At 41.6% G+C, this 71,320-nt stretch overlaps 4 protein-coding genes, 1 long non-coding RNA gene and 2 pseudogenes across 9 annotated transcripts; 3 read left to right on the top strand and 4 right to left on the bottom strand.

Moving 5' to 3' along the window:
• Positions 1-13,374: 13,374 nt before the first annotated feature.
• On the bottom strand, positions 13,375-15,456 carry LOC120112594 (vascular-related unknown protein 1-like). Of its 2 annotated transcripts, XM_039132177.3 has the most exons (4): positions 15,016-15,456; positions 14,834-14,905; positions 14,525-14,655; positions 13,376-14,349 (listed from the first exon to the last, which is right to left on the bottom strand). In XM_039132177.3, the coding sequence occupies exons 1-4, from the start codon at positions 15,340-15,342 to the stop codon at positions 14,319-14,321; spliced, it is 561 nt and encodes a 186-aa protein (XP_038988105.3). In that variant the 5' UTR covers positions 15,343-15,456; the 3' UTR covers positions 13,376-14,318. The 2 variants fall into 2 exon arrangements, with proteins under 2 accessions (XP_038988106.3, XP_038988105.3); XM_039132178.3 differs by having other exon boundaries at positions 13,375-14,655.
• A 6,798-nt stretch (positions 15,457-22,254) lies between these two features.
• Positions 22,255-23,022, bottom strand: LOC149752873 (uncharacterized). Its single transcript, XM_089925649.1, has one exon. The coding sequence runs from the start codon at positions 23,020-23,022 to the stop codon at positions 22,255-22,257; it is 768 nt and encodes a 255-aa protein (XP_089781775.1).
• Positions 23,023-34,548: 11,526 nt separating this feature from the next.
• Positions 34,549-35,060, top strand: LOC120111231 (uncharacterized). Its single transcript, XR_005512311.3, has 3 exons — positions 34,549-34,680; positions 34,780-34,850; positions 34,955-35,060. It is a non-coding gene; the product is annotated as an uncharacterized LOC120111231 (long non-coding RNA).
• A 758-nt stretch (positions 35,061-35,818) lies between these two features.
• On the top strand, positions 35,819-38,350 carry LOC148714350 (zinc finger BED domain-containing protein RICESLEEPER 2-like). 2 transcript variants are annotated; one of them, XM_089925405.1, is made up of 3 exons: positions 35,819-37,857; positions 37,948-38,080; positions 38,166-38,350. In XM_089925405.1, exons 1-2 carry the CDS (start codon positions 35,919-35,921, stop codon positions 38,031-38,033), a joined length of 2,025 nt encoding a protein of 674 aa, XP_089781531.1. In that variant the 5' UTR covers positions 35,819-35,918; the 3' UTR covers positions 38,034-38,080; positions 38,166-38,350. The 2 variants fall into 2 exon arrangements, with proteins under 2 accessions (XP_089781531.1, XP_089781530.1); XM_089925404.1 differs by lacking the exon at positions 38,166-38,350 and having other exon boundaries at positions 37,948-38,159.
• Positions 38,351-38,729: 379 nt separating this feature from the next.
• LOC149752872 (aconitate hydratase, cytoplasmic-like) lies at positions 38,730-40,001 on the top strand. Its single transcript, XM_089925406.1, has 4 exons — positions 38,730-38,865; positions 39,280-39,347; positions 39,442-39,560; positions 39,662-40,001. The coding sequence occupies exons 1-4, from the start codon at positions 38,815-38,817 to the stop codon at positions 39,814-39,816; spliced, it is 393 nt and encodes a 130-aa protein (XP_089781532.1). The 5' UTR covers positions 38,730-38,814; the 3' UTR covers positions 39,817-40,001.
• A 7,454-nt stretch (positions 40,002-47,455) lies between these two features.
• LOC103722444 (large ribosomal subunit protein eL42-like) lies at positions 47,456-51,457 on the bottom strand (annotated as a pseudogene). Its single transcript, XR_016396459.1, has 4 exons — positions 51,324-51,457; positions 48,148-48,327; positions 47,790-47,871; positions 47,456-47,702 (listed from the first exon to the last, which is right to left on the bottom strand). The product of XR_016396459.1 is annotated as a large ribosomal subunit protein eL42-like (transcript).
• A 4,904-nt stretch (positions 51,458-56,361) lies between these two features.
• Positions 56,362-60,283, bottom strand: LOC120112450 (putative disease resistance protein RGA4; annotated as a pseudogene). The gene is made up of 2 exons (XR_016396458.1): positions 56,641-60,283; positions 56,362-56,497 (listed from the first exon to the last, which is right to left on the bottom strand). The product of XR_016396458.1 is annotated as a putative disease resistance protein RGA4 (transcript).
• Between the last annotated feature and the right edge of the window lie 11,037 nt (positions 60,284-71,320).

Raw genomic sequence — 71,320 nt, 5'->3', positions numbered from 1 at the left:
AAGAGGGCAGTTGAGAGAAATCCTCTCTCTCTCTCTCCTCTCTTCACGATCGACCCATCTCCTTTCTCCCTTTTCACTTGTAGGTCCAACGGGGTGGCGGGTATGGTAGCCTGGCTCCCACTCGGCGGCAGTCACGGGCGGCGCATCCCTAGCCAAACCGGCAGCTGGCGGCGACATATAAGGAAGATGAAGACTAAAACATGGGTACCTTATTTTGGATGAAATTCTAGCGATTGCCGGCTCAATCAAAGCAAACAAAGGCTAAAACATGGGTAGAAGAAAGAGAAGAAGATGAAGGACCCTTACATAAGCCCGACAAGGCATTCCAACGACCTTTTTCAGCGGAAATCAAGGGAGAAACTCAGAAACAAAACTCAAAATTGCTGGCTAGATCCTAGATTTATCGTGGATGGCTTTTAACAAAAGAGGAGGATTAAATAGAGGAAGTTCTCGAGTTCTAGCTGGTGTTGGGATAGCCTTAGGACTCACGGAGTCCGACGAAATTGAAGGAGAAAGAAGATTCTAGTTGGGAGTCTTCTCCTCCACCCTATCGTGAGGCCTAGATAAGGTTCAGAAGCAAAATCTACTACATAGAAAAATCGAGTCGCAGGCCAAACATCAGGAAACCATAACTTGGTCACACGATGCCCGATTGAAATGATTTTTTTTTAAAAAAATGGATATCTTTTCAAGATCTACAACTTTGGGCCAACCTCTTGAATCGAGTAGAAATTCCATCGTTTAGGTTCCAAAATGAGCCAGTCAAATCGAAAGTTTTCTTTTAGGGTAAGACTTTGACTGGGCGTAGCTCTCTATATGAGAAGAATCAGGCGGAGCGACAAAAGACAGTTAATATAGAAGTCGAGATATACCTTCTCGAGATTTTTAGCTTTTTCAAAAAAAATTCTACTATTGATGTCTATTTTAGAAAAAAGAGCCCTACTAGGTTTAAAAAGAGGGATCTGATCCAAATTGTGTTAGGGTAAACCTCATATCATAAATAGAGGTTATGTACCTCATTGTTTTTAATCATCAATGAAAAAAATAGGACTTAAAGCCTTACTTTCGAAATTCTTCCATCTTCTTCTCGTTTTCTTTTGAGAGATTCGAGTTGAGTGGGTTGAAGAAAATATTCTTCTTCCCAATCGGATCAACTATGAAGCTACATGATAGGCATGATGGTTAAAAAATTTCATATCTAGCCCAAAGGTTGTCGATTTTATTGCCAAGCCATTAAGAATTTTTTATGATAATTCGACTACAGTTTTCTACTCTAAAAATAACAAAAGTGGAAGCTAAAGTAAGCACATCGATATAAAATATTTAGTTGTCAGAGAAAATATTAAAAAGTAAGAAGTGGCCATTAAGCACATAAATACCGAGTTAATGAATGCTAATCCTATCACTAAAGGTTTGCTAGCTAAGTTTTTTAGGGATCATTTATGCCATATGGGGCTTGTTGGCTCATTTTGAGTCATTGCTTTTAGTTCTCTAACTATTACGCATGTTTAAACATATTTGGTTAATTAATGGCATGATGTCTATTGTGCATATTAAACAATTTGTCATGTACAAAATCGTGATCCATTTGGATCAATAAAGTTGGACCCTAAATGATTTATAAGAAAATCATTCATAAAATATCATGAGGTACTCAATTAGAAAATATCATACATTGTAATACATGGAAGAAAGTGCTCATCTAGAGAGCATGGCCATCATGATTCGTGTATAGTTTCTATTTTGATAGCAATTACATAACTAGCTAATTAGTTAAGTTGTAATAAAGTGATTGTGACCATCCTATTATGTTAACTATCACTTACAAGGATTGTCTGACTACGTCATGTGGGCTAACTAAGAGAATGTTGGCCACATCTCTGCAAGATGTAATTGGCCCACATACGTATGGCTTAGTTGTAAGATAATTACAGGTGGTAGGTAACTACCTACTATCTCTAGTTTTGGCTAAGATAGTTTTTGTGATGGAAGGAATGCCACGCCTTGAACCCAGCACCCGTGTCTGGCATACGACACAACCATACACTCCCTAGGGCAGAGCCCTAAAGAATATGCAAGGCCTAAAAATATTATGTAACTTTAATATCCGTAATTAACAATGATCTCAATTTATATCAAACAATAAAGGTGGTCTAATTACAAAATTTAATCATTCAACCAGTATCATTCTCTCCACCTGTCATATACTATGCAACCCGCAACACTGAAAAAGAGAAAGCGGAAGCAATTGTAAGCTTTACAGCCCAGTAAGAATCTTCACACATCTACACCAATACAATAATAATATAAGTTTGAAAACTACAAGAAAATGTTGCACATATCATGAAATCACAAACTAGCTATCAATAATGCTCGAATAATCAATATAAATACGTACATCAAATATCAATAGAAATCCATCCACTCAAGAGTGATATATCATATAATATTTCATAAATCTTCATTAGTGTTTTCAATGCGTTTCATTCCATTTTTTTAAAAAACTTAACAAGATCAATTATTTTTTCGACTTTGGGCTAAATCCCGGTTACGTTTTCGACCCGTGACGGACAATCATAGTATTATATTTTCAGTTTGTGACGGAACAACCAGTACTTTTATATTTTCAGCCTGTGATGGGGTAATCAATAGTATCACATTTCCAGCCTGTGATGGGGCAACAGTAGTTTCATATTTTCAGTCTATGATGAGGTAATAATACTATCACATTTCCAACCTGTGATGGGGCAACCAGTAGTTTCACATTTCCAACCTGTGATGGGGCAATTAATAGTATAGCCTGTAATGGGGCAATCAACAGTATCACATTTCTATCATGTGATGGGGCAATCAATAATAACGAGATAGTTGTACCAAAAAAAAAATAACGAGATAAGCCCAAAGTCTTTATTTTTTTAATCAGTTCACATCCACACATCAATTCCTTTTTAATTTTATTCCGGCTTAGACTTGTTGGGAATTGTATCCTAAATGTCAATCGTCAGCATGTTGATGATTGAATTTTGTAAATGAATTGACAAATCAATAAAGTTTTTTTTTTGGCATTATTCATCATTTTACATCTTCAAATGAACTCTTATATGATGAAGTTCTTAGGACTTATTAATGATAAAGGAGGATTTATCTTCGAGTCCTTAAACTAGTTCGCGACCAAATGATATGTTGTTACAAGGATGACAGCATTATCGAGATTAGGTCATTGTGTGACACATACATTGGTTGTCCTCTTAACCAAGGAGTGTGAAGACACTGGTATGCCACACAGGTGAAGTGTAGGAGTACATTTCACTGAACGTGACCAATTTCGGAACGCTCTACTGTCAAGAGATGTTCCGAGTAGATATGGGTATAAGTTTGGCCCTCTGACCTGAGACCGCAACATGTGACTAGCAAGCAACTCATTGTACTTTGGTACCGGACTACCTGAATTTCTAATTCAGTGACGGAAGGTCACTGGGTGCAGTCAAGTACTTGCGTAGTCAGTTGTGAGTCGAGATGGAATTGACCCCTCCTGAAAATAGGAGATAATGTCTTGTGATTAATTTAGCAAAACATTGGCCAGGATAATCTCAGTGAGGAGTCACGGGATATCTAAAGTTAATCACATAATAGATGTACTAATTATAGGGTTGACAGTAAGCACTAAGTCATCCTGGCATTAGGAGTCAAAGGGATTGAATTATACAGTAACCATAGTTCAGGGTTCTAGAATATTTGCTTCGCATATATTCGGCCTATCCGGACATCAGGTACCATTGCTAAATGGTCACATCGATTAGTGTAGGAAGTCGTTCCTATACTACCGGCTTAGGTTCGAACCTATGAGGTCACACGTATAGAAGATTCCTGATTGATCAAGAAGGCTGATGAATGATTAAGAATCATTCAGGAGTAATTTGGTCAATTCGATTGGCAAATTATCTTATAAAATAATTAAAGTAATTATTGGAGGATTAATTAGTAATTAGATTGCTAATGAACTCAATTGGATTGAGTAATTAGACTAAAGATGAGCCAAATTGAATTAGATTCAATTCTGGGCTCAATCAGGGTTTTTGACCTGATTGGATTAGGTCTGAATCAAGAGGACTTAGGTTGACCAAATTAAATTAGATTAAATTTGTGCTTAATTAGAGATTGACCAAATTGGATTAGGTTCAACCCATGGTAATTGGATCATTCTAATTGTTAGGATTTAATTAAATTAAATGGGTTTGATCTGAAACTGTTCGGATCTTGAAATCCACTTGTCACATATCCATGCATGGCGCCATAAATTGATTTTTAATATGATTAAAAATTAATTTAATTTATTTAATGGTGCCATGGGACACTTGGCAACATTAGTGACCTCTTTCATCATTAGATGGGTCGAAATGGAGAGATAAATTCATGAAAAAAATTGGATAAGATCAAATTCTCTCTCTTCATGGCATATGTCATCCTTATCTTTATCTCACTTCTAATTAAGGTTGAATTTCGAATTTAATCACCACAAAATCACCACATGACCCTCTAATCTGATTGGGGGCATGGGAATTTCGAAATTGAAAGAGGGAAGTGGCAACATGATGAATGGTTTAGATTAAATCAAGCTTCATCATGTAATAGCACATGAACTTGAATTTTGAATTCAAAATTCAAAACCCCACAAAATCCTCCACAAATATGGGATGGTTGGCATGAAGTTAGACGGGATAGCAACATTAAAAGGACCTCCATCAGCTGGTGGTCGAATTCAAGGAAAAAAGAGAGAAAAAGAAGAAAAAAAGGAGAAAAGAAAAGAGAGGAACCCTAGTTCATGCATGGAAAAATTCTGCATTCAATCTAGCTGACTTCTTCCTCCTTTAAGTCCATCGTACCATTAGTGTTAGGGGTCCCTGATAAGAATCTTTAGATCAGATCTAAGTTCTCTTCAATCCCTGTAAACCTTTCCTCCAAGTTCTTCCAAGAAGGCGGATCAAAAGTTGATAGCGTTGGGAAGATCAAATTTCAGCTTCAAGAAATTCTGCGCAAGCTAGCACTTCCGCAAGATTGGATCTCTTCAGAAACTTCGCGTGTACTTCTCGTAGAGGCTATTCGTGTGTGTGGCTACGAAGTCAAGGATCAGATCCACAACTTTCATCCATTATAAAAGGTATTAATCTAGCATTAATCATTTATTATGGTGTCAAGATCTAGGTCCGATTTTTTGAGGTTTTACCCTCTTTTGGGGCTCCTCACGGAGATATCTCCAGAATCCATTTGATGGATATTCGGAGATTAATTGGAATAGAGTTCTTAAGTTTCAGATCTGATAGTTAATCATGCATGAAAGTTTTAGCATAATTGTTTAAACGATTCCGGCATAATCCTATGTGTTCTTAAGGTGTTGCTTTCTAGATTTGATCTTGTAAGCATGCATGAATTAAATTGTTTGATTCGATTTTTTCGCTGCATTTTTGAAACTTAAAAAGAACTATGTATGGCTTGATCCCCCTTATGAAGGGGTACGTAGGCAACCCGATCAGGTTCAGCCATGGTTTTCAAAAAAAAAAAAAATCAGCATGCTAAACACCGAAGAACCTAGGATTCACTTTCAAGACTAACCACGGTCACATTTTTGGCCTGTGATAGGAAAACCAATATAACATGGTTAGTCTAGTGCCACATCTATTAGTTTGATTATGCAAGTGTAAGTTGTGCTCATATATACACCCATCATACTATCTATCATAAGCAAATAATATCAAAATATGATTTAATACCAAAACCATCATTAAAACATTCCGATCATAGCATATCATGCATATATAAATACAAAAATATTTATATTATGCAGGCTGGTGTACAAGAATTCTTACCTCTTTGCTGACAACCCAGACAAGCTAATCACCTGCCCATATCGTGATTGACCAATCGGGGTGTATAGAACTCTTCTCAACGTCCTCTTGTCTAAAGAATTGTTTTTCTACCGAACTAAATTAATATAAAAAATTATCCGAGGTATCCGACAATCTAGAATTCTTTATTGATCCACTAAAAGGCTCCACCATCACGTAGCAACTCAGGATTAACCAGCAACCCTCACAACTAATGATCTCTCTAGATCGAGCTAGAGAGAGAAAGTACCCATAGGAAGAAAGAGAAACTAGAGTATAAGATCTTGTTGGGCTTTTTTCTGTCCGGAAGACTTAGGCTCTATTTGGGGGAGCTTTTGGAGGGCCAAAAAGCACTTTCTGGCCCTCCAAAAGCTTTAAGATAAAAAAGAGTATTTGGCAAAAATTTTGAGAAGGTGTTTTAGCTTTTCCAGAAAGCTGAAAACAGTTTTTAGGAGAATCTACATTTTGAAGCTTTCTGAAAAAGTACTTTTAGGCCACGTCGGGAAGCTATTTTTTTTTATCAAAATATTTCCATTTAAAAGTTCATTTTTCCTCCCAAAATACTCCAACCTGCTGCCTCTTCCTCTCCCACCCATCCCCTCCCTACCCCGCTTCAATGCCCACCCTCAAGGCCCTCTCCCCCGCCGCTGCCCCCGACGCCCTTTGCCTCTTCTCCCTCCTCTGTCGCTCCCTCTCCCCCGACCGCCTCTCCTTCGCCCTCCTCCTCAAAGCCACCTCTCTCTCTGCCGCTCTCGGCCGCTCCGTCCACTCCGTCCACTCCGTCCATGCCCTCACCCTCATCTCCGGCTTTACTGCCCACCCTCCCGTCATTTCGCCGCCAGCTTCGATCGGCCCTCCCGAGAGCTTGATTGCCCCTTCCATGACCGCGCGGGTGAAGTGGGGCAAGGGAAGAAAAAAGGAGAGAGGAAGAGAAGAAAGAAAAAAAGGAGAGAGGGGAGAAGCTTCGGGAAGGAAGAAAAAGAAAGAAGAGAAGGAAAAGAAAAGAAAAAGAAGAAAAAAAAAAGAAAAGAAAAAGAAAGAAAAGAATAAATAAATAAATAAATAAAAATAAATATTTGTACTTGTTTAACTAATTTTATGACCTAGATAGAAAATTTGTTAGAGAGATAAATAATCATCAAAAGGGTGAAAAATAATTTATACTAATAATTATAATATTTTATACATTTATTATTGTATTATACTATCAATATAATATTATATTTATTATACCATAATTCATTGATATGCAATGTTAAATAATTTAATATTATATTAAATTATTATGCTATAGTATACAATATTATATTACTATATTATAATAATATTATATTACATTATAATAATATTATACTATATTATATATTTATGTATTAATATATATTATATTTATTATGCTCTGTTGTATAATACTATGCAATGTCCTTTATGGTCATTTTGTTGTACCGAAAGTACTTTCTCAATTTGTTTACCAAACACATGTTAAAATGGCACAACACTTTAGAAATGTAATTACTAAACAACAAACAGCTTTTTATAAAAACTCTACTTCAGAAATCTCTATTTTCAACAGCTCTACTTCCAAAAGCTCTAATGCCAATAGCTTCCCCAAACAAGGCCTTAACCCCATTCAAAACCAAGGTTGATTGTGAAAATAGATTCGTACAGAAAGTATATAAGGCCAGTTAAATGACAACACCCAATTGTTCGAGTTGGTCAGCACAACGTAATCTAATTCATCTGATCAAGAATCATATATCAAATCAAGAGAATAAATCAGGGGTTATCAATTATGGGTCCAATAGTGACTGACAACAGTCGGGTGCAGGATGGACATGGTCGACTAGGTAGCAGTGTTCGACGATCCAGGTCAGTCTGCTCTGGCCAATCAAACCAATCAAATCACGAAACATGAATCAGACTATGGTTCAAATAACATAATAGGGATTTATGATGATTGAATCCAGTCGCAACGACACTGGTCCAGGACCCTCTATTGGGGTCGACATGGGTCTACAATGAAAACATTTGGGACCCTCCTGCTAGGTCCATAGAACCATAAGAAGAGAGAGAAACAAAGAAAGAGAAATTAAGAGAGAGAAATAATCCAACTAGAGAGAAAAAAGAGAGAAGACAGAGAGAAGTTCCAAAAATTTGAGACCTCTCATACGGTCATATAACTCGAAACTCTTCCTACAACTACATAACGCTGAATAAAATCAATACTGACTCGACCTCCAGATCACAATACTGCCCGAAATCCTTCTAAGGGTCAGCCCGACTTCACAGAGTACCTAGTCCCGCCAGTAGTCCACTAAAATATATAGAGAGAGAGAACGAGAACAGAAAGAAAGAGTGATAAAGAGAGGAACAGGAATAGAAACCAAGAGAGAGAAACTAGAGAGAGAAATCAAGAGGGATAGGAGAGAGAAACTCTATGTTTTCTCTCTTCACGATTGGCCTTCTCCTTCTCCCTTCTCCCTCATAGGTCTAAGGGGCGGCGGCCATGGTAGCCCGGTCCCCACTCGATGGCGGCCACAGCCCCATCCAAACCGGCAGCCGGCAGTGGCAAAAAAGAAGAGGATCAAGACCGAAATAGGGGTCCTGTTTCAGCGATTTCCTGGTGATGCACTGGCTCCAAGCACGGTGAACAAGGCCGGAAACATAAGATAAGAAAGAGAAGGAGAAGGAGGAGCATTATTGCGGTCCGTCAAGGCGCTCTAGCGGCTCTCCGGCGACGAATCAAGGAAGAAGGATCTAGAATTAGAACTCAGAAAAGAAAGAAAATCCGGCGAGGATTGTTTGGGATATATGAGCAAGGGCTTGAGGGAAGAGGGGAGGTGCCTTCTATAGACGGAGTCCTAGGGCTTTCACCAGAGTTCGGCGAGCCCTACGACTCCTCTTCCGCGATGAATTCGGGGAGGAAGATGACTCCAATCAGGAGTCTCCCCCATTACACGTGCCAGCGCACGTTGGGCGGCCCAAGCGGCCAGTCCAGCCCGTTCCCAGGCCGGCCCAACCCAAACAATTACGGGCTCTTACAAAAAACTAACAAGTTTTTTGTTATTTGATAAGGATCTCTAGCCTAACCTATTTTTAAATCTACAATATTCTATCTGCCTTATAGCTTTTATGGAGGCATAAGTTTGAAGACTTGTTATTTTTAAAGTATCCTTGTAAATAGACTTTGATCAATGAATAAGGAGAGGTAGGCATCACCAATATTATCGTTAAATAAAATTATTTATTTGTGATGTTTTCTCATATACACTACTTCTTTGGGGTGCTGGGAGAGAGTGTGCGCGCACGCATATGCACTCAAAAGTGATGGCACGATGTTAGACTAGGTTCATAATAGGGCAACTTGGCTCCTCGATGCTTGTTGAAGGTGATTAAATGATCATGTAGGATGCTAGTTATCCCAATATGCCTTTTTGTTAATATTAGGTTCTCTGTGTCAAGTGTCTGTCATCAACATCTATATCCCATATAGCCCTTGGTGAATTCTGTCAAAAATTGCAACCTAAGGTGCACCCTGGTGAAGCTTAAATAGGTGTTACCTTAAGTACCATGAAATATTTTGACAAGCTTGACTGATAACTGTATGTGCTGCCAATTATTTTATCCCCAGGTCACCAGAATTAGAGAATCCATCATCAACAAGACCTATATATTACAAATTAGATCCTTTGGAACTACCTAAAAGGTTCCACAAGACCCACATTAGCAAACAGGATCCTACTGTTTCCTTGTTCTGTTTGTTGTGCATCGCAGAAGAGATGTACCGCCATGCAATGAAACCACTACATGGGTTTTCCTACTTTCCTTTTTTCTTCTTCTTCTTTTTTTTTTTAAAAAAAAAAACTTGTGTGGGTGTGTGAGGTCCCATGCTAGTTGGTCTGCATGCAGTGTCAGGCTACTACGCAAAATTTTTGTTATAGAATGCCATCAGGTATCAAGGAAAACAGGACTGCCTTTGTAGAACCAACTGCATAAGTTAAGGGCAATACAGACAGAACTCTCTTTGAACTAGTGGCAATTATGAAAGTATCAGAGTTCTCTAGGTGGAAGAGTAATCCACAACTGGGGCAATACTACCTAAAACTAGAACATTTCCTACCGCTAAGTACTCGCTTGGATGGTATACTCTTGCAAAAATGCAGGGTTTCAGAGTCCGATCTTGAGAGGTGGGGTGGGTACAGGGTAGAAAAGGGTAAACCAAATCCACTGTAACTCAAAATTGCATCATGAGAATGTGCACCAGCATTGTAAAGCTGGGTGAAACATTGGCCTATGTGAAGTTTATTAGGAATGCAATGCCAGGACTGGAGACTTAGAAATCATTCATAACACACCATAGACTGAATTTTTTATATTCATGCATGAAAGGAAAGGACATGCTTTGGTAGCAAGCAGCAGTGGAGGAGTTTGCTCAACCAGACAGGACCATGAAAGGTTAGTTATGCCCATTAAAGAAGCATGACATCCCAACTAAACTTTATTGTAGCTTGGACTGGTCATGGTGATTAAACTAAATTAACCAATATCCTTCTCTTACTTCTCTGTCAAGCTTACTGATATAGCTAGTCTGATAGACATATCCCTTCCATCAAATCTGCTGCAAGTTATCTTTGTTCACAATTCCATCACATTTTTGCCCATCACATAGCGGTTCTTTTTTCATGCCTTTCTTCTTGAACTCATGTCGTGAAACTGGTCCAAATTTCCAATGGGTGGAAAACAAAGTCATCCTCTTATCTGCTTCAATTAATGTTAGGTGGAACCAAAATGTTGAAGGTTGAAATTTGAAGAAAGGTAGTTAATTGCGGCCTTCGAGCAAGAAATTCAAATTAATGACACAAATATAGGTGTTGGAATAGGATTTTTCGATTCCCAAAACTAAAATTTGAAATCATTGGTGGTCCAATTTGCATAAATTTGATCTGCAGTATCAGGTATTTTGTGAAGGACTTGCATTCAATCACTGGCTGATACTCTAAAAAGTGGAAACTAATATTGCAGGAATGAATGGCATTAAATCATTAAGTGGGTCATCAAGCAGTAGAAAAGATAGATATTAGTAACAAGCTAACTATTGGGAAATAGACAAAATCCACATCTAATTGCTTAGGTTGGTGAATGCTTTTGAGGTTAAAAGGTTCTTCTGCATGGATTGCATAGTTTTAGGTAGCACATGGATGACAAAAAGGCTGGACAGGTTCATGGTTGCTTTCTGCCACTATAAGCAAACTTCGAAACTCTTGCATGTAGAAACCTTGAGCAAAACAATGAACATCTCCTCGCTGGCCATCATCAAAGATGAATGTTACTGCAATAATACTACGGAAATTTGTGTTTCTCAGACTTTTTTGGGAGGAAATGATCCTCAAGCATATTTAATTCCAAGAAAGATTTTTTTATTTACATAGATAATCAATGATCTCTTCGAAAGTTTTTTTCTTTTCTTTTTCTGTTTTTTTTGGTAGGGGGAGAAGGGCAGAATCCTATTCTTAAGCCACAAACATGGTCTTCACAGATCCTACATATCTATCCATCATTTTGGATGCGACAATGATTGAGATGAAGCCACTACTTGTGTCTCCTTCCTAGCTTCCGTCTTCTTATCTATTTCCTTCTCCTTTCCCATCTCCTTTTTAAAAATTCATCAGTTCCCCTCCTACATCACTATATGCTTCCCTACCATCTTTTATAAATTCTCTGGTTCCCTCCTACACCACCTCATGCTTCATCAATCATTTTGAGGTTCATAATTTATATCCTATTTTATAAGTAGTACAGCTCTTCTTTTTCCCTTTCTAAATGTGTGGCCGTGAGAAGGTCTATATGATTTAGAGAATGAGAACAATGACATAAAAGATTTTGTGGGATTGTTATGTTTACACTTGTTTATGGGAACAGGATGTTGATGACATCCATATAACTCGAAGAGATGAACAAAGGACCCTACTTGAGAGATGCATCTCTGAGCTAGTCCCCGCCAAAATTGAAGGCAGAGAAGAAAGAACCAAAGACACTATGCAACATGGGAATACTCTGAGAGCTCAAATGAGCATCAAAAGCTACCAAGATCCAAGCACACGTGCTTGTCCCTGCCAAAGTCCTTTCTCCATGCTTTTCAAGCAAGGTATGCCCCATGCTAATGACCAGCCATATATAAGTTTCTGACAAGCCTGCCATTGTTAATTAGCCTTTTGCTAGAGAACAAAATATCATCGAATGAAAGACCAAAGATAGATGGAGAGCAGCCATAAAAATCCCTAAATCAAACTAAAGATTTAGCTTCAAGCAAATAAGTATGTTTACAGTGTCGAGCGATACTTAATTGTGCATGGGAAGTTTTATAGGATATAATAACCACTAGAGCTAATCATGATATTTAGATCCTCCAATATATGAAAAAATAAAATAAAATTTTAACCATACTATCTTGTGGATATATTCTGGGGGATAGATCCACATAAATAAACACAGTAGTACTTGGACATGTTAATAAGAAAGCCAGGCATGTAGCCAGTAGTACCATGTGGTGTGCCTGGAAAAGTAGATGCAGTGGGATCCTAGGTTTCCATAGTGATTGTAATTACTGCCACAATAAAAAATTGTTCAATGGTGATAATAATGAAAAGCTATTGGACCACTCCTCGATGTACATTTATCGCTACATTTTGTTCGACATTCATCTATCCTTTCTTGTTTGCATCAAAGAAACTATCAACCTGCTTTGATTTCCATTTATTAGTTTGGACCTAATGTTCTGATTACTTAAGAAACCAAGTAGATTATTATGCAAAATATTTTGTAATTGTGGGCCATGGATGGAGAATGATGAAAAGGTCTTGATACAATGCTTCCAAATGGAGTTCTAGTTGAAAAATTTAAGGAATTCCTGCCTGATATCTTTCAAAGTTTTATTTTTTTGTACTCACCTACCTTAATGAGCTGCACATGGAGGGGTCTTCTCTTTTGGACATCTCTTACATGTAATTATATGTTGTGAGGCAAGCAAGTGGCTGACTTATTATTATTATTATTATTATTATTATTATTATTATTATTATTATATTTAGAGTGTAATATTGATTTAGTTATGGATAGAGAAGGTTTTAAATTCTAATTAAGATATTATAATAGAGTCAGCTTGATTAAATTCTCAACTGCAGCATGGTATATACCAACAATTGAATAATTAATTGGCTTATTGACATCAAGGGAATCTGAGCAAATCATCCTTGGATTTTTAAGAAACATATTGGTTTCATCTAAGGTTTTCCAATTGGCATGATCGATTGAATTGTACTCTAGATTCCAGAGTTTGGGATATTCTTGAAGAGTGCATTTTGCATCTTCTCTACTAGAATTAGAGCAGCTTTGGCTTAAGGACACTGAAACATGCAAGAGATTTATTCCGGTGTAAATTCTCACTGGATCTTGCATGGAGTCACAAGAAGATACTTCTTAGTATGGTCATGGGAAATGTTAAGCTGTACTGGGGAAAAGAAATGGAGAGTGTTAGGCTTGAAACAAAATCCTGACAAAGAGCATAATGAAGCTGTGTGTTTGCTGAGGACTGATCTGTCTTCGATATCTGAAAATGCAGCTCATACTCGAAAAACTTCTTCATCCATGCTCATGTTAAGACAATGAAGAAGATGAATACTCTCGCCATTGGCAATATAGTTTGCAATTAGTTTGCAGTAGGCCAGGAGGACTTGGGTCTGTTGGTTGGCACCCCTCTCCTAAGTACTTGGTCTGGGGACAGGTCCCATGTCTGAATCTAATTAGTGGTCGCATTCTCAATGTATTTTCGAAAATAGAAAAAGAGAAGAAAAAGAGGTAAAGTTTTGTGGCAGCATGTATACTTTAAGCTGAAGGTGATTTCATAATGACACCTTTAATTACTGTGCCTGAATGAATGATATGGCCCTCGACATGAATGAAACAAAAGTAAAACATGATGGGATAAGGCTTGCTGTCATCACTAGCTATTCGAATGATAGAATCTCTTGTTTTGGATGCAGTCTTCATTACATCAAAAAAGATTGGTCTTCATCTCCATAGGTCTAGTATGCCAGTGACATGGAGAAGGTAAAGGGTGATGAACTATTACACTCCATGTAGGCTTGACTTAGATATCAGGCTCTCAAGGAACGCATAACATTTAGTGCAACATTTACATCAAAAGAGATACTACTGCTACAGTCCACTAGGATTACAAAGATAAAAATGTAGGAGAAGGATCGGAATTACAGTGATAAACAATGTAAGAGGAGCATGAAGAGACAACATGATGCTCATTGTCATTTCTATAGAAACTAAGCTTTCAGGCCTTTTCATTTAGGCATTTGGTTTCTTTTCTTAACTGCTTCCCAGCATGTGGCTCCCTTTTGCACCTTTTGCTTATTAAATAGGGGATTCTCAAGTTGAGGGTTCAATATCATGCCACTGGCTGCAGCCATTGATATGTGACAATATAGATTAGACTACAAAGATAAAGATATATGAGCAAACCAAGAGAGCGAGCGAGCGAGAGAGAGAGAGAGAGAGTTTCCATATATTTGCTGGATTTTTTTTTTAAGAAGGATATATTTGATTGGAAGATCTATCCAAGATAGTTTACTAACATGGACAAAGGAACGAGGCAAAGCCCTCTTTTCTTCAGCTCTGTACATTCATTGGTCCCCTCAACAAAACCCAAATCATTTACAATATTACTTTTGATCTCCAAGCCATTCCCACAACCAACAGCTTCTTCCTACAAAATCCAAAGAGGGAAAACTTGGTCTTAATTCGAACCAACAGAAACAAATAACGACAACAACAAGAACATCAGCTTTGTTCAAAAAAAAAAAAAAACAACAACAACAGTATGAACACCTTCTTTCTCACTCAAAAGGGGAAAAAAAGGTATCAACACAAACAAATTATGTTACCTGAGGAATCCCCTTATTATGATCATCAGCTTTTTCCCTTGGTTGCACATCCGAGTGATTCAAATAACTAACCTACACCAACATGAAACAAAAATAACCATCTAAACTAAAAAATAGAAGACTCATGGTAATTTTAGAATCAGAAAGCATCGAAACAAAATTAGAACATAGGTTCTTCTAACCTTGGGACTATTAACCGGAGAGCTGGCAGTATCTTCCAAAGGATCATCATCCAAGGTACCACCGGCCTTCCTCTTCTTAAATCTGAGCTTCTTGCAGCTCTTCGTGGCCTCGGTGCCGGCCAAAGGCTTCCATGCAGCACATGAAGCAGCATCAGATATGATGGAAGACCCTCCCCCCATGCTAAAAGAGCAACCATCTTCTTCCCTCTTCTCTGATGCCAGGAAGTCCTCAAAATACATGGTCCAACCACTTTCCTCAGAAGAGGGTGCCCCTTCCTTGGAGCTGAGAGACCTGTTCAAAGAAGAATGGATTGACTCCTCCATCATAAGGGTGAAGAGATGGTGGGCTTGCACATCAGGAAAGAGCCCTGAAGTAGTTATATACACACAGCCAAAGGAAAGAAAACAAATGCAGAAAGAGAGAGGGAGATAGAGATAGAGATAGAGGGAAGTATTATATTGGTGTGGGGTAGAGGGCGTTGGGGGTGTTAAAAATGAAACAAAAGTCTTGGTAAGGGAACGTGCAAGAAGAGCAAAGGAAGATTGTGACCTCAACAACTTTAGACAAAGTTTCACACCAAAATTTCCTTCTTTTTTACCATACTTTTATCTCCCCTTGTTGCTTTTTAATAAAGACTGCCAGCCATCTATGACTTTGGTCGTCTACGGCCGTTGTTGAACCGTTGTTACAGTTTAGAAGAGCAGGTATTGGTTGGCCCCACGACCAAATAGGGAAGGTTTTTTGGTTAGGCATTAATGGAGTGCAGAGAAAGTCTAGGGAACTATTGATAGGAACGTGATGCAAATTTTACTCAACAACATGCCTTCTGCTTTCAAGCTATCCTCAAGAATTTTAATGTTTCATCCCGATTACATGGCCTTATAAGCACTTTATTACCAATTGGACAATAATTTTTTTACCCATATACTAAGTTGTATCAAGAAAACTTATATCCATCCTATCAGGGTCTGAGAGGTTCCAGCAACATGGCTAGACCTATTTAATAGATTGGTTGGATTTAGGTTCAAAGTTGTCGATTGGAAGCCAATTTGAGGCTAATGTAGATCTAGCAAATGTTTTGATGAACCTTAATACCATAATAGAATATTTGAAACAATCTAATGGCCATCGTATTGGGTACTATATATTGGTTCATTATCTGTACAATTTGTTTTATTAAGCTAAAAATTTAGAAAATTCTAGCATGTTGTTTGCCTATATTTTATCAAATAGAGATAAGCATGCAAACACCTATACGGTTTTTGTAAAGTGTAAACGGCATATATCATGACTGTAACTATTTATGAAAAAGGTTGCAGGCCAATCATGTATTCAGAGAGACAAATGGGACCGCGGATTGAGTGGCTTCGTACGTAACCAATCACTCCAGAAGCACCCTGTGGGTCCAAATGGAGAGCTACCTAGAGCGCTCTGTAATCTTTTATTTTCTAATTTTACTGAATGTATCCATACCAAAAATGTATAAATCATCCGTTTCAACAAAAAAACAAAAAAACAAAAAAAAGGCTGCATGGGTAATTCATCAACTTACGAGCTAGAAATGCATCGTAACACTACTCCTAGCTTTACATTATATCGATTGCCAGGATTATCCAAATCTCAATTATCCAATATGGGCACTAAAATAGATTCGCAAGACTCTGTTAATAAAAGAGTAACAAAAATTAACTATGATTAATTTGCTGAGGAGAGTTTGAGCTCGAATTTTTGATAATGTTGGTTTTTTTTGGTAAAATAATAATATAATCTTGATTCTCAAGTGTTTAACTTGCATAATTACAGTTGGCGAAGGTCCCATCATTTCTTTCACAAAAGGAAGATTAAAATATATACATGTTGGTTAGTCATCGTTATCTACCATCAAAAATATATAATTTTTTTTCCCGTTGTGCTTAAATGAGCATTAGCTTTCAGTTGGAAAGGTCAACAACGGCCCTGGTGGTGACCGTACCCACATGGGTGTCGCTGATCTTCTGACGTGTGCGCAAGTCCACGTACATCCGTTGACATTATTCGTGCACTGGGCGATTTCACACCGTGAGTTATGGGTGCAACCCATTTGGATTGGTCTTGCTCACCATTTTATCCCGAAAATGACCCCACAGTGCCCATTTTTCGAAGTTTTCAACAAGTTGCTCCGCCCTTCATACATCCATGGCACAGTGGCCCTGGAAGCAAGAACATTCAATTCTGTGATCAAAAATTTTGATAAAGTCATTGTCTTTTGGTAATTAAATGTATTTTCTAAGACAATCTAGGGTTTGTGCACCCTCTACTTGATAACTGGTCTTGAGTTTGATCTTTAGATGGTGCATCTTATGTTGCAGGCGTATCTCCCTCTTTTTTTCGCTGAAATAATAGCTATTATTTTTTCATTTGAGCTTTGACTCGGTTTTAAATTATGAAAGTGCTATGGTTTGTTGCAATAAAACCATAAATAATAAGAATAAAATATTGTTGTTATTTAATTATGTCACTGTTCACCTAACGAATATATTTTTACACTAAAAGATATTAAAATTTGAGATACAGATAATGAAAACATCAAATTGTAAATATTAGAAAAAGGTACTTATTGAACAACTGCCATATGTAAATTCTCCATCTAATAAATGTATCATATAATGGCAGCCTTTCAGAACTACAATAACAGCTACTATGTAGACTCTTAGAGTGATAGTGCTCAAGGCTGCCTATAGGTTTTTTTGTTCGATCTCTTGATAGTTATAACAGGGACTTGTGGTCTAAGATATTTGCTAAGATGTAAACACTTACAAATAGAGGTCATATAATCCAAAATTTTTATGAACTTTGTCTATCCTAATATTTTTTTTTAAAAAAAAAGAAAAAATTATGACAGTACTCACTCAATTATTGAAGAAATTATTAGATGGAGCAGGTCTAGCGAATCAATACAAATCCCGAAGCTATGTATGGTGGACAACATGATAAATTTTCATCCTTGATCTTGAAGGGTTTAAATACTGAAAAGGTAATATGGTGAGTGATTTTTGGATTGATTCACTGGATTTGATTCATCTAATAATTTCTTCAATCATTGGGCTGGAGGTTGTTTACCCCACTTGGATTGTTCACTGCTCCAAGACAAAGCCTCAGCCTTGGTGATGACCTCCTCCCCAAGAGGATAACCAAAGGAACGGGTGGGTGCACAAAGAGAAACGGGGTGCATTTATGGGGAACCTTCACGACAAAACTTTGGCAGCCACATCACTTGGGCTGTTCCTTAATTTCTAACCCGTTGAAGGCCATAACTGATCCCAACTTGTCTTGCATCGTGAATAGGATTATGTAGAAAGACGCTTGACTTTCTTGCCTGGCTGCCGTATTGGCAGAATGGGGCTGCGAAGTCTTTCCGTCCGTTCATGCCCACAAAACTATGAGGAAACTAAAATATTTTTCAAAGTTAGGTGAATTCAGGATTATCGGGACACAGTCTCTACAACAATGTTTAAATTTATTAATACCTTTTTTGTTTAGAGCATGATGAAAGTATTACGCATTTCTAGCATACATACATTTGTGAGTGCTAAAAGTTCAAAGATCCATCAGCTAGGGTGGAGTAGCAGAAGTAGAGTTATAAGGTACAACCACTGTGACTAGCCACATAAGTGGCCATCCAGTTAGAAGTGTTAGTAGCTTTTCTGTAGATATACTTTATCTTAAAAAAGTAAAGGCTAGCCACCACCAGCCAAAAAAACTAGAGGTGCGATGATTGGCATGATTGGGCACAAACGTAGATAATCACTTCACTATGATAGAGGAGTTTCTTTTTTTTTTTTTTTTTTTTTTTTTTTTTTTTTTTGATCAAAGCGGTATTTCATTCATATACCTCTAACGTGAGTACAACCAGACATATCAAAGAAAAGCAAACAAAATAAGGCGTGTGGAACACCATCTAAACTAGACCAAAAGACCTCCCCAGTGTGCCGGGCAACGTAAGAGGCGACCCAATCTGCTGCACTGTTCGCCTCTCGGTAAGCATGGGCAACCTGACAGGAGATCAGCTCCTGCACCAAACTCCTAGTGTCCCGTATAAGAGGGTGACCATCACCATATATATCCACACCACGCAACCGGTCAATCACCGTAGAGCAGTCACCCTCGAGAACAAGTCTCTCGGCCCCCAGGACTCGTCTCGCAAACCAAACACCCTCCCAAGCAGCCTGCAGCTCTGCTCCCACCGCCGAAACTCCAAAGGTACTCCGACCCCCAGCAGCAATAAAAGTGCCCCGGTGGTCCCTGATAACGAAGCCCACACCCCCAGAGGCACCATCCTCCGCCATACCACCGTCAAAGTTCACCTTAAGATAACCAGGGGGTGGGGGTACCCAAGAAAAGAAACTGAACCTGGACGCTGAAACAGCAGTGCAGGTACCCCAGGTGTCCCTAGTCCTCCCAGGTGGAGCCGCCGCGGTCATCATAGATATCTCTGCTGCCTGTCTCAAGGCTCTCTCCATCACAACCCGTGGGGTCGACCGCCCACCCTCGAATAGACGGTCATTCCTGGCTAGCCATATGTGGTAGGCCAGATACGCCACAAGGGAGCCAGTCTCAGCATCACTCGGCCTCCGAATAGACTGACTCAGGAACCGGAGCATGTCCTCCACCGTCTCCCAGATAGGCGGCAGTAGCGCCGAGGCCTCTCTCCAACACTGCACAGCTGTAGGGCATCGAAGAAGGACATGGCCAACCGTCTCCTCGGCATCCAGACATACCTCGCAGAGTGAGCCCATCCTCATCCCCCGCCGGGCCAACACGCTCCTGGTCGGAAGGCATCCCCAGGCTACCTTCCAAAGAAAAAGCGCCACCCGGGGGTGCACCCTCATCCTCCAAATCCATCTGCCCTCAATCCGTCTCTCCGGCTCCCTCCTAGTCCACGCATGAATATCCCTGGCACGTACACGTGATCGGCCTGTCGGTAACCAGATCAGTCTGTCCGGCTCCGCCCGGGACGGAATCGGTAATGCCAGAATCCGCTCCACCAGCTGCTCCCCAAAGGTCTCCCGAATGAAAACCTCATCCCAGCTCCCCTCCCCCGGTACTAGTAGGTCACCAACACGACGTCCCAACAACCTGCTCGTATCCACCAATGCCGGTAGCCTGCTGATCGGTAGCTCAGTCACCCAGCTATCCTCAAGAACATCCACTGACATACCATCCCCAATGGCCCACCGGATGGCCGGGAGCACTGAGAAAGCCCTGGCACTGATCTCCCTCCAAATAGGGGACTGGAGCCGCCCCGCCCTAATACCAACCGTCAAAGCCCCGTACTTAGCCCTCATCAGTGAGGACCATAAACTATCAGGCTCCAGCATGAGACTAGCTGCCAACCGCATCACCGAGGCCTCCCGTCGCGAAACCAGTGACGGCACCCCCAAGCCACCACAACTGACCGGCTGACAGACCACCTCCCAAGCAACTAGATGTACTCTGCCTCTATCACCACGCCTCCCCCATATAAAGTCCCTGATAAGCCGCTCAACTGATCTCAGCGAAGCTACGGGAGGGACAGTGTGGGAGATAAGATATACCGGGATGGCACTAAGAACTGACCGTGCCAATGTGACTCTGCCCATCATGGATAGTGAATGCATCTGCCACCCCTCCAGTCTATGTCTGATACTATGCTCAAGAGAGATGGTATCTCCACTACGCATACGCCGCCCAAGAATCGGCACCCCCAGATATGTCAAGGTGCCCACCTGTTCGCCCACTCCCAGGGTCTCCATGATTCCGGCCTTTACCTGAGCCATGGTCTTCGGACTGAAAAGAATAGAAGATTTGTCCAAGTTGATCCGTTGACCAGAAGCCGAGCAGTAGGCTAAGAGGACCCTCCGAATCACATGAGCATTCTGCCTTGTCGCCCTAGCCAACAGCAAGCAATCATCAGCAAAGAGTAGGTGGGAAATCGGCGTAGCCCCCTGCACTGGCCTGTAAACCTCCAGAGTTTGTGTACCCACTGCAGCTCGAAGAGCTCTGGATAGTGCATCTGCACAGATAATGAAGAGCAAGGGGGACAACGGACACCCCTAGCGGAGTCCAACAGATGTCTGAAAGAAAGGAGATGGTGTGCCATTAACCAGAATGGAGAAAGAGGTCCCCATCACACAGCCCATGACCCACCTAATCCACACCTCATGGAAGCCAAAACTCTGTAAAGAATGTCGCAGAAACTCCCAGCACATCCTATCATATGCCCTCTCCATATCAAGCTTGATCCCCATAAGACAGCGCCGCATCAGAGCCTTCACCAGATCAAACATGAACTCTTGGGCAATTAGAATATTATCTAAAATGTTCCTCCCCCCTATGAAAGCACCCTGCTCAGGACAAATAATACTGGGTAAAATCCCTCTCAGTCTCATTGCCAAGATCTTTGCCGTAATCTTATATAAGGTAGAACATAGACTGATAGGCCGAAAGTGTCCAGGCTCAGTAGCATTCTAGCGCTTGGGAATCAATGCGATAAAGGTCCTCTGCCACTCCGGACTCATCACCGCCGTACTGAAAAACTGCTGAATGGCCTCAATAACATCAAGTCCTACAATCGACCAATACCTCCGAAAGAACACAGGTGGGAAGCCATCCGGCCCGGGTGCTTTGTCCCCCTCTAGGGACCACAACGCCTCCTGAATCTCCTGCCCCGATACCGGCCTTATCAGTGCTAAAGAGTCCACATCAGAAACCCTCTCAGAAGATGGGGGGAGCTCAGTATGCATGCCACTCCCTGTCCGCTCTGTCCACCTAGTTCTGAAGAACTGCTCAAGCACCCTGCATATCATATTCGGGTCCTCTGTGGAATGTCCATCCTCGTCCCTGATAGTTCTGATCCTATTCCGCTGTCTCCTGATCAATGTAGACTGATGAAAAAATTTGGTGTTCCTGTCCCCATCTTGGATCCACTGTACTCTTGATCTCTGCCTCCAGAAGATCTCCTGTTGACCAAGGAGAGCATCATGCATAGATAGGAAGGATCTCAATTCTGACAACTCCGCCTGTGATAGTCCTCCCCCCGAGGCCTCTCGAATTTGTAGATTTGCAATGGCCTCCTCTAACTCCTCAATTCTTCGGAATATGTTCCCTACCTCCATCCTGTTCCACCGCCGAAGGTGTCTTCTAGCCAACTCAAGTCTGCGAGAAATCCGATACATAGCATCCCCCCGGACCGGCATGTTCCAAACCTCACTCACAACACCTCAAGACCTGGGGTAACACAACCATAACCTCTCAAACCTGAAAGGGCAATGATAAGGGATGGGTCTGTCAGTGCATACCAGTATTGGACTGTGATCTGAAGCTATCCTCGGTAGGTGTTTGACATGATAGTCTGGAAACTCCTGGATCCATCCAGCTGTAGCAAACGCCCTATCAAGCCTCTCCCAAACTCTAGCCGGACCCTGTTGGTTGTTGCACCATGTGAATTTGGGCCCTGTGAAGCCCAGATCAATCAACCCATTTGTAGAGATAAACTCCTGAAACTCCCTCACCTTCCTCTGATAGGAGAATGGCCTCCCTCCCATCTTCTCCTGTGGGTCATCTATACAGTTAAAGTCACCTGCAATCAACATTGGCTGCCCCTGATCAACCTGCTTGGAAGCCTCCTCCCACAGTGACCTCCGAGCCCTGAAATCGGTGCTAGCATACACGGCTGCAAAAATCCATGGCCTCCCCACCCCCTCAGATATCACCATGATCACTTCTTGGCAACTAACATTAAAGATATCCAGCTTCCCACCATCCAGTTTCCATGTCACAAAGATGCCGCCCGACAACACCTGAGCCTTCACAGCATAGAAACCCCAAGATCGTGGCAGTGCCCTCCTGGCTTTATTAATACTCCTCCCGGCCAACCGGGTCTCAAATAAAACACATATGTCTGGATTGTGCACCTGCACCAACCTCCGAAACGCCGGGGCGAACGAAGGTTTCCCGGCCCCCCGACAATTCCAAAGGATTAGCTTCATTGACAACTAAATTCAGTGGCTCGACTCTCCCTCCCAGAGCCGACCCCATTATCCACATTCACCACTTCATTCCCCTTCAATCCCATGCTGGAAGCAGGCTCAGAGCTCCCCTTCTGCACAGCTGCCAAGGTCTGGGACAGTAGCTCACTATGGCTCGGGGTACTGTTCCCCCGTGCCAAATGGCACAAAGACTTCACAGTACCATCTCCCTCCCTGCCGAAATCTCCTCTAGATGTAGCAGCGACCTCCGCTCGGGCAGACTCAGCTTGACCATCCGGCAGCTGCACCACGCCCGTCGACACCTCCGCCGCCCTCAAGACCGACGGGAGGTCCCCCACCGAGGTGGCTCGGGAGAACCTCCAACCTGAGGGTCGACCGCCGTTTGCTTCCCGCCCGCCTCCGGCCTTAGGCGGCTTCGACCTCGACGATGACGCCGGCGGAGGGGAACTTTGGCTTCTCCGATGCCCCACCGCCACCAACCTGCGGAAACCCCCTGCCGGACGAGCACCACCAGCGAGGCCCTGAATGTCGACGAAGCCGCCCTTCTTTGATGGACTGCGGGCGCGTTTGAGCGGACTCAAACCCGGTCCGCGACCCGCATCCAATACCGGTAGGTCCCGGCCAACTGCTATTGGACCCAGCCCATCGCCAGGCCCTGTCACACCCGACCCAGTCTCAATGGGCCGCGTCCCATTGCCGGCCCAACCTCCCAAAGGCCGGTCCCTCTCAGCCAGCACCGAGTCCCTGGTCGACTCGGACAAAGCTCCGAAAGCGCCCCCCAGTTGACTCACATCGCCTCCCGAGCTGCCCCCGGAGCATTCACCCTTCTCCTTCACCGGCGATTTCCGCCGGGCCACCTTGGATGGTTTCTGCCAGCCATCCAGGTCCACAGGGGATACAGAGGGAACCGACTCCCCATCCACCGGAGATATCTTCGTCCGAGACGGCGTGCCCATCGATTGTGGACCAGTCTCCGACGCCATCGTCTTCCTCGGCTTCACGTTCCCTTCTCCGGCCCTCATCTGCCGAACCCTGTGTGTGACCAACCACGGCCCATACCCTGGGTTCACCGGAGGTTCGATACCACCGACCCCTCCCTGTGAGGGGAACTCCGATGTACCCTTCAGCACCTCCGTGGCTGCCTCACAACACCCATCCACCGGGGACACGAACGGATCCGCCACACAGGAGGCTTCTCCGTGCCCAACCCTGCCGCATTTGCAACACGGATTCGGAAGGTTCTCAAAAATGAACCCTTGCCAAACTCTCTCCTCCCTCCCCTGTGCCTTCCCCTTCACAAAGGTTCCTCCTCTCAGAGGTTGTTGGAGGTCCACCTCGATCTTGACCCTCGCAAATCCCCTCTTCTTGCCCTGTTCTGTAGTCTCGTCCACTGCCAGTGGCTTACCAGCCTTCGCCGCCAACTGGAGGATGACGGAGTCCTCCCAGTAATCCAATGGCAGCCCGGGCATTCGTAACCAGACCATTACCTTGTTAAGCTCGCCTGCGCTGGGGTTGAAATTTGGCCTCCACCGCTCCATGGCATGGATCTGCCCTGCCACCAACCATGGCCCCCAACTCAATGCCTTCTCCCTGTGTTCCTCGCAGGAGAACCGCACCACGAAGAAGCCATCCAGCAGTGGGAAGATCTCTGGGAGGTCGGGAAGCTTCATGGCACGCCGAATCTCCTTAACCACCCATTCGGCAGGGACGACTCTTCCCAGGCTCCGAATCAGCACTGCCAGGGCCTTCCATGGCTTCCTGATTTCCTCCAACTTATCATCGTCGACCTCCACCTCGTCATCATCATATCGATTCTGCATCGCCACCAGTTCCCGATCGGGGATCCGATGGTTCGTCCAATGCGGCCTCCTCGGAGCGCCTCTAGCCACCTCCGACCACGACGGTTCCCTCGCCACACCCCCCCCCCCCCCCCCCCCCCCCCCCCCCCCCCCCCGTGTTCCGGGTTGGACGGGTTGGGGCGCCATCCACCAACCCCGTCTTCTTCCCCACCTCCGGCTCCGCCATCTCCCCCGACCGCCACTCGTTCGGGATAATCCCCGTGAGGAGTTTCTTTTTAGAAGACTGTGGAAGGCCTTCGAAGTCGTACGCTAATTCTTGCCATGTGTCGCATAATTCAATCATTAGGATGCTAGAATCAAGAAACACCTATCGCAACGAGAAGCAACTATGGTTCTTGATGATGAAACTTGCTCCATCATATGCCCCTTTATCATGCACCCTACCATCGAAATCTTGAGAAGGCAGGGAGGTGGTGGCTCTCAAGTAAAATTAATTTATGGGATCAAATTAACATTTTAATGAGTTGAGCTCATACAAAAGTCTGACAAAAAAACCCTTAAATTATAACAAAGAAGTATCATGCTCTAAGTTCAAGTTATTTTATGGATCTTGTAAGTTATAATAATATATTTTTCCAATAAAAGTAATGGCACTTGGAGAAACTTCTATATCATTAATAATTCGAGATGAAAAGGGTATAGAGTTTGGGTCCTCCCCACTTCAGATATAAAAATTCCGGTATTTTAATAATGACACTATCCTAATATTGTATGATAACCATGATTGACTGGGTCCAGCATGGTATGATAGGTTAATTTTTGATTCACATTCGAGTTAGAAAAGATCTTGACTCAAGATTATCGGCCCGTAAATCCCTCCTAACAACATGTTAGAGTACATGCGACAATTTGTTACACTCCTGGATGTTATTCTTTGCATAGGACATGATGTTTGGTAACCAAATTATAGTTTTGTGGAGAGCTGAAAAGTGTGATGCCAGATAGCCAGGTGGAATCCCAAGTTCTCAAACTTCCTATATTCAAAAGGACATGGTTAGTATGCAATTAAAAAAAAAGTGCAGCATGGTCAGTTTTTTTGATTATCTCATAATGATTTTATTGGTTTAAATACATTCGTTTTTGCTTTTTTTTTAGTAAAACAATTTTTGTTCTTTTCCGAAGAACATCCATGCCCCGAACTGATGAGATAATCAAAAAGTAGATTTGCATAGATCTCAAAGTACTTCAATCTTATTCTTCCATCCTTGTGCAAAGATCTCAAAGTAGTTATTGCGCGATTCAGCAGTTGATGACATGAAAGAAGGCCAATCATTCTTTTGCACGAAAGATACAGCTGGAGGCTATGACGAGTACATGCTGCCTATAGATAATCAAGTTCTTACAAAACAAGTACCAAAAGCATCAGCTGCCAACAACATCCTGTGGTAATGGGTTAGAATGATGTTCATAAAGCTCCTGCCCATTAAGCCAAAATATAGCAGTTAGAGAGTCCCCCTCCATCCACAGTTGATTAGCTTTACATTCAAGCAGAGCAAAACATAAACATTCTCATGCAGTGGTTAGTTCAGCAAATGGGACAGAGCATTTAGATAACTCACGACATCCAGCATAAATGAGACGATATATGCTGTCACGAACGACATAACCGGCAGCAGATTCATGCTCTCTCCTTAAACCATCAAAATTCACCTTCGAAACTCCCACGGGATCTATTATGTCTCTAAATCTAGTAGTTATCTAATAATCTACATAGCATGCAGAATTGGCAAATTACTGCAAAATATCACATATATGTAATGAATCTAAGGCAACTTTCTTATTAAAAAACTAAGATTGTAGAGATAATTTCTGAGATATTCCACGTAAAGTTTTCCCAGTCATCACACATATATCACACCCGTGGAACCTCTCTCTCTCTCGTCTCTACGAAATAGACTCCTAGCCTCCTATGCATCAAGAAATAAGTTAGGGTAGTATGTCAATGAGTATCTCTCGTGATCATGACCCACTTGCCTTGTTCCTCCGCAACATAGTAATTTAGTCCCTTGTGTCTCCTTTTGTCGTCAAATCTTCACACTACCCTTTTTTTTTTTTTGTAGGAACATGCTCCAACCCAACATCCAATTAAATAGTCCCCCATGATTGTTCTTAATGCTTTTTAATTCATACTTGTCATGACATCTTTTGGCAAGAGCCCTTTTTTTTTCACTTTTGAAGAATTGAACAAAAGGAATTTATCATTAGAATACTTTTAGGATGGGTTTGGTTTGTGATCAAAATCAGAATCGGAATGGATTGAAATAGGAATAGAAATCGAAATGGCCATATTCTCCAATATGTTTGGTTTATGATTAGAATTGTAATTGAAATTGGAATGAGATTTGTGTATTTGGAGAGCATTTCTATTTTCCTCTGGAATTAGAATAGAAATAAAACTCCCTCCAACCAAAGGGTCGGAATAGGAGTCATTTATTTTTATTTTCATTTTAGAATCTAATTTTCTCTAACCAAATATGCTCTTAATTATTACTGTGTCGATGAAAAACGACAAGGTGGTCCTAAATTGGTGATACGGAGACAATTGCGTGGTTTTTGGCAACGTATATGAGATTGTCAAATAATTCTCAGCAGAGCAGACAATAACTTTTCTCTAATAAAGAAACATGTGACATTGTGATTCATAGTCAAGGTAAGGGTCCACCTAATGTTCCAATTATTATCCTAGATCCTTCATTGCATTGCATCTGAGTACTGTGGCTAGGGGTGGGGATGGGGGGTTCCATACCTACGGTTTGAAGGTCACATTACCGTGAACAAAAGAGTACTTGCACTGCTACTTGACTTCTAGTTGTGGGCCTATTTGCCACATGGCTGATTGGACACTGATCTTATACTGCCGGAAAACGAACAAAAAAAATACAGCAAAATACTCTCAAATTTTCATGTTTTGCACTCAAATCCTTCCATTGTTAAAATGTCCAAATGTTGTCCGCCAAATCAATATTTCCTTTCAATCTAATCTTTCTGCCCATCTCTATTCATCAACCTTCAACAAAAAAATTTACATGACCATCATGCGAATCATAAAATTTGCTGAAATTTGGAGAAAAAACCCTTGGTATATAAACTAAAGAGGGACAATGGGAGGCAGGCAGTCTTCATCCTCGTGCCGTAGAAGTTCAAGTTGGGCCCATCTCTTGTGAACGCCACCCCCCTCGCCCAACTTTAGCATCATCATGGTCGCTGTCATCTAAACCACTGCACTCGTCATCCCCTTTACCCTCCTCGTCCACTATCCATTGCGCCGCTGGTGCCGCCGCTACCTCCTCGCCGTGATTACCGTGCACAAAAAAAGCATTTCCACTGCTACTTGACTTCTAGCTATGGTTAGGTTTTAGTTGGATCATATTCATTGCTAAGTTGGTGGACCAGTTCAACCACGAAGCAACATGCACCGAAGCATGTATATTGCACTCACTTCCGATCTGCCATCATCATACGTGTTGAATGAATACTATAATTCGCATTTCAATCATACATGGACACGACATCTATAGAATAACTCCCATCTGGAGAGTTATTGATTTGTAATTCAACGCACAAATCAATTGGTTCACTATATATTGTGTCATGTCAACTATTTTTATGTAAGGTGGTGAAATGATATCTTGAGCAGTTACGTATTTAGGCCCCCGATGTATAGGGATGCGTATACAACTCTATACAGATTACTTCTTAATATATTTTTTTTCAAATTTAGTAAAATTTGCTCCATTGTTGGATTGGTCCACCAGTTGAGTGGTGGACCTGGTCCAACCAATAAGCACTTCTAGCTGTGGGCCTGCATGGCACATGGCATTTTGGATTCTGAGCTAATATTGTAACTAAAATGAACATAAGTATATGTTAAAACTCTATCAAGTTTTCACATTTTGCACTCAGATCCTTTCATATTTAAAATGTCTTAATGTGCTCTACCAAATTAATATTTTGTTCCAATCTAACCCTTCCGTCCATCTCTGTTAATCAACTTTCAGCAAAAAATTCGCATGACTGTCATGTGAATCATAAAATTTGCTGAAATTTCTGAAATACCTTTGGTGTCTGAAACAAAGAGGGAGAATAGGAGGATTTGTAAAACCTTATAAACTAGATCTACAGAAGGACTGCTTCCATTACCATCAACAAGGCTGCATACCTTGTTCCTCACTAGAATCCCCTACTTTCTTACTCCCATCCCTCTCAATAACCTCCCTGAGTCTCCAAAACTCTCTCCGTACAATTCCAACGGCACAAATTATTGGGGAACTTCACGTATACAAAATAAGAAAACTTGTTAAAATTACAAATAAATAAATTTGGGCTAGGTGCATCATTTAAGGTACTTTTTTGAAATAATTATTCTAAAATAATTTAATTTAATTTAATAAATAATTTTATATATTAATTATATATGAATTAGCTTATTTATATATTAAATAATAACTAATTAATTCATAATTTAATTAGGGGTAATTTATTCTCATGAAAGAGTGAAGAAGTGCTGGATTTTTGTCAAAAAAATTTAATGATGAGCAATTTTATCAATATAGAAATTCATCTCTCACATGCTTCATTCATTTTTTCTTGGAGGGATACAAATTAGTAGGCCAGGATGGATGGATAATCGCTCCTTTCATCTATTCTTTCTATGATTTTTTTGAACTAAACGATAGATGGAAGCCATCCATCCTTCAAATCTCATCCATCCACTCCCAACCAGATATAGGGTTATAGGCAAATTTATCAAGAGTGTTTTCATTAACTCCAACATTTGTCTATAGGCTTGTTAAAGACTTCAAACTTCATCCCACCAATTCACAGGAAAAAGAAAGTACTTTACTTCATAGAAAAGAAATTTATTTTGAAATATCATATTTCGAAGATTTAATGTACTCAGGAAATATAACCTTGTTACAAATCCAATTGGACAAACTTATTGTTAAATTTCCATTGAACTCTTAGCTTGAGATATTCAATTGAAATCCTAAGTAAAAGTAGGCTACAACCATGGTAATCCCACTAACTAGTAATAGTCCAATTTCTCTAAAAGTTTTCCATATGTTCTCTTCTGATATGACTTTAGTAAGAGGATCAATTAGCATTTTACTAGTTGGTTGTAAGAACCCGTGCAGGCGTGTGTTTAGTCCCACATCGGTTATTCGCTGGGTAGATCTTGGGTACTTATACAGGATCAAGGAACCCAAATAATACCTTCCGGCTTGCCATTTTGGATGAGGTCTTGGGTTGTTACAAATGGTATTAGAGCGGACCCGGCCCATAATCTATGTGGATTAGGGGACACTACAGCACGGATCCATTGGGGCTAACCATGAGCCGATCGTGGTGTTTGTGATTAGATTTGAATGGATTTGAAATCTTAGCCTGACGAGGATGTCAGGGCTTAAACGGGAGGAGTATGTGAAGACCCGTGCGGGCTTGTGTTTAGTCTCACATCGGTTATTCGCTGGGTAGATCTTGGATACTTATACAGGATCAAGGAACCCAAATAATACCTTCCGGCTAGCCATTTTGGGTGAGGTCTTGGGTTGTTACAAATGGTATCAGAGCGGACCCAGCCCATAATCTATGTGGATTAGGGGACACTGTAGCACGGATCCATTGGGGCTAACCATGAGCCGATCGTGGTGTTTGTGATTAGATTTGAATGGATTTGAACCCTTAGCCCGACGAGGATGTTAGGACTTAAACGGGGGGAGTATGTGAAGACCCGTGCGGGCGTGTGTTTAGTCTCACATCGGTTATTCGCTGGATAGATCTTGGGTACTTATACAGGATCAAGGAACCCAAATAATACCTTCCGGCTAGCCATTTTGGATGAGGTCTTGGATTGTTACATTGGTAGATGTTCTAACACGATTTTAACATTTCTTACTAGTTTTCTAATATAATAATATTTGCTTGAAATATGTTTAGATTACTTATAATTCTTTTATTTTTTGCCAAGTGAATAGATGCCTTATTGTCACTGTACATGGTAAGGAAGATATGGATTCCGAGAACTCATCCTTTAAAATTGTGTCCATTAGATTGATCCAAAAGTTCAATTTATGTTTAGCAACCTTGATTGCCGTCACTGTAGAGAAAAATAATTGTCTTTAAACTATTGGAGAACTTCACGTACACAAATAAAAAAAACCTGCAAAAAATAAAAAGAAATAAATTTGGATTAGGTGTACCTCTTAAGGTATTTTCCTAAAGACAATTATTTCTCCATCATGCACGCATTTTGTGAAAATTATTATCCCTAAAATACAATGCTCGTATACTTTCTAAATTTTAAGCTGCATCCCAAAGTATGGTATCACAATACCCGCACTTACTAATTTCTAAAAGAGAGCATGGAGGTAAGATAGAGAGTATGGTTGTAACAAAGAAAGAGTGATTGTAGTAACGAAGAGCCGGAAAAGTTATTCAAATCATCGTATATATAGAACTGAAAATAAGTGAGCGCCGTAAAAGAAACGGTCAAAGTTTCACACTTTTTCCTAACAGATAAAGAAAAGAGGAAAGGAAGCGTCTCCTGTTTATGGAACCAAATTGTCAAAGTTCCAAAACAAAACCACTTTCAATGGATAAGAAGGGAAGGTGTTATTTTGAAAATAAAACTCTCATATATGTTGGAGAGTAAGACATGTAACTTTTCTCTCCTTTTTACTTCAAATCCATGATCTTCTGAACAACACCCTGCTCCCTTATTCATGAAATGGTGCGGAATTGTGGATGATATCTCAGTAAGTTGGCGAGCAAATGCCTTCCTCTCTCCCTCATGGCCTCATCCTAGTCCAAGGCCAAGCACGTCACCACCACCGACAAGGACTATGCCATATGCCTCCTCGAGTTCGAGGATGATGGCTCGTTCCGCAGCCTTCTCCTTTGCTTCCATAGATTCCATGTTGATGGCATCGACGCCTGGCTCCGACCATCGAATTTCAGGAGACCGAGTCCGCATTTCATCAAACACCTTCTTCATCTCCTCCGTGAACCCATCCATTGCGGACGAACGGGCCATATTGGTGAAGATGATGACACTTGAAGAGAAGTTGCTCCGCATGATCGACCTGTCGGCCTCGTGGCAAGAATTGGCCTTTGCAGGATTAGAGGAGGAAGAAGAAGGCGAAGTCACGGTCTATAAACAGAAGAAATCCAGGCCATGGTATTGTAGAGATGGAGAAAGTCAAGCGGGAGGGGCCGCAGATGAGGGAGTTCCATTGGTCAGTGAAGGAAGGGAAAGGGAGGTGGAAGAAGGGGAGGCATGTGTAGGAGAGGTCGTCGATCGACGACGGAGGTAGCCGTTGACGAGAACGTAGCATGAATTATTTTTAAGGTGTCGCATGGCAGAGGTAGCCGTTGACAAGTACCTGGTGTTGGATTTTTCTGAGAAGTCCCACGCCGTTGCAGCCTTGGAAGAGGGTAACAAGGGCGGTGCCCAATACATGCTGGCATTATGTTTGGTTCGAGTGAGACTTTGCCTGGAAATCACCAGGAGTGCTTATTGGTTGGACTAGATCCACTGCTCAGCTGGTTGACCAATCCTATTGGAAAGCCACATTCACAAAGCCAGCAAAAATAGAAAAGCACGCAATACACGAGCATTTGTGCGTGTGGCTTTGTGGTTGGACAAGATCTACCGCTGATATTAGTATGCAACAACGAAAGTTTTTTCAGCTCTTGATAAATCTAGCATCCTCTTAGATGGCATGCAAAGCTGTTATATTGCAGTAGAATCTCTCGATGTTGAGCCCATCAACTATCTTCATGTGGCCGCAACTGCTACCATTGGCAAGATCCTCATCAAGCTGGCATAGCGCAGTGACCATGGGTCTACTATAGTGGTCGAGGGGTTGGATGGATAGAGGACCGAGGTTGTATGTTTCGAATGAAAGAAGGATTCGCCTTTCTTCGCATGAATCAACTGTTAGATCGTGCATTTGTCGCTTTGATATCTATGGAGGCGGATGCCGGATGAATGAATGAGTTCGGAGTGCTTGGACATCTATGTGAGACCTAATCCAATGGTCGATATCTTGAAAGAAGATTAATCATCCTTTCGCATGAAAGAACACATGGATAGGAGGCATTTTAGTCAATCTTGGATGGCCATTAATGGTTCTATAAGGGAGATGGATAGAAGGGCCAGATCGAACGAAATGTTAACTTGATGGACCACATTGAGACTTATTGAACTTGGGGGGGCTAAGTGAAAAACATGAAAACTTAATGAGATCTTATTGTATGTTTCCCAAAATTAAAATTTTAACCATTACGCCTGATCGAATGAATTTATTATCGTCTTTCACCCACCTTACTAATTTATTATGGACAAGTACCCACCTCACTAATGTAGTCACAGACTCTTGTTTTATTACATGATACATTGACATTGGTTTATTAGATTTGAGTAGCTATAGCAGAGGTAAGACGCTTAAGCACTCATCTAGTTTCAACTTATCAAGATAATTTGTCATATTAAAGATGTTTTGAGACAACGATTATCTCATGGAAAAAATAGTTGATGACCTACCTCATAAAGATACTCGAACCCTTTTCTATTGTTGCATTTGGATCATCCCCAGCCTGTGAAATAACTGGAGATGGTTTTACTCACCCATTTGCTCGATTACCCATTGTTGATTAGTGCGATCCAGCATTGTGGATGGCAGTGGAATATTTGGATTCTCCTGCTGTTTCAAGAATTAAAAGGTATTAGGACCCCTCAAGGTCAACCTTTGGGTGTTTAACTATTGAATCACATGATGCACTTCTTTTTTTCTTAAAAGGAAAAGAAAAGGAAAGATAACAAACATAGGAAACTAAAATAGTATTAAGAAGAAAGGTGCACACTTACTTATTGGCAAAGTCTATAGGTGGTTGTACCAAAAATCTATGATTGATTTCCATGTTCACTGTAGAAGGTTAGGGGTGTTTGGTGGGGGACAGCTTCTTCCCCTTTCTTGTGCAAAATTGTCTATTAGCCTTATAAACTTGGGAAAATAAAGAAACAGAGGCACCAGGAGAAGTCATCTAGCAAGGTAGCTCTTTCTTATCTTGCATGGGAAACCTAGCATTCATTAAATCAGTAGCTCCATAGGGTGCTCCATATAAATCGAAATTTTTAAAAGAAAATTTCAGTGGGTTCATACATTTGAAGACAACAAAGAGTGAACCAACAGCATATGATGCACTTAGGGCTGGAAGTGGGCTCGGGCCGGCCCGAAGCCCATCGGGCTGGGCCGCCTGCGGGCCGGGCTATGGGCTCGACCCAATGAATTTCGGGCCGGGCTCGGGCTGTAAACTTAAGCCCAAATTTATTTCGGGCCGGGCTCGGGTTTCCCATTGGCCCGGCCCTGGCCCGGACCAAGCCCGAGCCCAATGACAGCCCGAACCAAGCCCAAATTGGCGGCCCGAATTGCATTTGGGAGTGGGAGTGTGGGACTAACCGGTTTAGGCTTTAAGGCTTACGGGATTTGGCATTTGGGGATTTTATCATCGTCTCTAGGCTCCACTTCTCCAGCCCTAGCCGTCCGCCATCGTCTCTAAGCCAGCCCGACCATCGTCTCTAGGCTCCAGCCCTAGCCGTCCGCCAGAGCCGCCGCCTAGAGACTCTTGCTGAAGCGCGATTTGCAGAGGGCCAGTCCGCCAGAGCTCGTCGACCATCGTCTTCTTCGTCTAGTCCGCGAGCGCAGAGGCAAGACGAGAGCGGGGGAGCGCAGAGGCAAGACCATCGTCTCTCTTCCCCGATCCCCATCTCGCCCTCTCCCTCTTCCTGTCCTCTCTGGTTCGTCTCCCCCCCTCCCATCCCAAACCGTAAACCTAATCCCCCTTTCCTATTTCCTCTCACGATCGATTGTTTATTTCTCCTCTTCTCTCTTCGCAGGCGTTGATCTTGGCGCTCGGCATTGCGGCCTTCTTCCTCGAATACGTCAGAAAGATCGGATGCAAGCACTCGTAAGTCGTAAACCCTCCATCCTTTCACCTCCCAGTCCAAACCCTCTTCGCCTTTCTTGCCATCTATCTTCCTTCTCGTTTATAAATTTCGGACCTCATTGCAGGCTCGAAAGAACTGCCGCCTCGGATGCCTTCTTCGAGGACCCCAACTCGTTGAAGAAGGTAAGCAAGCCAACGTTATGAACACTTGATTTTTTGTTTGAGTGCTTCCATTTTTGTCTTGGTTTTATGAACCGCTGATGAAAAATTTCTGCTATTATCGATTTTGTATTGTTGTTCCTGATCGAGTGTTTAGATAATGTAGAAAATTATTGGATAATTGGATTCACTTGCGTGGACATAGATTTAAAGAATCTGGACTTCACAATGCAGTATTAGATAAATAAAATAAACTGGATTAGAGGAAACTGAGATTGCTTGAATGCGTGAGACACTACGTGTATATCTAGCATATTTTCCAAATAATTCCAAATATATATAGAATATTTTCTTTCTCTTTCGATTTTAGCCCTAATAAACCGTCTTCTTCTTTGGAGCAGCGTCGACAAAGGAAATCTTGGGGTGCCTGAGTGCCTCTGCTCCCGGGACAGGGCTGCTCCTTCTACAGCTTCCACACCAACACCTACAAGCTTAGCTTACTGGAATCCCCTTCCGGTGTCAAGGTCACTTGTTCTATCTTGGGGAGCCTTCTTTTCAACTTATTAGCATACAAACAGTAATAATATAAAAGAGGTAATTACTTGTGTTTAGTGTTTATTTTCTCCTCTCTTTATCTGATTTGAAGGTTTCAGAAAGTCCTTGTTATCTTTCCAACCTTAACAACCTGTAAGCCTGGGAACTATAATAGTTTCTTTTGACATAAATCTTCAACTTCTAAAAATATTTTGATAAATCTATTTGGAAGTCCTGCTGGTGACAGGGGATGATTCATTGAGATAGTAATGACTAATGACATGACTATATCTCCAACTTTGTCAATAACAAGAGTTTTAAATTTTCGTACATATCTGATGCTATAGGTTAAATTTGTGATATTTATTTTGTTATTTGGGCAGATTATTTTTACTAATGTCTCATTCTAAAGTGGGTGAAAATGAGACTGTTGAAGATTTAAGGAATGAGAATGATATAAATGAAGATATTGCTGAAAATGTTTGTGACAATTCTTCTAGAAAAAGATCTTGGGTATGGAATCACTTTATCGAGGAAAAAAATTCTGAAGGGTCAATAGCTAAGTGCAAATATTGTAAAAAAGTTTTAAGTGGGAGCACTAAAGGAGGAACGAGTCATCTAAAACGTCATCTTGAAAATGTTTGCAAGAAGTATCAAAAGAATCCGACTAATCAGTTGCTCTTACTACCAAGTTCAAAAGATCGGATAAAGTGTTTCAAATTCAATCAAGAAGAGAGCAGAAAAATTCTTGCAAAATTTATCATATGTGCTGAGCTTCCATTTCGTATTGTTGAGCACACTGTTTTTCTAGATTTTATGAGATCTCTTCAGCCATTATTCAAAATTATGGGTCGTAAGACTGTAAAACATGATTGTATGGCTTTGTATCAAGAAGAGAGGAAAAAATTGCATGATGTATTCAAGAACCTAAGTTCTCGGGTTAGTTTCACTACTGATATTTGGACATCAAATCAGAAAATCGGTTATATTTCTATCACAGCACATTATATTGATTCTGACTTTACTCTGCATAAGAAGATTATTAGTTTCAAGAAACTTCCATACCCTCACACCAGCTTTGCAGTTGAAGATGCTGTAAAAAAATGTCTTGTTGAATGGGAATTGGATTATAAAATATGTGCTATTACTTTGGATAATTGCAGCACAAATGATGCTGTAATGAGAAGGCTCCGAGATCACTTTTGTTATTCAATGTTGTTTAGTGGGGAGTACAGTCATATTAGATGTTGTGCACATATATTAAATATTATGGTTCAGGATGGAATGAAAATCATTCATGAAGCTATTGAATGTATAAGAGAAATTGTTAGATATGTCTCTGCATCCCCATCTCGAATGCAAGCATTTAATGAAATTCTACAGCATATGAGACTTCCTGCTAGAAAAGGACTCACTTTGGATGTTCCTACAAGATGGAATTCTACTTATGAAATGTTGCATGATGCACTTGGTTATAAAGATGCTCTTATTAGATATGCAACTGAGCATTCATGTGTATGCCCCACCAATGATGAATGGAAAAAGGCTTCTATAATTCTTAAATTTTTAAAAGCCTTTCTTGATGCCACTAAAGTATTTTCTGGTTGTAAGTATCCCACATCCAATTTATACCTAAAAGAAGTTTGGGGAATTAGGGCTTTGTTGATGGATGAAAGTATCGATACTGATGAAACAGTGAAGCAATTAACAAATGAGATGCTAAAGAAGTTTAACAAATATTGGTCTCAGTGCAATAATTTGTTGGTAATTGCTTCTATTTTGGATCCCAGATCAAAGTTGATATTTGTAGAATTTTGTTATCAAAAGGCATTTGAGTTGGAGGAGTGCAAGAAAAAGATTGATGATATTCGTGCTTGTCTTTTTCAATTGTATAATGAGTATGTAGATGCAACAAGAATGCATCCCTCTATGAGTTCAAGTGAGCGAACATCTAATTTTGGTGGACAAGGTGATATAAGTTCAGTTTCTTCCAAAAAAAAATTTGGTATGGACTTTGCTCAATTTAGAAGTCAGAGTTCTTCAAAACGCCCTAAGAGATCCGAGTTGGATAGTTATTTGGATGATGATGTACTTCCTGATTTGGAGAATAAAGAGTTTGACATCTTGGCTTGGTGGAAGAGCAATGCAGCAGTCTATCCTATACTATCAAGAATGGCTCGAGATGTTCTAGCTATTCCAGTCTCCACTGTTTCATCTGAGTCAGCATTCAGCACTGGTGGTAGAGTTGTGGATCAGTATCGAAGCTCTTTGAGCCCTTCTACCGTAGAAGCCTTAGTGTGTACCCAAGATTGGCTTCGTGAACAATATGATGAAGGTATATAAATCTTTTAAATTTATCTAATATTTTTTATTTGCTTATTGTACCTATAATTTAAACATTTATGATTGATTTGTGTGTTAACAGTTGCAAATTGCTCGAGTTCTGTAACGTTGAATGTAGATGACGACACCCTGGACTCCTGGAGTGGGCAATTTGGGAGAACTGAATGACGATACCCTCATCAGATCTAGTTCATACCTAAAGTATCAAGGATGAAGTATGTTTGTTGATGGAGTATTTTCATGTGGATCATGGTTATTTGTTGCAAAATTTTATGAGAGTTGTATGTTTTTGAACTGCAGGCTTGAAGCTGACTCCAGGGGGTTTCTCTATTACATGGATTTGATGAATATATTATTGTGCAGGGAACAACGACTTCAGGCCGATGATTTTTTTTATCCTCCTGTTTTTGATGGAATCCTTTTGTTTGGTTTCAGTTGTATCGTTGCAGTTGGTTGCATGGAATGAATTTTTTTGCAAGTTATCTTCAAACCATTAGATGCTATTTTGTTAATGATCTGTCTGATTGCCTACTTGGTCCATCTTATATTTGATTTAAGTTGAATAGGTTGTTTGCTTGTCGACATTTTTGCTTGTATGTTTACAAGAGCAGCATATGGAACCACTCAGGGGAATGACATTATAAAGCTGAATTTTGATCCGTATATCTACTGTTTCTTTGTGGTTCTTTAAAGGTAAGTGCACTATTATCCATTGCTGGGTTGCTTCAGTGACTTTATGATGAACCATGGAACCAGCTGTAGTTCCAGGAGAGCAGAAAATTGGGTGGCAGGTTTGGTCTTCAAGTGATTTTAGAATGTCCAATAAGGAAACCATTTTCTATTGGCACAATGGGTTGCCACAATGTTATGTCCCAATAATTGTTATTGATCAAGTGATGTTGTCATTGCAGCTATCACCAGTTGTACGAACACATCAAATCCTAGTGTAATGCTTGGAGCTGCTTTGGTTGCAAAGAAGGCTTGTGAACTGGGCCTTGAGGTTGAAAACTACCCTCCACATTTCATCATGGTGGATATCTTTTAGTTTTCGTGCATGTCTTCTGGTGATTGAGACTTCAGTGTCATCATTATAGCCTGCCTTCCAGTTACTATGCTTCTAGTAATTAATTTAGCTGCCATTGTGAAAATGTCGTGTCTTCCTGATTTTTCATCCTCATACTTTGCTGTATGTTTGCTTTCTTTTCCTCACATGTTTGATTATGGATTTTTGCCCGATAAAATACTTTTCCTTGTTGCTTTGTATATATTGTGTTAGATGGCAAAGGAAAAGTTGATGGATCATCTATGTTATGGCTCGTAAAATAAATTGTTAACTAGGAGAAGGTTTTCCTGCATTCACAACTTTCAAATGATTTGTTCCATGTACTAAATCATTTTTGTCATTGTGGATCAGGTAAAGCCATGGATTAAGACAAGTCTGGCTCCAGGTTCTGGAGTTGTGACCAAATACCTGGAAAAGAGGTATCTTTTGAAGATTGTAGAGCAAAGAATTATATTTTAAGTTTTAAATTTCTGAAGTATGCCGAACCTTTCAAGCTGGGGTCTGTCTTTGCAGTGGTTTACAGAAGTATTTAAATCAGCTTGGTTTTCATATTGTTGGGTATGGGTGCACAACCTGCATCGGGAATTCTGGTGACCTTCATGAAACAGTATCTGCTGCAATCTCTGAGAATGGTAGTGTTTCTGTTATTGATCAACATAGTTCATTGTCTTCTCTTTGTTTGGTAGAACTTGTTCATGCATATGTAGTTCTGAAGTTGGTTGTGTATTTTCAGACATTGTTGCAGCAGCTGTTTTATCTGGGAATAGGAATTTCGAGGGACGTGTACATCCTTTAACCAGAGCAAATTATCTCACTTCCCCGCCGCTGGTGGTAGCATATGCTCTTGCCGGCATCAATATGTATCTCCGTATGTCATTAAATCTGTAGTCTTCAAGGTAGATTATGTGCCTTGCTGGTTGAACTGATCGTCATTTAAATGTTTATATGAACAAATGGTGAAAGTCAATGTATACCAGAAAATCCTTGTTCATGTTCTGAGATTGTCCGGTTAGATTCAGAATCTCATACCTGTGCACATGAACTTTGTTGAGGAAATATCTCTTGGGATCGGGCCGGGCTCGGGATCGGGCTGGCCCAAACGAGCTGGCCCAAACGGGCCGGCCCAGGTTAGGGCCCAACTGGGCCGGCCCAAATGGGCTCGGGCCGGGCTCGGGCCTTATTCCTTAAAAATTTTTCGGGCCCCGGCCCGGCCCGAAGCCCGAAAAAAAAATTCGGGCCGGGCTTGGGTAGGGGTTTGGCCCGGCCCGGCCCGGCCCACTTCCAGCCCTAGATGCACTGCTAAAGGGATCATCACTATGGTGCATTAGTGGGGGCACCTTGTTTTGCACAAATATAATGAAAAAGATTATTTGCATAACTTAAAGTCAAATGAAGTTGTCAAATCCAGATTTGCATGATTCGGTCCTATATGTTGATTCAACTAAAACAACATATGATTGGATCAAGTTGATGATGGTAGAAACCCTAAAATCGATCCATTCTCGAATTTTCAAGTTTGGATTTAAGTTGGAGTAGGATTTGAATCTATGTAAATTTAGATAGATTTTGCTTGTATTAGCAACCAAATATGATAAGTGAATACATAAATAGAAATTATTATTAGTTCAATTTTGAGACTTACTTTTCATGCCGGCCAAATCCAGGTGAGGGTGGGAGACAAAACAAGGTTCTTGGTACCAACCTCTAAAGATTTTATCACTTGCACCGGTCAATACTTCCTCTTTTTTTTTTAAAGTTTGATGTGATCTCTGAGTACATAAAAATCGATCTATTTATAATAATAAATATGAGAGAGGGACCTAGTTTAATTTTACATTTCCTAAACTTATCTACAGATCCCTATAGATCATGAATAATTTTTCATTTCTTGTAATTTATAACTATATAAAAAAAAGAACGTGAACAAATAAGAATTCTAGTAGAGGACTTCAGCTTTAATTTTTGATTTCAGATATTCTTATGCAGTGACCGCAAAACTGTTCCGGGGACAGTCGGATGGAGGACAAAATTATTTGTTGATCCCTTGATGGACCATAAACTTTTTAAAGATCCACCAACTTTAAAGACCAGGATTTAATTTGATTTCGGAAGCTCGACGTCTATCCTTCCAACCCTCCTCCGATCCTCCTCTCGCCGCCATGGAAGCTTTTCATGTGTCTCTACGCCAACAGATGGTGGTGACCCTCCTCCACGGCCATCTGTTTCTCTTTTATCTTCTCATATTTGGCTTACTTTTCTTTGCACTTGAAAGAGATGAGCCCTCCATATTTCTCCTTCTAATTCATTTCTTTTCTCTGATTTTTTGTTAATTTTGATACAATGAGATGCATAGAGCAGAGAGTGGAAATCCATGGGCAGAGAATAGAGTTTTTCTGATTTTCTTCTTTTAAATACTCAAAATCGCTTATCCTTCAATTAACGTATTTTTGATAGAATATTTGTTCACATTACTGTTGATGCTTCTTCCTTTTTTCACCGAGTTCCACCTTTTCCTTGTCCTAATCCTATAACCCTTTAAAATAAATTTGATACTCACTTGAGCTAGTGGAAAGGTAAAAGTATTATCACAATGAGGTTTAAATTTCTAGAGGGTAAAAGAAGAAAAAAATTACTCATTTTGTCCAGGTGATATGATGAGCCAGCAATTAGCAACCAAAGGAAAATTTAGGAGTGGAAAACAACTTTTCAGATTTCTATCTGGTGTTCATATAAATGATTTAGATATTTTATTACTACTACTACTACTACTACTACTAATACTACTATTACCATCATCATCATTTTGTTATCTCTACTACTACTATTATTTTGTATCTTATCAAAAGTTTGTAAAAGTTGAGTTCTAGGTTACCACGTGTGCTAGATATTCACAGAGTTGTCATGCAGGGCATGTCTTGATAGAAATATTGGGCCTATCATCCCCACCACAAAACATATAAAAACTCTATTTAAAAGCTCATATGATTCATCTAACATCATAGAACTGGTCATATCTATAGGTTTTTTTTCAAGAAACTAGAAAACATTTGCATGATCAACATCTTAAGAACAGGAAATACTTCATCGTTAAATATCATTGCTTGATATTCAGGTAGCTCAATGTTAAGGGTTCATTGTAAGTCTTGATTTAGCTAGTATTATGTTCCTGTTGTTATTTATCCCATTATTATGCTAATTAGTTATCTCCATGTTAGCCGAGCTATGACAGGCATTTCATCCTTTAGTGCGATAGGTGGAGCAAAAGTTGGCTTCCAAGTTTTTATAGGTTCAGGAAAAGATTATTTTAAATAAACAACCAATACTGTCCTTGTTTGAATTTGAAGAGTTAGTTTTTAGCTTTTATATGAAGGTCTCTGTGCCCCATTAGAAGGCAATGCTATGTTTCTGTGAGGATCCGTGCGAGCGTGTATTTAGTCCCATATCGATTGTTCGCCGAAGATATCTTGGGTATTTATACAGTACTAAGAAACCCAAAAAAATATTTTTCGACTAGCCTTTTGGGGTGAGGTCCTGAGTTGCAACAAATATAGTATCAAAGCAAATATGGCTCGTAGCCTATATGGACTAGGAGGCACTATAGCATGGTTAAAAGAGGCTGACCACAAGCCAATCGTGGTGGTTGTGATTATATTTGAATAAATTTGAACCCTTAGCCTGATGAGGATGTTAAGGCTTGAACGGAGAAAGTATGTGAGGACCCATGCGGGCATGTATTTAGTTCCACATCAGTTATTCGTCAAGAAGATTTTGGATACTTATACAGAACTAAGGACCCAAAAAATACCTTCTCGCTAGTTTTTTTGGGTAAGGTCCTAGGTTGTGACAGTTTCCTGACGTGTGCTTTATTGGACAGATATTTTTTGAAGCATTTTTGGAGTAGAGGCCAAGAACTCTGATCCAATTTTTTATATTTTTTACTTATTAATAAAATTTATTTATTTTCTCTCTCTAAGTTTATCCTATTTAATTTTATTTTTTCCTACAATTGATTTCTATAGCATTACTTGAACTTGTTCATGGTGATTCTAGGCCAGCCAATCCTATTTGCAAGCGATCATGCTGTTGTGCATACTAGCAGATGGTGTACAGAATTTTTTTCTACACTCCGTGGGTAGTTAAATTCCTCCCATAGCCAATTCATTCCGTCGAAACAAGTTTTGCTCATATTGCTTTCACAAAGGCAGCAGAGGACATCTAAATCTCAATATCTATTTTGATTCATCTGATACATCATCCCATCGTAATAAAGTTAATCCATTTTAAGTAGCGATGATGAGAGGAAGTGTTATTTCAACCATGAGAGCCTATGTGTTCTATTTGGTTTTATCTGCCGTTGTATGAACTAGGAATGCCATGCCCCTCTCTAAAGCCTCCATTGACCCTTGTCCTTCTGAATGTGTCCTGCATGCATGGAGTTCCTATGGTCCTCTGCAATTGTAACAACCCAGGATCTCGCCTAAAATAGTTTAGTCGAAAAGCATTATTTGGATTCTTTAATCCGGTAGAAGTACCTAAGATTTATCCAACGAATTACCGATGTGAAATTAAACACATGCCCACATGGATCCTCACAGCAATATTAACATCTCAGTTTATGTTGCCACTGCTCTATCCTGATTGATGCTAATGGCTTCGCTCTAGCTGGATTCTCACACATATTTGCTAGAAAAATTTATTTTCTATACTGTGTGCACCACGTGGTCATGCGCACCACCAATCACAACCGCTCGTTTCTATGAGCTCCATTCATCAAGTGTGCATTTTGGTGCACCGCTACAGGAATGAGCTTGATTAGTATGCAGTGTAAAGAATAATTTCTCATCTGCTACTGGGTTATTTTATTATGGTCTTGACATGACTTCACCTGGTGGAGGCTCCAACTCAGCTACGTTTCACTAAAAGATGCCATAGAAATGAAGTTTTGAAGGCCTTTAAGGGATCTCTCTGGAGGCGAAGACGAGTGGTTGCAGTTGGCTAAGTTGTTGGTTGCTGACAGCCTGATCTGGCTGCTTTATGAGCCTCCATTTTGTTTGGATGATGAGGGGTCCAATTTTTGGAATATATGATAGCAGTGCACTAGGAGAGACACAATAGTTCATAGAATAATCTATCTGCCAAGTGAGATTGAACCATGGGTGACCCCATAAAATCTGATCAATCTCATGTGTTTGTAAACTTGCATCTATTGTACTTATTTGCTTGCTTATCTTTGGATCGAATATTCTATAGAATTAATGCAGAAAGAATTGCCGGTCGTAGTACATACTTCGATCTAATGCGAGGCTTTGCCAGATTACTGATCTGCAATAGCAACTTCCCCCCGCGACGCATTCGTAGTTCTAGTAGGAACAAATAGACTAAGTACCATTAGTATCAAAATCATTCAACCTCGGCATTTAAAATTCACTAAACTACGACCGATATTAGATAGTAATCCTGCTCGGAAATTTTAAGCTATTTTTCGGTAATGATCAAATTAGTCAAAATTCAGAACACAAGATTTGTAGAGCTCGAAATCAGCTTTGAAATGGATACTCCTGCATCCTAAATGGATTAGTAAATCCGAAATTATGCCTCCAACAATGTTGCTGACTCAGGAAGACCCAGCTGAAATTTCCAGTCCACCTTTGGCTACAAGGATCAAAAGAGTAAAGCTTTGAATTTAAAAGTTGGAGGCCTTGAAGCTAGCTTCAAAATGGGTATTTACATATCCAAAACGGAAATGTATAGTTCGAATTATGCCTCTTAAATGTAGGTGACTCAAAAGACCTGAAATTAAGCAAAACTACTTGCATCAATAATAAATGCTAAAAATCCTATTCGCAACATTACTATGCCATCTTGGGCTTCAATTTGGCTATGTGAGGATCCGTGCAGATATATGTTTAGTCCCACATCAGTTATTCGTCAAAAAGATCTTGGATACTTATACAAGACTAAGAAACTCCAAAAAATACCTTCTAGCTAGCTTTTTGGAACGAGATCTTGGATTGTTATAAATGATATCAGAGCGAACTCGGCTCATAGTCTATGTGGACTAGGGGGCATTGTAGCATAGGTTTATAGGGGTTGACCACAAGCCGATTGTGGTGGTTGTGATTAAATTTGAATAGATTTGAACTCTTAGCCTGATAAGGACGTCAGGACTTGAATGGAAGGAGCATGTGAGGACCTGTGCGGGCATATGTTTAGACCCACATCGATTATTCATTGAAGAGATCTTGGGTACTTATACAGGACTAAAAAATCTAAAAAAAATACTTTCTGACTAACTATTTTGGATGAGGCCTTAGGTTGTTACAAAAAACTAAGAAGTCTAAAACAACAAAAAAAATTGTGGAGGTGGACTGATTACCAAGTGAAGGCATATGTAATCGAATTGGAGGTCCAAATTTTATTAAAATATTTTGGAACGAAAATTAGAGTTGTACGAAATGGAGCCTCACAAACAAACTAAATTATATCCTACACAGTATTCATATAGCCGTACATACCGCCAATCATAGCTGCTTGTTTTTATGAGCCCCATTTATCAAACGCTCATCTCGGCGGTACGCACGGCTACATGTTGGATGGATATAATCTTTCCGTAGAGGCAAGGGAGCTTCTTTTTAATATTAAAATAGATATTTATGTGATTACAATTTTGGCGCCAAATTCCTTTTTTAGAATCTTTTGCAGGTTTTAGGGTGACATCTTTTTTTTTATTTTGTCATGATTGCACATTTTGAAATTTGAAAGAAACTTCATGACAGCATGTGTTTCGGCCTGGGATAACATTTGGTTAGTCAGGTATCCAGTTTGGGTGTAGGTGGCTTCTAAAACCTACCGGAACCATGGCAGCACCTGCAGTCCATTAAAAAGATAAAATATTTAACTGAATTATATTTTTATGAACTTGAATCAAACAATCCATTAACCCACAATTACTTTTCATTTCCCCCATTTCAACTATTTTGAAAAGTGATATAATCATATGAAATCATTGTATTATTGTCACTGTTTGCTATTTCCTATTTTAACTTCTACAAATGGCACTTTACCATCATATTGCTTAACTTGGCCAGAAAAATAAAGGATTTTATTTCTGGTGTAATAGCCATGAACATTTCAAGGAGGCCCGGTATCAAGGAATGCCATGTCACTGAATTTTGCATAGAACCAAGGCACTAGGGCATTAAACCGGGGTGTATAAACAATTTGCTTGATTTCTTTTCCTTTTGCAGGAAAACCTCATAATTGTAATTTTGATTACTATTTATTATTTTATCTAATATTTATTCAGAACAATAACTAACAATACACATTTTTGGAGAACTAGTTCTAATATTTTTTTATTAATTTCGTATTGGCAATCTTGCTTAGGTATGTTGAGATGTTGAGATATTTTATGTTTGGTATAAACAAATATTTGTGATGTAAGTTCTCTTCTTAGATGCTCTCCAATTTATTAAAATTTTGGAATTAGATCTTTCTTATGAGATTGCTCTCGTAGATTACATACTTTATTGAAGTGGTTCATGAATCAGTAAGCATGTTTATGATATAATTCATATAGCATGAGATTGATTGATCCTTGTCATGACAACTAATAGGTTCCTATTATGGAGCAAATTATGATAATCGACCGATGCTTATCACGGGGCAAATCGCCAGATGTTATCATCGTCTATCGTAGGGCAAATCGCTATTACCGATCAATAATTATCTACTGATTATTTGCATTGAAACTTGGAAAATATGAATTATTTTGGTTGTCGAGATGCTGATAATTTGTCTGCCACATGCGCAACATATTCACAAAAGCTAAAAAAAAAAAAAAAACAGAGAAATGGAGCATATGAAAAAGGATGTAAGACCCATCTTCCAAGCGACTCAGGACTGGACTGGTCTTAATTGGCCTACCTTGCGTGAAGGCAATTCATGGAAAGAGGGGTTTACATCCTTTTGGCTAAGACTTTGGATTGAGATAATGAGATCAGCATCTAACTATAAGACAAACCTTCAATAGATAAGTTAGAGAAACTCTTGTAGGGGTTTTTTTCTTTTTTTTCCCCACAAAGAACCTCGTATAGTCGTATTGTACAAACAGTGTGGCCACAATGACAAACATAAACCTCATATTCATGGTGAATCTCACATGATTCCAAATTATCAAGACAAAAAATAGAAATCAACTTGGAATTTTTATAGTTGACCAACAAGCTTGCTCCCATGAAGTTTCGGTATCCTCCTCCCATGCCAGGACCTTCACTGCCAACTAGAAAAACTTCTAATATGAAGAGACGAGCTGTTGCAGTCATTCTTTGCACAATGCTTGTCCTCGTATTAAGCAGGAACAAAACTACTCAAGATTGATCCAGATAATAAACTCATCTAAAAGACAACATTGCCACACTAGGATCTATGAGGAGATGCATTTCCGAGAGTTTTGCTCTAACTTGCAGTAAAACAACGTCTAACGTCCAGTACAAGTAAATTCCATTCACCAACCAAAAGGGGAAGATGGAGATGGCAACTAAGATTTTTTTTCAAAAAAATCTGGGACAGAATTGATATTTGAACCTTGACACCAAAACATTCATGCTGAAACTTTTTTCACGTGTTAAAATCCAAATTTCCTCAAAAATAAAGGCTGCTACAGCTCATTTTAAATTTCAACTAAACTACTGAAATGGCAGCTAACAAGTAAATTAGAAGAGTGATGTTCCCTTCCCCTTCTTGTCTCCACCTATCTCAAAATGCTTGCATCTCTGGCAGGACAAAAACACAAAACATATATTAATAAAAGGGGAAAAAATCATGCATATCAAAAGGCCAAAGAACATCATAATAAAAACCTTTATTGGGTGCTGCGAATAATGCTTGATGCTTGCAACTCTGACACTGCAGCTTCAACACAATTTTCTTCGTTGTTTTAGCCTGGCATGAAAAAAATGAACAACAAATAATATACCATGCTCCGGAAGATATGGCTATGGAGCCATTATATCACACACACATTCCATCCATCAGACAGCCATTATATCAGCAACCATAGCTGTAGTTTGGATATTGGAAAGCTAAGAGTCATTCATTATATGAGAAGTGGAGAAAGAAAAGACTGGCAGGTGCACTGAATGTCATGGTATTGACAGGCAGATGCTTTAACAAAATGGCAGGCCTTAAGCAAATTTTCAAGCACTAACAGAATAATACCTTCTTGTGGAAAACAGGTTTTGTCTGTCCACCATAACCTGACTGCTTTCTGTCATAACGACGCTTCCCTTGAGCAGAAAGACTATCTTTACCCTTCTTATACTGTGTCACCTTGTGAAGGGTGTGCTTCCTGCATTCTTTGCTCTTGCAGTAAGTCCTCTTTGTCTTTGGAACGTTCACCTGTTACAGAAATCTAGTGATGAGGCCCTACCTCTTCGGAAAAGGAAAGAAAGAAATAGGCGTAAAATTCAAGTAGCAGCTGTGACAGTTTGTGGCCTCAAGCCACTTAATAGTCGCCCATAATTATTAAGACTAAAAGAAATTAAATGGATGTCAACTGAACATTTCAATTTTTTGAAAAATATAACATTCAATAGTCTGAACTGTAGGAAAGAAATAAAATATGGATTCCAAAACCCCTTATTTCCAACAAAAGTGCACGAGATATGAAAATACTTGGCATGCATAAATTACTCTAATTTCCCTGCATGGGTTTTCTCTTCTTACTTTTTCTTCACAACATCATAGGCGCATAACCTCACCTCTTCACAAAGAACTTGCAGGTCGGTTGTTTCCGAGACTACAAAGCATCTTAAGAGGTATGAAATCTCCTCTTCTCTCTCTCAACTTCCTTGGATCATGCTGTTAATTGAGGCCATCAACTTTTTTTAAAAAAGTTGGCTTTTGTTGACCATGAAAATATGATATTTGTGTAATCTTTTTCTAATGATCTTTTCTTAATATTTGTTATACGATTTGAAAGTGTTGGTTTTATTGGATATAACAGTTACTGTTTTTGAAGTTAATAGGATATTTTAGTATACGAGTTATTTGAAAATATTTTTGATATATAGTACATTCTGATATATTTCTGAAATCATACAAAACATAATAAAACTTTAATTTGGCCCCCCTACAACCAAATACAGGATTCTCCTTGGACATCACCTCCTAAGAATATGTAATGCATTGTCAACTTGATAACAGATGTCTAAATATATATCCACCCTATATATTTTTAGCTAGCCCTTCCTCACCTCCTTTTCAATTCAAGCAAAACGCTAGCTCTGGTCACCTAGGACATACTAAAGCCAATAACATTCACACAAAATCAATAAAAAAAAGGATAGCAATTTAATAAAGAAAATGAAACTAAACAACTAGCCTGATTTACATATACAAGATCACAGTAAGGATCACAATTCATATCCCAACCCAGTTTAAGTGGCTTTGGGTTTGCATAGACAAGTGCTGATCATAAATGGGTCAACCCGACCCGAACCGACCTGCTCATTCAATAGGTCAAGTTCAGGTTTAGAATCCTAACTCATTTAACCTGTTTTGACCTGTTTGATAGTTAGGTCAGGTCATAAGCCATTTAAGATCTATTTAATCAATTTAAGATCCATTTAACCCGCTTAACCTAATTTAAGATATCTATTAAAGGGGTTATGCAGGATAGATTCAGGTTTGGATTTTTGATCTGTTTAAAAAACATGTCATGTTTAGGTCCACAAATACTTGCCCCCAACCTGCATCTAGCTCGACCAATATCCAACCCAATCCAACCTAATTGTCGTGCCAAGTTGCAGTAGCATTTCTAAGCTATACTGTAGAATTGCATGAGGAATTGATATTAACCTTTGACGTTCATAGAGTCAATATTGATCTCAAACACTGTTTTAAACTGATAATCTACTGATGCCAGTACTGCACCTTTTAAAGTTATATTAGAACAAAGTTTCAGCCTTTGCAGTTATTTATGGTGGTTTTATTGACAAGAAGGCACTGAAGGGAATAATCAACTATATCTACCACAACCAAAAATAACAGTGGAGTCAATTTCTCTTACTGGTAATGACCTGATTACCTTAAGCTCAAAATAATGCAATACAAATAATGAAAAATATTTAGGACAACCACATGCATGATTATTTTACAAAATAACATGATACATATAGAAGATGTTGCTTGCCCATATTAAAATATAATTTATGAAGAAACTCTGACACTCACTAAATTATTCCGATTGTGAGTTTACCCATAAGAGATAATGATTGAAGATTCAAAAAAAAAAACATTTATGATTTCATTCTGCACACCATCAATCCCTAAACCATCAAGAAGAGGATCCCAAAGGATAATTTCAATTATTTATAACTGCAACTTGATGTTAAATATCAAATTACATTTCAACTTCTTAGCTCGTAACCAATTCAGGTTTCAAAACTCCAGAGCCACTAGGGCACTCCAGCACTCAAATACAAACACAACGTACTGCTCCACTGAAAACAAGAAGATCCACTGTCTTACCCTTTCCTAACAATATTAAGCACTTTCCCATATTAAGTCAAGCAATAGGTTCTAAACTTGGTTAGGAATAAAATGCAACACAAAAATCTAAGTGTCCAACCAACTGCCACAAAACCAGTTACCTCAAGCATCATCAAGCAAATTCAAATTCATAATCAAAGTTATTCTCCATTACCTAGCACATCGCAAGTATAAAAAGTTAAATGAGAATTGAGAACTTAAAAATCATATCAATAAGAAACTCTACACCTCTCCTCAGAAATAACACCTAGCAATTGTAAGGTCTTCTCTTAGATACTCTTCTTTCATGAGAATAACCTAAGCTTCTATATTTAATTGATTCAGCCCACATAGACATTACTGGATGCCTCAATATCAGGCAATGCAGATGAACATTCATATGTGAATCATCAAGATCTCTTGACTTTCCATCATTCCAACCACTAAATTCTCAAATGTCGTTATTAAGGCACCCAATCCCGCAAACAACCATTGTAGAAAAACCGGGGAGATATCAGATTTGAATCCTAGACGAACATTAGAACTACAAACCACTAAGGCCCAAGAAACTTAATCAACGATTCCACCTTTCCCAAATCAAACTCCCACCCCACCCCAAAGAAAACAGGAAAAAAAAAAACTCAAATTGCAAGCTTAACAGGTGGGGGGAAAATTCAGGCATCCCCATCGCTTTAAATCCATACTTCAACAGCAAACCTTCCCATGAAAGGTTTTCAGAAACTATATAAATCGATTTCTTCGTTGACCAGGAAATCAAAAAGGGAAAAAAAGAGATCCGGCTCGAAATTTTCTCAATCCGACCGAGAAAGAGTGGATTAGAAGTGGGAGATGAATGATCTTACCATGGTTGCAGCTAGGGTTTGGGTTCCGACTCCGAAGAATCCTCCCTGGATGCAAGCCGGCTGAACGAAGTCTGGAGGGAGAGAGTTTGGCCCTTCTATGCTCGGGGATGGAGGAGGGCTAGGGTTAGTACTTAGGGCTAAGAAATCTATAAATCAAATTCCAATTTTGCCCTTTGAAGACGACATGGTAAGATTGATCAACATATTTGTTTTGGAACCCTTAGCTTCATCCTTTTAGGTTAATAATACTTTGAAGAGCCATTTATATGCAAGGGCATTGGTGTCACAACAAAAACTGGTAACAATGAGGGGGTTAAATTGCTAGCTTAGGGTTCATGGGAGATGGAAACCTTTTTGGTGCATATAATGGATGCTCCAAAGCATTTTCTATCATGGTGATAATGGTTGATTCGATCTTAAAGAGACTTGGTTAAGCTTCACATTATTTCAATCTTTGAAACAATAATTCGCCAATGTTTGGCCATTGATGCACACCATGCACATAAAAGCTAGGCTAGCTCGACGGGATTGAGCTCAACCCATTCAACACTAGCTTGACTTGTTTGGTGGAGGTTGTGTTTTGATTAGCAGGTGTAGTTCATTAGGTTATTTGGCTGTGGTATCCAAGAAGTTGGATTTGAAGTGGTTGATTTGTTACATGAAGAAACCTTAAATAGATTTTTCCACTATTTTTTTTATGATGTCCATAATCCGAGATTCCATGTCAAATGTGACAATTCATTGCTGATATTAATAATTAGGCCCCTACAATTTATTAGACTAAAATAAGGCGCGTACAACTTGAAATAAATGACATATTCTGTGTAGGGATATTATTGAATTAGAAGTGAAGGAGAACATCTTTGACATACCTAATAATACATTCACGGTATCAACAATTTATGTACTTTTCTAGTTTAGATATTTTTAATAAAAAAATAATTTAAAAATGACTAAAATTTTGAATTTAATTTAATGAAGGTTCCAAATTTTACCTAATGAATTGACTCTAGTGCATCTATAATTATATTTGGTTTCATATTGAGTTCATTTTACTATGCTTTATATATTGACGAATGTTAAAACAGTTTATTATATGACGATATTCAAGACCGGGGAAATAAATATAAAATTTTTGCCAGTTCATAAAGTGAAAACTCCGCGTCAAGGCATTGCTATAAGGTATCATTGGTACTGTGATACAGGGAAAGATCATGTGCGATTTGACAACATATTCATTGCCATGATTCATATTGCACATCCTATAACCTAGGGGAAATAAACTTTGAAATATGGATCCACATTGATTTTTCATTTTATTTTTCCATATGCATAGTATGGACGTAGATTTTTTTTTCTACAACGAATAACTCGTGCCTTTTCAGTATAAATATATCTAAAAAATTAAAAAAAATAAATTTCTGAGCATTCTAGACAGCTTCCTCTCATCTATCTAGAGAGCTCTTCTAGAGTGGTTAGCCGCATATGAGGCCACCTAATCTGCAACTCTATTGGCCCTTCTGTAGGCATACTTAGTCTAGAAGGCAACATCTCCACCTACAGTGGTCCAAATATCCTGAAGCAATAGATAGAGCTACCCATATTGCCGGTGCACCCTTAGATCCAGCCAATCACCGTAGCCGAGTCACCCTCGAGCAGAACTACGCTGGCCTGCAGAACATGCTAGACTTGACATAGACCACCTCAAGCTGCACTCAGCTCCGCCCAAAAAATAGAAATATCAAAGATCCAGGACCCATCTTAAAGTTTCGGCCTCTAATTACAAAGCCCGCACCACCCCTCCTACCACCATCCAGTAAACATCTATCAAAGTTGACCTTAAAAAAACTCGAAGGTGGGGCTCTTAGATGAAAAACACTATCCGTAGCACTATAAGAGCAGATGTAGAGCCCCATCTACCTTGAGCTATCAAAGGCATATCCGATGGACCTGCATGGGTGATCTTCGCCGTCTGTATACGGGTTTGCTCCATGACGAATCTGGATATAGGGATGCTCTCTCCAAAGATCCAAGAGTTTCTCGTTAGCTAAATGTGGTAAGCAATGGAAATCACTCCAATGGCCACATACCGATCTGAGGAGCGGTGGCCTACCATCCGAGCGCCTAGGTGAAGGGGTCCGACCGGCACCAAATATCCGATGGAATATCGACGAGCCTTTATCCGCCGGATCCCATTCGTCCCCGCTTTTCTCCTGAAAGAAGGGGGTGGAGCACGGTGACCACCATTAGTTTTCTCCTCCATTCAATTGACGTATGAGCACATGTTGGTGTTTACTGTGTCTTCGACGCCGAACTCGAAGACGCCTTCATCGACTGGAAATCCCTCAATACGGTTTGCTCCCCTCCCTCTCTTCATTTTCTTGATCTTTTCATCCCTTGCACCATCGGTGTTTGTTTCTTGTGGTTAGCGCCTACCCTCCCGTTGTGTAATTCAATTTTTTCCCCTTTCTTCAGTTAGCCTAGATGCACAAGTATAATTGATAAATCAATAATTAAATATTTCTAATATTCAAAAATAGTAAATAAGAAGAATAAACTAACAAATAATTAACTTAATAATAGAATAATAAAATGAAGAAAGAGAGAGAAGATGACCTATGAATCGAGCTGACGCGTTGTCCCAGAAAAGTTTATACCCCCCACGCATGGGTCTGCTGGCACAGATCTCCTAGAGATACGACGATCCAATATAAAACCATGTCTTCCCTATCAGAAAGAAGAGCACATTCACGCTTGCAAATAGCTTAAAAGAAATTTAGAAAAATAATTGAAATTATGAGGAGAAGAAAAATTTTCTTTATTTCTTTTCTTCCTAATGATTCATAGAGCCATTTTTATATAGGCTCTTGGAATAGGAAGAAGAGAAATTTTTCATTGTGTTTGAAATGATCCCTAGAGCCCTTTATATAGGCTCAAGCACGTCAAAAGAAGCAGACTCTCCTCCCGCGGATTGATGACGTGTCTTCTTGTGCTCTTTTGATCCTGCAGCTAGTTGCATCTTGACCGCCCATGCTTCCTTCCTTCTTCGGAGGGCCTTTCCATGCTTGCTCTTGCGCGTGGATGCATGACACTTGTCATGGCCTGCTTACTTTGAGAATTTTTCCATGTTTGCTCTCTTGCTTGTGCGCGGATGCTTGCCATTTGGTCATTGACCAATTTGGTTTTAAAATTTTTAAAATATTTGATTTAATTCAACAATCCCCCACATAAATTAAATATTTTTTAAAAAAAAATTAAAATCAAAATAAAATAAAAAATCAAAATAAAGTGCTGAGTATCTTATATTATGTAATAGGTATAGCTACTTTTCGGTTTGAACCTTCACTTAGTGACAATTGATTACTTCTGTGGAGCCAAGGTAGACTATGTCTTGAACCTTGATCCATAGCTCAGATTTCATCTACAGCACACATAATATAACGTGAACAATGCTCGAAGCAGGTTTGCGCTTTACAGCCATGCGCAGGTATCTCTTCATGTGTGTTATTAGGGAACAACCCACTTTCCACAGTCGCAGCCTCACGACTACACGCATATAGGTGAATCCTCAAAAGGGTACGAACAAGTAGGCACCCTGTCTCATAGTCTCGGATTCATTAAGAGTAAAAACTCAACCTAACCCTTGCTTTTTATGAGCACAATTGCCCTAGGAATAGGAAAAACAAATAGTGCTCCTTATTAGTCACCTATCAAGTTTGTTTCTACCCATTGAACCTTTGCATTCAATGGGTACTCAGGACTCAACCCGACCCGACCCATTTGCATTCCTAAGCACGATTGACAGCATAACGACTAGTTCTGTAGAAGACATTTTAAGGCTTCAACAGCTATAAATAGCTAGTTTCTTCAATCCAACGGCCAGAAACGATTTTTGGGAATTGGAGAAGTATTTAAGAGCTACTATTCATTAGGAAAAACATTTTTGTGAATTTCAAGTGTTTATTCAAGAAGAAAAGAACACTCAGGAGAGCTTCATTCATTGCTTCATTCCAAAATCTGAAAGAAGGTGGTTGAGCAGATTTCAAGTGACTTCAAGAGCTCTACCAACTATTTGAGGAGTGAAGCAACCTTGGCAAAGAAGAGAAAAGCATCTACAAAGCGATAATTATTTTTTTATCTCTTTTTTGAGTGCATACTTGTTTTATTTGCTCATTTGGAGCTTTAAACCTCTTATCTCTTATTCCTGGTAAGATTTGTTGGTGAGCCCGTAAAACCAACGGTGTTTGGCAATCGAACGAAGACATGGGGAAGGAGGACTCATCGGCGAGTGGCGGAAGGGAGATCTTGGCCGCAATTGCTCGATCCGACGGTCAAGCGGCGGTGGTGGTGCTTGGAACCGAGGGGATGGATCTCCAAAACAGGGGAAGGCGTGGTGGTGATGGTGGTTGATCGAGTGGCACGCCAGCCACTTGGGAAGCATGAGCAGAGGGAGGAGAGGGAGAAAAGGAAGAGGAAGAGAGGGCTCGAAGGTGGTCTTAGGAGGAAGAAGAAAGGAGGTTATATAGCCCTATTGCAACGGCTCTCTACCGCGAGAATTGCGACGGTAGAGCGAAATCCGCGGCTGCGGATTGGCCGCAGATTGGCTGGAGAGGGGTGCCGCAGGATGCCCGCGGCGCCTTCGCCCCGATTGTCCCCAAAGGAGCTGGAGAGGATCGTAATCGCGATCCTCTGTTTCGGCTCTTTCCAAAATAGGAATTGAGCTGAAGTCGGCTGGGGTTGCCGGCTTGAGCCCGTATTTCACAGGAGGACTAAGCCTACCATGGACATTATTTCTATTAATATAAACCATATGGTAGATACAGTTCAAGATAAGTCTCAGCCTCAGAAAAGACACTGCTTTTCATGCATAACAATGCGTACTTGCAGAGATGGTACATTCTTGCTCCCTTCTGCTATAAATCATCAGTCTGCATTAATTTACAAGCACTGAAGTTCATCATAAATACAAACAATCCATTTTTCGCGTTTTAAGAAGCAACCCATTTGCTACCGCAGGCTAAGTACAAAAGAGCAACGGCCATCTGTTTGCACAAAAATATATTCCAGGCACATGTTACAAGAGAATCGGCGCAACGTGGAGAGTTGGTTCGGCAGCACCATGCGAGAGAGAGTTGAATACCGTAGAACTTCTGTGTCAGCAATGGACGGAGACCCTGAAACATTTTCCAGTAAATACTTTTTCAAAAAAAAAAAATTCCAATAAATAGAAGCATTCTTCGGTGCTTTAAATAATTCAGTTTTCCCTAAAAAGTAGGAACCGGAAAGTTGGTAAAGAGGGCGGTGTGATGGGCTGTACCTGTCTCGGTAGGCTACGAAATCACGTTATGCGACTTTTTCATCATTTCCCTATGACTTTGCAATTGCGCTGTCAACACCGGATGACAATTATCGAAATGTAACTTTTCTAGGGATGAAGGCAGGCCCTTTTCTGGCAGCGAGCGGATCTCAGGGCAATTTGTTATCTCCAAAAGTCGGAGGGTGGAAAGGCTTTGCAACTCAGTTGGCAGGGACTGAAGATTGTTGCAATTTACAAGGCGTAGCCATCTGAGAGATTTGAGTCCTTGCAACCATAATTGCTCCTCTCCAGCGAACAAAATGAGTTCAGTTGAGTCAATGATTTCGAGTGCTTCAAGTGAGGGCGGGGTGATTGTGGAGAACAGCACTTTGACCAGGGCAGTGTCGTCGGTGTGCAGGAAGAGAAGACGTGCCGAACCCTCGCCCTGCTCTTCCTCATTTGCTAATACCGTGAGCCGAGGACATCTTCCTATATGCAAAGTTTCAAGAGATCTGAGAGCTCGTAAGTTCCCTAGGGACCTCAGTTCTCCGCAGTCCCGAATAATCAAAACTCTGAGAGCAATCATGTGACCGAGCACTTCTCCTGGAAGAGATGTTACGTGTGGGCAGCGGTTTAACTTCAACCAGGTGAGAGAGGTGAGGTTGTGCAGGCAGCCGGGTAGTGACTCATCCAGATGACCACATGAATCCAATGTAAGCTCTTGGAGAGAAGAGGGAAGGATCAGCTGCACTGGGGATGGGAGCAAGGGACAGTCCATGATTGTCAAATACTCGAGGGAGAGAAAGTCTTTAAACCTCTCCATTGGCAACCGCACAACCTTTTGGCAGTCAATAATCCTCAAGAACCTGATAGCCGGCGGGTGGTGTGACAACAGCCATTGTTCCAGATTTACCAGGTTTGGACACCGGCAGATGCGCATGTGAGAAATTGAAGAGGTCTTGCTGCTGCTTCTGCTGTGCTGTGTCATACTGCTCTCATCAGTAAAACCATGGTCTCCGTCCCATGATTCTGGGAGCATATCTATTCCCACATTCTCTAGGGACAATTCTCTGAGCGAGGGAGGGAGGCAGGCTAAACCCCTTAGCGTGGGGCAGTTTGTGATGCGCAGAATCTCGAGGAGTGGGAGTTGAACAAGAGATGGAAGTTGCGCGCAGCTTTGCATATTTTCTAGGCAAATAGCTTTCAAATTTTTGAGCGATTGTGGCTCCAGCCAACTTGGAAATCGGACACCACCATAGTTTCTGATTTCCAGCCTTCGGAGATTGCAATGTGGTTTGAGGCCTTCAAGTACCTCATCATCGTTCCCTGAGCTGTTGCCTCTATCAATGTTCCATACCAAGGCCAATTCGTCAAGGCACTGTTTATTATTCAGCTTAGCCTGACTGGCCTCTTCCTTGCTTTCGATGCTCTCAAGATTTTTAATGCAAATTCTTCCATGAAGCTGTATCATGTCCTTTAACTCTTCAATCTTGTGCCCTCTCTGCTTTACAACTTTGAATACCCGCAACTCTTGGAGAGACGTTAACTTGCCGATATCAGCCAACTTGCAAATTGTGTCCTCATCTGCTTTAAGCTCCCTCAATTTAACTAAGTTGGTCACGCATGTAGGAAAATTCTCAATTGGGCAGCCAGATATATTTAACACCTGAAGATTGTAAAGGTTACACAGTGATTCAGGCAACCTTCGAATATTGGTGGAAGAGATATCAAGGTATCGAAGATGTTTTAGGTTGCCAATATTTTCAGGCAACTCTTTTATCCTATAACTCCACAATTTCAACACACGGATCTTTGTTGACACTGTGAACAAGCAATCAAGCACAGAACAAAAGTTTGTATCATACACATTGTCGAAGATAAGGGTGCGTAGATTCTTATACTTGCCAAAGTCCATTAGCTTACTCGGCTCTAGATTCTTAGTGATATTGATAGGTGTCGAAGCCTACTGGGGATTTCCGGCCACTTTTCATCTTCTATTCTTACATGTACATGGACTGAGACAGATTGTACTAGATCGTGTATCAAATCATGCATCACATATACATCCTTCCTTGAATGCTGAAAGAAAGATCTGCCAAGTAAATCATGGAAGTACTCACTCCCTACCTCTTCAATCCGCACATTTCCTTGAGGTACAATGAAGCCTTGTGCCATCCAGACTTGGACTAGCTGGTCTTTTGTGTAAGCATAATCTTTAGGAAATACAGAACAATATGCAACACACTGCTTCAGATATCCAGGCAGGTACTGATAGCTAAACTGTAGGACCGGCATAATGTCATCTTCACCTTGTTTTAGTTGCCATATTTTACTGTCCATGATGGTTCTCCAGCGCCTCTCATCCAAGTCTAAGTTCAATAGGCCCCCTAGCGTCTTTGCTGCTAGTGGAGATCCCTTCAGCCCTTCAGCAATCTTCCTACCAATCACTTCCAACTCAGGATGTTCTTTGGGGTTCTGAGAACCAAATGCTTGCCTTCTGAAAAATTCCCAATAGGCATCATTTGCTAAACCCTTTAAGAAGACTGCCTCCATTGTGCCCATCATCTTTGCTACCTTTTGAGATCTAGTTGTTACCAAGATCTTGCTTCCCTGTAGCCCGGACCTTAATGGCGCACAGAGACGATGCCATTCATTGCAGTCATCATTCCAGATGTCATCAAGGACGAGCAGGAATCTCTTTGACATTATCTTCTCCTTAAGGATCTCTTGGAGACGATTCAAATTTAGGTGATCACAGAGTCTCTCCCCTATTATCTCTTTAGTTAGCCTTTTCGCATCAAAATTATCAGACACGCAAACCCAAATCTTTAAATCAAAATAACCATTCACCTTCGGATCATTGTAAATGAGTTGAGTAAGAGTAGTTTTTCCGATCCCTCCGATACCGGCCACTGGCAAAACAGAAATACTATCTTTCTTTTGTCTCTTTGAACAAACACGGACAAGATCATCACCGGGTTCAGTTGCATCTTCCGAATTTAACAACAGTTTTATCACCAGTTCTTTTTCTTTCTCTCGCCCAAATACTTCAGGTTCAGTTAAGAATGAGCTCGTCTCTCGTCTCGCCGATCTCTGATATTTTTTCCCTTCATCATCTAAATCCAGGAGTCTGAAGACTTTTTCCATATCATTAGCAATGCTATCTAACCTCCCCATAACCTCCCTCACTTTAGCCACAGCATCACCGTCACGATTGAACACATTTCTAGCAAGTGTAAAAGAAGAAGATAAGAAGCTACCTCTCTGATTCTCTTGGTTTTTAACATTTTGCTGCAGAACTTGGTATTCAAATTCGTCCAGCAAGTCTTCGGCATCATAGGCGGTGTCTTTGAGTTCTTGGAGGATTTGGGCAAGGTCGTCGTCTTTGGTGCGCCTCTTCTCAGCGCTCTTAAGGATGAAGCGTGTCCGTAGCATGATAGTCCGTAGCTTCCTGAGGTCATCCTGAAGCCCCGAGTGCCGCTCGAACTGCTGGATGGCATCGGAGGTCACCTGGCTGACCAAGTTGTCCAGCACGGCGGAAGCGATGGATCCTCCAACTGATAGCAGTGCCTCCATAACAATCAGTGGACAACAGCATCTCCTTCAGAAGAGAGAGAGAGAGAGAGAGAAAGAGAGAGAGAGATATTTCATCCAGGGGATAAACTTGCTTTTCTGGGATGGCTGGCGTGCTTGGCCTCAATTATTGGGAAGTTGATGGCTGGTGTGCTTGGCCTCAAGCCACGGGTTGTCTTTATCTGATGTTAAAAAAAGTCCGTAACAGAGTGGCGGGCATCAAGCTGTAGTAGTCAAAAAAAAAATATCTTATATAGATGGGAGGGATCTGCCAATGGAGAGCCTCCGGTTACACCTCTTGTCTAAGTGGGCGCGTATAGATCATTAAAAATGCATCAACGGCACCAGTGCACCACTGTCTTGCTGTAATCCACAAGGCTGCCACGGAGATCGGTGGACTTGGTGGGGAATAAAGTGGTATCTGAAAATAATATTTTAGAGGGAGATGGAAGTGGTTCCTTGTATTTGTTTGATATATGTAAACTTGGCAGATATGGAAGTGGCGGACAGAGACCTCTGCGCGCGCGCATGCACACAGCTATATATATATATATATATATAAAAGAGGCCTCAAGAGCTCGGTTCTTTAAAAAGCTTATATAAAAATTTGTATTTTTTAAATAAATATTTCTCAAAAAATATTTAGATAAAAAATAATTCATTCATTGTTTTTATGTATTGGAAAATGCTTCCAGAATTTATTACTCATATTCTTTTGTATTACTACTATTTTGGATAAATTTCTCAAATCTATCCATATTTTCCATAATATACTTTATTATATAAATATTATCCTATATTATATATTATCATATAATTATATTTTTAATAATATATTATATTATAATAAAAATAATATATTATACTAGAATAATAATATAATAACATATTATTGTATGACAATAATATTGCATTATATTATATATTATAATATATTATATTATATCACATACAGTACAATATATAATAATATATGATATAATATAGATCATATATATTATATTATATTATAATAATATGACATATATTATATCAGCATTATTATATTATTTTATTATTATATAATTATAGGGTTAGGGGTATTTTAGGAATAAAATAATAAGATTATTTTTTTACCTGATAGAAAAATAACTTACCAATCTTATAGGTAGGTAAGTCTTTCTTCCTATTTTATGAGTAAATACTATCCATAAAAAAATAATTTATTTATATAGAGAAGCATAAAAATATGGGTTGGTTGATCATTTTTTTTATAACATTTACCTACGAAAGGTGCCTAAAAGATTTTGACGTTAGAACCGGTGTTTAACGCGTCTGGACAAAGGTGTGGTACGCTGGTATCTAATTTGTCCACCACTTATTATGGATTTTTTTTAATTTTATATCTAGACAACATGTATGCGATTGATTAAATTAATCACTTCTTTGCTTTCTCTATTTAATTCCTGCTAAATTAAATGCATGGATGACAGTAAGAAAGAGACAAAGTTGACTTATCCTGTTGAACATTATCTAGGCCCTGTTTGGGAAGCTGTTGGTAGTAGAGCTTTTAGAAGTAGAGCTGTTAGAAGTAGAAATTTCTAAAATAGAATTTTTATAAAAAGCTGTTTGCTGTTTGGTAATTATTTTTTTAAAGTGCTGTGGCACTTTAACATATGTTTGGTACTGTAACAAGTGTTTGGTAAACAAACTGAGAAAGTACTTTTATATGACAAAATTACCATAAAGGATATTACATAATATTATACAACAGAGTATAATAAAATATAACATATATTAATACATAAATATATGATATAGTATAATATTACTGTAATGTAATATAATATTATTATAATATAGTAATATAACATTGTATACTATAGCATAATAATTTAATATAATATTAAATTATTTAACATAACATATCAATGTATTATAATATAATATAATATAATATTATATTTATAGTATAATACAATAATAAAAGTATAAATATTAAAATTATTAGCGTACATTAACTTTTCATAATATAACATAATATTAAATTATTGAACATAACATATTAATGTATTATGATATAATATAATATAATATTATATTTATAGTATATTACAATACTAAAGGTATAAAATATTATAATTATTAGCGTAAATTAATTTTTCATAATATAACATAATATTAAATTATTTAACATAACTGTTGTGGTTCAAATTTGGCTCGAGGGTGACCACGCCGGAGGAGTCGAGGGAGCCGCCGATCGGCATGGAGGAAGGAGAGGAGCCGCCTCCCGCGCGACGGCGTACGTGCACAAAGCCCCACCGGTGGTTCTGGTGGGGGCCCTCCGAAGCTCAAGTTAGAGTGAAGTTTTTAGTAGCCCAGCTAAAAGGTTTTATAGGCTTTACCTGATGGGGTTATTTATAGTCCCTGTAGAGGTGCCCGGTGGCGGAGGTGTGGGCTGTTCTATGAATGATAAGACGTTGGCAGATGTGGCAGGGTATGACCCTTGATGGCCAGCATGGCTGGGGTAGCATGGCGTCGTCCTTGATTGTCATTGGCCAGCGAGCAAAGTATGGCGTGGTGAAGTTGTAGTGTACGACCACGTAGGCGGGCATGGGCGCGCACGTAGGCGCGTACTTAGATGTGGCAGTGGGCGAGGTCGAGCTCAGTCAGAGGCCATGTTATATAGTTGGAGAGGTCGGCCTAGTGGGTGCTGAGGTCGGCCTAGCTTCCTTGATTTTAAGGTCTGCTTGGTAAGGTGCCTCGAGCTCGGCCGGGGCATGTCGTCGTATATAAGGGTGCCCCGAGCTCCACCGGGGCGCGTCGGCGAATATAAGGGCGCCCCGAGCCCGGCTCGAGGGGCGACGTTGGAGACAGATGCGCCCCGAGCCCGACTCGAAAGGCGACTTTGGAGGTAGGCGCGCCCCGAGCCCGGCTCGAGGGGCGACTTTGGAGATAGGTGCGCCCCGAGCCTAGCTCGAGGGGCGTTATTCATTATCAGGAGAAGTTGCTGCAGGTCGTAGCAGTGGAGAAATCTAGTCGAGGTTGACTGAGCCTTAGGCGAAGTTCGAGATCGAACCAGCTCTTAGCGAGACCGAGGTCTGACCTTGTCGGTGCTGAAGTCTGCTCGGTCGGAACAGGGTTATCCCCTGCTTTGAATAGGACGATCCATTTTTCCCCCATCACTTGCCTTGAACAGGACGATCCATTTTGCCCCCATCATTTGTTCCCTGACTTCTGAGGTCGAGTCGCTCTTTGGCTCAGGTGAAGGAAGTAGCTGAGTTGGTCATCCTACGTCGTGGCTAAATGCTCATGAAGATGTGCAGGCCGAGCAAGGTGGACTTGGTGTATTATTGGAGTTGGCGGCTTCAAGCCGGGCTTGGGTGGCTTAAATTGCCATTCCAAGCGGAAATGGCTACGGGAGTTCTTTAATGTGCGGTGCGCGCGCTTCTTTCTGAGGTGTTGCTGGGCGGAACGCGAGGGGCCAATCTTTAATGCCCCATCCTCCGAAGTGCGTTCGTTGATGGAACACAAAGGGGGCCAATCATTAATGCCCCGATCTCCAAAGCATCTATCATGATGATCGGCTTTCAATAGCGCAACCAGGAAGATTTGCTGAGGAGGTCGTTGGAGGAGCTTCTGGATCTGCTGCATGGCAGGATCTGGCTGCTCGGCCGCTTCGGTTAGCTGATCAAAGCTGTTGGGGTAGGCTATATAAGGCCTCGGAGAGACCCTAGGGCCCTTATTTGATCTCTTTTGCCTCCACCCTTTTTCTTCCCGGCCGCCATTATTGCTGTGTTCGAGCTTCTTTTTTGGAGCTTCCCGGCGATCTTTTTGACAAGTTTTGCTCTCGAATTCTGGTGATCCTCCTCTTTTTCTTAGTCATCTTCTCTGGCGAGCTTTCGGGTAGGTGCTCTTTCCCTTCTCGGTCGCTCGGAGAACTGTTTCTTTTCTCTTTTTCTTTGATCTTCCGTGGGTAAGGCGATGGGGTCGCCCACAAGAGCCCTCGTGCTCGGTACAGGTTCGTCCCGAGCCCAGGCTTCTTTAGATGTGGAGGAGGCTGAGCTCGAGGTGAACCAAGGTCCGTATGTGACTAGCTCGAGCATAAGCAGACAAGAGCTGGGCCTGGTTCGGGCTCGGTTTTTCATCCCTTGTGAGTTTGTCTTCGAGCTTCCAGAGCCCGGGGCTCGAGTCGCCGACCTCCCAAGAGGTTGGATCAGGGTGTATATAGAAATATTCCAAGCAGGGTTCAGATTTTCTCTGCACGGATTTGTGAATGAGCTTCCGGCAGCATATCGCCTTGTCCCAATGCAGCTCACTCCGAACTCGTGGAGGATGATTATTGGCTTCCTCGTCCTTTGCCTTGCCCACGACCTTCAGACTTCGGTAAATGTCTTCCAGAGTTTATTTGTACTGAAAGGCAACTCCGCATTCAAAGGATGGTGGTACTTCTCTTTTCAGGGAGGCCACCAGCTCTTTCGGGATGCTCCTTCTTCTATTCATAGGTGGAAGGACAGGTTCTTTTTTGTTTCCTCCGAGCAGTCTGAGGGTTTGACCCGACCTGGGGCCTCTCGTGGGCCATAGTTAACAATAAACTTCCCCAATTATCAAAGTCCGAGCAGGACATTCTAGACAGGCTGCTCGGGCTGCAAGGAACTCCAAGGTGATGCGGTTGGATCCACTAGACTGCCTCGGACTGAATCATTTGGTTATTTTTGCTTTTGAGTCCTTGATGTTAATTTTATTTCAGCATAGCCTTGCTCGGGCTAGCCGACTTGGCCTTTATTAGAGTCGCTTTGGGTTTAGTTGTTTCTTGAATTCAATTAGATCAAGTCAAGTTAAGGGGTCAGGCTTTTGCCCTAGCTCTCTTCCCTTCTCTCTTCTCTTCTTGCGACGCCTTCCCCCTCTCCCTAGGCTGCCGTCCAAGGTCGCCGCCCCCTCCTTCATCTGGCTGCACCACCTCTGTCCCGAGAGGCCAGCCACCACCTCCCTCTTCTTCCTCTCCTCCTTGATCCCTTCCAGCCTCTACAAACAACTCCATCCCGTTGGATTATCAGCCCATCCTTCCCTGCATAGTCATCAGTCGGAGGCTGATATCTTAAGATCTCGACGTCCTCTCTAGACCGACGACCTACCACTGGAAAGCTAACGCGGAGATCTACAACATATCCAAAATTGACATCGATCTGACGGACGGATCTTTAGAAATCGTGTCTGCAATTAGGTCGGAACTATCCTTCCAGAAATCAAGAAGAGTCAAGAATCTTGGGATACGGATCAAATTCTATCGGATCACATCAATTTGGTATCAGAGCAGTTCAATCCTTGGCCTTGGAAGATGGTGAACACCCGCTCTACAACCTCGAAGCAGCAAGAAGCGGCATCTTCAAGGGGCGTCGACCCACATCAAGAAGGCTCGCGATCACCCGCGGCCTCGGCGAACCTGAGACCCGATCTTGATTCCACCGACCGTCTCTTGGAGTTCTTGCGTGGGAATCAAACAACTATGCAGCAGAGCCAACAACAATTGATGGAGAAGATGGATACCACGCAACGCCATATCGAGATGATGTTGCAACTATTGCTAAATCAGCGGCAAAAAACTCCACCGGGGGGATCGGACCCGGGTGGAATCTCCCGCCCCTACCCGTGGACGACCAGGACGGAGGGGACCCCCTCCTCGCGAGCCTCTCCTTCCCAACCCACCAGAGGAGATGCGGCTGGACCAAGGAGAAGATCGACCTAGACCTCGACCCGAGCTCATACCGATTGGCGCACGCGCTAGGGCTCGGGGGATGAGCCCGATTGGCATCGACGACGGGTCGGATATGGAGGATGATCCCATCCAGAATTTTCAGATGAGGAACCAGCATGTGGGGGAGTACCCACGCCGAGGATATGAACGAGATCGGGACCGTAATGGAGATCGAGAGGGAGGAAATCGCGGACTGACTCTTAGGCTGAAATTTTCCAAGTTTAAAGACGGCGATCCTCTCGATTGGGTGTATCGAGCTGAGCAGTTCTTTCACTACCATGGCACAGCGGAGGACCAAAAGGTATTGATCTCATCTTTTCACCTAGAAGAGACTGCCCTGCGATGGTTTCAAACCGCCGACCGAGCCCGACCTTTCAACGGTTGGGAGGATTTTTCTGCAGCAATTTGTCGGCGTTTCGGCCCTACCGAGTACGATGACTTCCAGTCTATGCTATCAAGGGTCACCCAAAAGACTACTATTAGAGCCTTTCAAGAGGAGTTTGAGAGGATCAGCAACCGAGTGGTGGGGTGGAGCGACTCCGCGCTGAAAAGCGTATACCTCGGAGGACTTCGTGTCGACATTCAAGCCGAGGTGAGGACTTTGCGGCCACAATCTCTGGAGGATGCCTTTGCCTTGGCCCTAATGGTGGAAGAGAAGATCAAGACCACTCGATCAGCGGCACGGGGCAGCTGGACCAACCCCCGGGCCGGCCGAACCGCAGGGGGCTCCATCGGCCAGCCGAGAGCGCCGACGGTTGCAGCAGCCAACACAGGGCCGAGGACCCCTCTTCGCTTGTCAGGTGACGTCAAGAGGGTTGAGCGTCCACCCGGGAGGACCTTGACACCAGCACAAGTGGAGGAACGTCGAGCAAAAGGCCTATGTTTTTGCTGCGACGAGAAATTTACACCGGGACACTGGTGTGCGCGGCCCGTTGGAGCGGTGATGTTGATCGACGGATTGGAGGACGAGGCCGTGGCTGAAGATGGTGATGAGGTTGCTGAGGACGAGCCCCAAGATTTAGAGGCCAAGGAAGAGGACGTGCCACCTCAGATTTCATTGCATGCATACTCCGGATCGGCGACACCGAAAACGCTACGCGTGGACGGCATGATCAAAAGACGTGTGGCGCGTATCCTCATAGATACGGGCAGCACCCACAATTTTTTGGATGAGAGGCTCGTCAAACAGATCGGTCTCATAGCAGAGCCGACATTGGGCTTCGACGTGGCATTGGGTGACGGAGCCACGTTGAGGGCGGAGGGCATATGCCGAGGCATCACTTTGACGATCCAGGGCAGCCAATTCAAGCTCGATCTCTATCCGTTGGCATTACGAGGAGCTGATTTGGTCCTTGGTACGCAGTGGCTGCAGAGTCTTGGCCCGGTTACATTCGACTTCGCCGAGATGTGGGTGACTTTCAGACGGAGCGGACGGCGAGTTAGATTGGATGGCATTCGGCCTAGCCCAAGGGCTGCACTTCAGCCCCTAGTCGGCTTGCCCGGACCCGGCGCGCACAGCTACTTGATGCAGCTCTTACCTCTGTCGACGGAGACCACGACGGAGGCAGGTATACCTACTGATTTGGCTGCTCTCTTACAGGGGTTCGCAGATTTATTTGAGGAGCCTCATGGTCTTCCACCCGAGAGGGAGCACGATCATCACATAGAGATTGTACCGGGAGCAGAACCGGCGAATGTGAGGCCTTACCGCTATCCGCACGTTCAGAAGGAGGAGATCTCAAAGATGGTGCGAGAGATGTTGGAGAGCGGCATCATTCAGCCCAGTAGAAGCTCATATTCATCGCCGGTGCTGCTGGTACATAAGAAGGACGGGACGTGGCGATTCTGCGTCGACTACCGGGCACTTAACGCGATCACCGTTAAGGACCGGTATCCGATTCCAGTCATCGAGGAGCTGTTGGATGAGCTTGCTGGTGCGGAATACTTCAGCAAACTTGATCTCCGTGCCGGATACCACCAGATCCGTGTCAGGCCTGAAGATGTGCACAAGACGGCGTTTCGGACACACGATGGCCATTATGAGTTCCGGGTGATGCCGTTCGGCCTCACCAATGCACCAGCGACGTTCCAGGGGCTCATGAATGACATATTCAGACCATTACTACGACGGTATGTCCTTGTATTCTTCGATGACATACTGGTTTACAGTCGTTCATGGCAGGAGCACCTAGAGCACTTAGAGGAAGTGCTGAAAATTCTGCGCAGAAATCAATTGAAGGTAAAGCGATCCAAGTGCCTATGGGCCGAGCCGAAGGTCGAGTACCTAGGCCATGTCATCTCTGCTGCAGGTGTGGAGCCGGACCAAGCGAAGATACATTGCATGACCGAGTGGCCGCTACCCAAGAACCAAAAGGAGCTGCGAGGATTTTTGGGCCTAACCGGTTATTACCGCCGGTTTTGTGGAGGGATATGGAAAGATTGCCGCGCCACTGAGAGGGAGATGATGGCGGTCATCCATGAGAGGGAGATGATGGCGGTCATCCATGCAGTCACAAAGTGGAGGCCGTACCTTATCGGCCGCCGATTCATCGTTCGGACTGATCAGCAGAGCCTTCCATTTTTTCTTGAGCAGCGCATACATACTCCAGCCCAGCAGAGGTGGGTGTCGAAGCTTCTCGGCTACGACTATGAGATGGTGTACAAAAAGGGCGCAGAAAATCGAGTGGTGGATGCACTATCGCGCCATCCCGAGTCCGGCGAGTTGGCGGCTTTGACTACGCCGGTTTTTCCTTTTATTTCAGACTTGAGGACCGCCACATGCCGGGATCCGGACCTAGTACAGATCCAGAGGGAGTTAACAGCAGACCCGAGCAGTCACCCCGAGATGGAGGACCGAGATGGGTTGATTCTGGACCACGGGTTGATCCGCGTGCCCACCGATTCAGCCTTGCGGCAGGTATTGATCCAGCACTTCCATGATACTCCTTTTGCTGGACACGAGGGATTTTTCAGGACCTACAAGAGGCTGAGCCAGAGCTGTACGTGGGTAGGCATGAAGGCAGCGGTCAGAGCTTATGTACAGCAATGCGATGCGTGCCAAAGGGCGAAGGCGGATTCACTGCGACCTGCGGGTCTACTTCAGCCTTTACCGATTCCTGATCAGGTTTGGGAGGATGTGTCGATGGACTTCATTGAGGGGCTGCCATTAGTTCGAGGGTACTCAGTGATCATGGTCGTTGTGGACCGCCTCAGCAAGTATGCCCACTTTTCGGCGTTCGCACATCCATTTTCTGCTCGACGGGTGGTAGAGGTCTACATACGGGACATTGCTCGATTACATGGTATGCCTCGGACTATTATTTCTGATCGTGACCGCATTTTTGTTAGCGCATTCTGGCAGGCTTACTTCAAACAGCAAGGGACGAAGCTTGCCATGAGCTCGGCTTACCACCCTCAGACCGATGGGCAGACGGAGGTGGTAAACCGCTGCATCGAGCAGTACTTGCGCTGTATGATTGGTGATCGGCCCCGAGAGTGGCTTTCTTATTTACCTTGGGCCGAGTATTCGTACAACACCGCTTTCCACTCAGCCATAGGGATGACACCCTTTGAGGCGGTGTATGGACGAGTACCACCGATGCTGCGAGTCTATGATCCACTGTCACATGCGGACCGGACAGAGGCAGATTTTGAGCTCTTAGACCGCGATGCTACCTTACGGCGGTTAAAGTTCCACATAACGACTGCGCAGAACAGGATGAAGCAGCTGCATGATCGAAAGCACAGAGATCCAGTATACGAGGTGGGTGACTGGGTATACGTCAAGGTGCAGCCTTATCGACAGTTGACACTGCGGCCTATGGCGAACCAGAAACTCTCTCATCGCTTCTACGGGCCCTTTCAGATATTGGAGCGCATTGGACCCGTGGCGTATCGCTTGGACTTGCCGACTACATCGAGAGTTCATCCGGTATTCCACATGTCGCTTCTGAGGGCCCGACTTGGACCCAAGACATCTATCGGCCCAATCATACATGAGCCACCGGAGGACGAGGTAGTGGAGCCGGTTCGAGTGCTGGCGAAGCGCAGAATACGAGTAGAAGGATGACTGGAAACCCAGATACTAGTAGAGTGGCTGGGGAGAGCAGCAGACCACGCCACATGGGAGTTTGAGACTGAGATACTTGATCGTTTTCCTGACTTCCGACCTTGAGGACAAGGTTAAGGGAAGCGTGGTGGAGTGATGCGGTTGGATCCACTAGACCGCCTCGGAATGAATCATTTGGTTATTTTTGCTTTTGAGTCCTTGATGTTAATTTTATTTCAGCATAGCCTTGCTCGGGCTAGCCGACTTGGCCTTTATTAGAGTCGCTTTGGGTTTAGTTGTTTCTTGAATTCAATTAGATCAAGTCAAGTTAAGGGGTCAGGTAGCCACCTATAAATAGATGTGGTGAGCACCTATTTCAGCATGCAAAAATTAATTGAAAGGCTTTTGCCCTAGCTCTCTTCCCTTCTCTCTTCTCTTCTTGCGACGCCTTCCCCCTCTCCCTAGGCCGCCGTCCAAGGCCGCCGCCCCCTCCTTCATCCGGCTGCACCACCTCTGTCCCGAGAGGCCAGCCACCTCCTCCCTCTTCTTCCTCTCCTCCTTGATCCCTTCCAGCCTCTACAAACAACTCCATCCCGTTGGATTATCAGCCCGTCCTTCCCTGCACAGTCATCAGTCAGAGGCTGATATCTTAAGATCCCGATGTTCTCTCTAGACCCACGACCTACCGCTGGAAAGCTAACGCGGAGATCTACAACATACTCAAAATTGAGATCGATCTGACGGACGGATCTTTAGAAATCGTGTCTGCAATCAGGTCGGAACTACCCTTCCAGAAATCAAGAAGAGTCAAGAATCTTGGGATACGGATCAAATTCTATCGGATCGCATCACAAGGCTTCCTGACCTACTCAGCGAGGAGGCTTTGCTGAATGTCGGCCTGAGCTCGGCCCGTCCCAAGGGTAAGGGCGGTGCAGCTACCATTCTTTTCCTTCCTTTCCCATGCTGGACTTTAACTATTTCTTATTGCCTGAAATTGCATGGATGCATTTCGACGCCGAGACTTTGATGGCTATTTACAGAAAGAGAGCAGCCACCTCGGAGGGAGCTCGGCCGAGGTGGAAGTTGAAGAAGGCCAGGGTTGCTTCTATCTCTGGCACCGGGCGGGACAAGCTTGCTTGTGTCGACGCTGTTGAACTTGCTCGGCTTGGGCCCGAGCAGGGCCCACCAGTCGAGGCCAAGCTACCTCCACAGACTAGGAAGTGGTGCACAATGGGGCAAGCGGTCGTGGTGCCTGGTGGCGAAGCTCGGAGGGCTAGTAAGGCCGTCCTTTTGCATGAACCGGGTCCAGAACTGGGGAGTGGACTTGGGGTCCTGAGTTCTTTTGA

The sequence above is a fragment of the Phoenix dactylifera genome, chromosome 9 (assembly GCF_051530095.1).
Source record: "Phoenix dactylifera cultivar Ajwa chromosome 9, Ajwa_hap1_PhDact_Kaust_v1.1, whole genome shotgun sequence".
Taxonomy (NCBI): Eukaryota; Viridiplantae; Streptophyta; class Magnoliopsida; order Arecales; family Arecaceae; genus Phoenix; species Phoenix dactylifera.
This window is presented reverse-complemented; position numbering and strand designations above follow the sequence as displayed.

Coding starts and splice junctions, on each gene's coding strand:
- LOC120112594 (XM_039132177.3), bottom strand. CDS start 15,342: ATGATGGAGGAGTCAATCCATTCTTCTTTGAACAGGTCTCTCAGCTCC. Junction 14,906..15,015: donor CTCCGGTTAATAGTCCCAAG/GTTAGAAGAACC, acceptor ATGTTGGTGTAG/GTTAGTTATTTGAATCACTC. Junction 14,350..14,524: donor TGCCTCGTTCCTTTGTCCAT/GTTAGTAAACTA, acceptor CAATGGCTGCAG/CCAGTGGCATGATATTGAAC.
- LOC149752873 (XM_089925649.1), bottom strand. CDS start 23,022: ATGAAGCTAATCCTTTGGAATTGTCGGGGGGCCGGGAAACCTTCGTTC.
- LOC148714350 (XM_089925405.1), top strand. CDS start 35,919: ATGTCTCATTCTAAAGTGGGTGAAAATGAGACTGTTGAAGATTTAAGG. Junction 37,858..37,947: donor TCGTGAACAATATGATGAAG/GTATATAAATCT, acceptor GTGTGTTAACAG/TTGCAAATTGCTCGAGTTCT.
- LOC149752872 (XM_089925406.1), top strand. CDS start 38,815: ATGCTTGGAGCTGCTTTGGTTGCAAAGAAGGCTTGTGAACTGGGCCTT. Junction 38,866..39,279: donor CTTGTGAACTGGGCCTTGAG/GTTGAAAACTAC, acceptor ATTGTGGATCAG/GTAAAGCCATGGATTAAGAC. Junction 39,561..39,661: donor TGCTGCAATCTCTGAGAATG/GTAGTGTTTCTG, acceptor GTGTATTTTCAG/ACATTGTTGCAGCAGCTGTT.